This window comes from Tetrao urogallus (assembly GCF_951394365.1).
Source record: "Tetrao urogallus genome assembly, chromosome: 10".
Classification (NCBI taxonomy): domain Eukaryota; kingdom Metazoa; phylum Chordata; class Aves; order Galliformes; family Phasianidae; genus Tetrao; species Tetrao urogallus.
This window is the reverse complement of record NC_136823.1, coordinates 11,542,870-11,602,110: the sequence shown is the minus strand read 5'-3', so window position 1 is coordinate 11,602,110 and position 59,241 is coordinate 11,542,870. Positions and strand designations below refer to the sequence as shown.

At 48.5% G+C, this 59,241-nt stretch overlaps 2 protein-coding genes across 2 annotated transcripts; both read right to left on the bottom strand.

Moving 5' to 3' along the window:
• Window positions 1-6,352: 6,352 nt before the first annotated feature.
• On the bottom strand, window positions 6,353-15,423 carry LOC306950369 (SRSF protein kinase 3-like; the record flags this gene model as incomplete). Its single annotated transcript, XM_079540600.1, is given in 12 exon segments — window positions 6,353-6,540; window positions 7,781-7,873; window positions 7,959-8,028; window positions 8,474-8,581; window positions 9,006-9,091; window positions 10,182-10,344; window positions 12,327-12,433; window positions 12,681-12,768; window positions 14,841-14,928; window positions 15,047-15,155; window positions 15,305-15,381; window positions 15,383-15,423. Coding segments are annotated over 12 exon segments (1,218 nt in total).
• Window positions 15,424-22,861: 7,438 nt separating this feature from the next.
• Window positions 22,862-54,968, bottom strand: PLXNB1 (plexin B1; the record flags this gene model as incomplete). The annotated part of the gene is made up of 36 exons (XM_079540170.1): window positions 22,862-22,966; window positions 23,317-23,391; window positions 23,750-23,825; window positions 23,908-23,972; window positions 24,649-24,796; window positions 25,049-25,209; window positions 26,146-26,312; window positions 26,510-26,594; window positions 27,184-27,287; window positions 27,829-28,006; window positions 28,475-28,621; window positions 29,183-29,249; window positions 29,972-30,150; window positions 30,348-30,565; window positions 31,373-31,473; window positions 31,595-31,743; window positions 32,044-32,220; window positions 32,680-32,922; window positions 34,080-34,248; window positions 34,450-34,626; window positions 34,847-34,983; window positions 36,493-36,598; window positions 38,464-38,615; window positions 39,643-39,809; window positions 40,067-40,160; window positions 41,009-41,131; window positions 41,901-42,026; window positions 42,416-43,273; window positions 43,414-43,522; window positions 43,611-43,719; window positions 46,568-46,724; window positions 47,394-47,526; window positions 48,203-48,303; window positions 49,654-49,782; window positions 49,946-50,128; window positions 53,835-54,968. The coding sequence occupies 36 exons, from the start codon at window positions 54,966-54,968 to the stop codon at window positions 22,862-22,864; spliced, it is 6,609 nt and encodes a 2,202-aa protein (XP_079396296.1).
• Window positions 54,969-59,241: the final 4,273 nt, after the last annotated feature.

Below are 59,241 nucleotides of genomic sequence, written 5' to 3'. Positions count from 1 at the left end.
ATCAAAGGCTTGCATTTCAAACTGCTCGCTTCCAAGACGAGAGGATTCCCTGTATCAGAACCTCACACTGCCTTCTCTGCCAGCAGTGCAGCACTCGAGAAGCTAGGCCCTGTAAATGAATAAGGCTGCAGAGGAAAGCCCAGCCCCGCACCACGGGCTCCATAAGGACGGCAGGAACATGCCTGAGTCAGCAAATGAGCAGCTACCAAAAGAAGACAGTGTCTCATTGTCAATGTATATGATTGTGATTGCAATCGCTCTCTAAATATGAACACATCAGAAGCACTGTGACCTTTTTACTCTAAAATTACTTGGAAATATTTGAGGGCTTAAGCATTGTTTTCAAAACTAACTCACATTGTGTCTCAAAAGACCACTTGCGAGTAGGAAAAAAAACTCATTTAGAATGGGATGAATAAGAAAAACAGTCAGTCTTAAAAACTGCACGGATCCGCCTGCTTTGGATACCTCCCCTTCGCTAAACTTAGCCCTTCCATGACCCTCGGGGAGGAATGCAAGACCTGTCTATGTTATCAAGTTTATACGGATTAAACTTTAGCATAAACAACAGTTCCCCTCTACACTTCACTCTAAAAGCCAAATTCCTGACTATTTCTCAATGCCACTGTTCCGCATCCCTCCCTCTTCATTCCCCCTTTTTCTTAAGGTTGGGTGAGTGTGGGACTATCAGATTCCTGACCACAAAAGAAATCGCTCCCGCTGCTCCCCACAGCTCCCACTCCAAGAGGGGACAAGTCCTCCAGCATTTTTCCACCTTGAAGTCTGAGCACATCACTACGCTTTGCAGATTACTTCCCATACTGCTCAATGAAGTATTTGCGTGTGTTGGGTAGGAGGAAAACAAAAAACTCACTTTTGAGAAAATGTCTCTTCCCCAAATTATTTTACGTTTGTTTCACCGTTTAAGCAGTTCAATCAGATGCACGGATCAAGAAGTCACATTTACAATTTAAACAATACTGACACTCCTATAGGGTCTGTCAACAAAACCCAGGTTTAGGCCGGGATCCACTGCACAGTTTTCTTCTGGGCTCCAGCTCTTCAAGTTTAGACTCATCAGTCAAAGCGAGGGAAAAATCCCTTCAGCTATTTTTGTTGCAGGAAAATAATACTTCACCACCAGCTTGGGCGGGGGAAGGGGTTGATGAACAAGAACCTCCTGATTTGCCATGCGGATCATCCTCCAAGACAAAGAGCATCTTTACTAATTACAGCAAAAAATTAAAGCAGGAGCAGTTGCTGCCGTGTTTCTGGGCGCGCTGGGGGCCATGGGCTGCACTGCCAGCAGCTCAGCAAGTCCCAGCCCCAGAGCACCGTGGGGAGCCCAGGAGCAGCCCACGCTCTGCCCGCTCAGCAGGGACAGGGGCTGCAGCACTACTGGGAAACTGCCACCAAAACAGCAAATCTCAGGGGAAAAAAAGAACAACCATCAAAAGCCCTCAAGAACTTCACCAAGAGTTCAGAAGTGAAAAAACCTCAGCTCCCAGAATTCCAAGAGGTGGAACTCTTGCTGCGTTACAGTCTGAGGCTCTTTCCATGATCAAAATCAGCAAAAGGTTTAGGTTAAGCCAGATTTATACAAAACTGTCTCTAATTTAAGAATGTAAGTGCAAACTTGCTGTGTGCTAACCCTTGCCTCCAGCAGTCACGTAAGCCAAAGGCTGCCTTCAATCTCTAACAGCTTTAACACACATAGTTTTGCAGGGCTTTATTTAATTTTGACAGAGTAAAAAATAAACAGCACAAGATGATGCTGCGAAATACGAAATTTTTCAATCAAACGGCTTTAGGTTCGCGTCACCTGAGATTTAACACCCACTATAGATTTAAGCATACATCCAATGCTCTCAACAAAAGTACAGTTCCTACGTCTTGCATAAAAAACAGCACGGACTGCAACCTTTATGCAGGCAGCGTAACACGAGATCTTGCTGGTCGGGTCCTCAACTACACACAAAAGCAGCACCGGAGCAAGAACACAAATGTGCATTTGTAATGCAGCAACACTGCCACGAGAACAATGATCTGTGAGTGTTCAAAACTCTGGGTGCCCATTACGTTTGGTTTACTATTGCCAAAGTAGATAGAAACATTTTTATCTCATCACATCATCCAAGACTAGCTGGAAAAAGCCTGGGAGCCCAAAGGGAAAGGACGGACAGGCAGTGGGGTGATGAACCACACGGCTGGGCACTGTGCACTCAGGTCTCTGTTGAATGCCTTGCACCTCAATGTTGGAATTAATCTTAAAAAAAAAAAAAACAACACACAAAACTTCACAAAGCATTTAGAAAATTTAAATGAACCGTTCCTTTGGATTATGCTTTTTGCCCAGAAGCAGTGCACAAGGTTTTTCGCGAGCTCCAAGATGCTCATTCAATGCCGTTTCTTTGCGATGGGATTTCTCAACTGTGACCTATAACTTCTCAAAATAAGATCTGGCTACCACGGAGAACTCTTTCTACAAGGGGATTAAACATATCTGGGATTTCACCACACTACTATAGGCCATACAATCTCAGACAACACCAGCAGGAATACTGCTTTTGAGTCACTTGGGATATGACAGTAAAAAGCAGGCCAGAGCCTTGCTAAAGCAGTGTCACTTATTCAACAGGATGCAAGGCACCAGATAATTCCCCATTATAACGCACAGGGAGACAGTGAACAAAGACTAAGGGGCAACGGAGATGGCTTGCTGTGTTTTAGTCCATGAAGGAAACGGTTTTGGTACCACCAGGAAATCCCAACCTGCTGTGGTTGTCCCACTGTGCTCTGCCCCAGTGCTGGATGCCATTCGTGGAATCACAGAACCATGACTGGAGACCAGCTGGTGCTCTATGTGTGAGGGCTGCTCGGAGCTCCACACCCTCACCATGGCTGCAGTCAGCCAAGAGGATTTCAGAGCGTTTCAATCTCTCTCACACTATTCTGCTCCTGGAATTTTTGCTTTCAGAAAACAGCGTTATGGGTTTGATAAGCGAGGCCAGGACCTGACATGGAGCAGGGCTCCCGGTGAGGTGTGGTTCCCAAAGATGGCACTGACGCTAACGTGTTCCCATGTCACATCCTGCACGCCTCAACCAGCAGCTCCACCTTTAACAAATGCACTGGGATACTGAGCTTCATCCCAGCAGCACATCACCTCCCAGACAGCGGCCAGTGCCAAATGGTTAGTTAATCAGATAAGAAAGGTACTCATTCTTCCTTAACAAAAAAAAAAAAAAAAAAGAAAAAAAAAGCTATTACATTCAAGCAGACAGTGTGTAGATGGGAGCTGGCAGATTCCACAATACAGTCACGTCAAAAATGGCCTCCTGCAAACTGTTCCCTCACCGAGCACTCAAGCCGAGCAAGGAGAGGAATCCTTCCATTACCAGAGGACGTCTCACCGCGGCACGGCAGCTTGCTGCACGTTGTGCCATACAGCCCCGCAAGCAGCAGCATATAAATGGTGCTCTGCAGGGAGCAGCAGGGGGAAACTCCTCTGCCCGCAGCCTACTCCCAGCCCCAAAGTTGAGCCGGGCCATTAGTTTGACTGTTCCCCACTCTGTGAATGGAAAATCCCTTCTCAGCACTCGCAGGCTGCTGTCTGCCGCACACACCCACCGCGCACAGCAGAAATTCCAGTCAATAAGGCGAGTGGGGCCCAGCCGGTGGAAGGGGAGGAAGGAGACACACAAACAATAAGGCAAGCATCTGGCTCTGCGACTGGCTGGAAGGAGGCCGGAGTTCAGAGGCAAGGCGGCTGCAGCCCACAGTTCACAGGAAGATCCTATCAATCCTCACTGCCCTACTTTTCACACAGATCAGAATATCTGCAGAGGGTAACCCAGGGTTCGCAGCCCATATTCTGCAATTTCACCCAACGTGGGATGACGACGAAAGACACCTCGATGGGTTTGTCATTCCTGCTCCTGCTTGGGGCTCTGGGAACAGGCCTGAAGAACCCGAGGCCTCCCCTGCCCTGGCGCTGCGCTAATGGGGGACTGGGGAGCACCAGCCCTGCCCAGCTCCCAGCCGGCACCCGGAGCGCTGCTGTCACCCCGGGGCTGGGTCAACCGCATCAAGAAAGGAAAATAAAATCCCAGGGCTTCCTATACGAGCGAAAAGGGAAATCTCCTCTTTCTAAGGAAGGAAAAGGAAATTGGTTCGCTGAGTTCGGGCCTTAAGGCACAGCCGTTCCAGAATGCCTCGCGGCGGGGGGGGGCCGTCTGGAACACGGCGGCCCCGAGCTCCGGGGCCGCATCCCGCACAAAGGCGAGGCTCAGAGCTGCTCCCCGTTACATAATGGCCGGGGGCCGGGCCGGGGCCCTTTCCGGGGGCACGGAGATGGGAACCCCTCGAGAGGCGGGAAAAGGTCCGCCCGGGGGTCGCTCCACGGAGGGGATGCGGTTCCCCCGACGGCGGCGAAGGACGGCGGGGCCGCGCAGCCCGGCGACACCCAAGGGCGGCCCGACGGTGACCTTGCGAGCGCCGGGCCCCCCGCGCGGCCGCGGCCCCGGCAGGGTGAGCCCTAGCACCGTGAGAAAGCAGAAAACGCCGCGCCGCCCGACCGGGCGGCCCCGAGCCGAGGGACGAACCGCCGGACGGAGAGCGCGGCAGGCCCAGCGCTCGCTACCGCCCACGAAGCCCCGCGGCCCGGCCGGCCGGCCCCGCAGCACCGAGCACGCCAAGACGGTCCCCGCCGCCGCGCCGCCGCAGCGGGCCTCCCTCGGCGGCGGCCCCGTCGCTCCGCACCGCCGCCGAGGGCCCGCTCCGGGGGCTGCCGGTGCCGCGCGCCCGTCCGCGCGCTCCCTTCATCCCTCCCGCCCGCCGCGGGCCCACGCCTACCTGGCCGGCCCGTTCCCCGGGCCCCGCGCGGCACTAGGCCCGGCTGAGCGCCACGGCGTTTCCTGGGCGGCCGGCGGCAGCGAGCCCGCGGCGGCAGCGCCAGCCCCTCCCCCTGGCAGCGGTACGACGGCTGCTCCCCAGGCCGGGCGGAAACGGCACTGCGCGCACGGGGATCCCCGGCGCCGGCGCCAGGGGCGCCCCGGCCACGCCTACTCGCGTTCCCCGTTGGCTGCCACGGCGCCGCGCCGCGCCCCGCCGGGCCGCCCGCCGCCGATATCGCCCCGCCTCCCCTCGCTTCCTATCGGCGGGCTCTACGCCCGGCCCCTCCCGCGTTCTTTTCTCATTGGAAGCCGCCCGCCCACCCCGCCGCTCGCCTCACGGACGCGGCGCTCCATCGGCTCGCCGGGCCGCCAATCGGCGGGGGAGGGCGGGACGTCGCCAGCGCCGACGCGGTGCGGCCGGGCGGGCCGCGACGGTGCCCGCCGGCCGAGGCGCGCTACGTGCTGAGGGGCGGCGCCGGCCGCGCCGGGCTCCTCCCTCCCCGAGGTGCAGCTCTCCGCGGGGTAAGTCCCGCGTCGGGACACGTGGCAGAAAGAAGGGGCGGCGCGGGCGGCCGGGATTCCTGGGCGGCAGCCGCGCGGTGCCGCGCGTGCGCAGGTTGGGAGTGAGTAGAGCGCGGGGGGGGGGGGAGAAGGCGGGAGGCGCGTCGCGCACGCGCGGTGCTCCGGGTGCGGGGCCTGCCGCTCGGCACGTCCGCGCTGCGGAGGGGCGGGGGCGTGCGGGGGTCCGCCCGGGGGCGGTGCGGGCGGCCCTCGGCGTCGCGGGGCGGTGGTGCTGCTCTCCTCGGGCGGCCGCGTCCCTCCCCCTTCGGGCCCTCCTGAGGTGAGGGGAAGGGGGGCGCACCGGGCCCTCTGTCGCCTGAGGGGAGGGAGCTCCGCGCCCCACACAAAGGGCGCTGCCCGCGGGGGAGGAGGGGCGGCCCGGCGGCCGAGGGAGCGGGAGGGCGGGGTGGGGAGCCGTTCTGCGGGCCCGAGGCGGGACCTCGAGAGCCGGGGGGGGCCTCGGTCGGCCGGTCTGCCTGGGAGCGGCGCGGCCTGTGAAACGACGTGAGGGGGGGAAAAGAAGCAGGGATCTCGTGACCGACCGTCCGTTCTGTTTAATGCCCGCCGCGTGCCTAAGGCTCCACGGCGGATGACGGCCGCGCAGCCTCGCGAGGCAGCGCGCTCGGCTCCTGCGGAACCGAACTGAGTGCAAGCCGCCGGCGGTCCGCCCGGCCCTTTTCGTCGCGCCGGTCCCCCCGCCGCCGCCCCCGGGCGGGAAATGGCCGCAGGGGGTGAACCCGCAGCGCCGCCATCTTGTGCTGAACTCCCGCGGCCGCCGGAGAGGCCGCGAAAAGCGCTGGCGGTGGGGAGGCGGCCCCGAGAGCGGGACCGGACCGGCGCCGACCGGTCGTAGCGAGCCGCTGCGGGGCTCCGCCCGCGGGGATGCGCGTGCCCGGTCACGGGGTGCTGAGCCACGCGTGCTGCAGGCACTGCGCGGCCGTGGCGCGCTTCTCGGGGGCGTAGCGCAGCGCCGACATCAGGAAACTGGTGAATGGAGGCACCTCGTGTTTTCTCCACTTAAGTCTGTCCGCCAGGATGGCGTGGAGGCTGCGGGGAATGAGCCTGGAGATCCGCAGAAGAGCACCTGTTGGAGAGCGTGTAAGCACAGTACGTTAATTACGCCCTCGAGAGCGATAGGCTGTTGCTCCTCCCCTCACACAACTCATCCAAATCCTCCCGAAAGATCGGTCTGTGTGCATCTTCGTGTCTACGCTTCATGTGCACTCCCACTTCTAAACTTCGCTCTCTGGTGTTTCAAAAATCACCGTTACAAGTTAGCATCTGGGGCCTCTCCATTCATGAGCACTTATTAGATGTGAACACAGAAGTGTTCCCAGGATGGCAACACCAAAGTCATTCCTGTGGTCCCTCTGCCTACCTGTGCACAACCCAGAGCACGTTGTTGCCACAGACACGAGCCATTCATGTTTAATTTGCTTTGTGCCTGCTCACTCCATGAGATTAAGGGTGACACTAGACCAGGAAGTGAGCCTTGTCCCTCGGAGTTAGTGGTGTAAATGCAGTGATTCAGCTTAGGCATGTGTGGTTGGGCCAGTTTGGTTCTCACGGAGAATAAATATACAACAAGGACTGTTTTTGACTCATCTTTTGAGCACCATAGAAGGAATAAATGAACAAAGAGCTGAAAATGAGCAGGGAGGTGCTTGCTGATCTACAGCACTGCATTAGTGTGCAACATGAGAGGAATTGTACCTAGACAGGCTGTGTGGCTGGTTAACATGAGTGAGGAGGAGGAGGAGGATGGACTGAATTGCAGAAGGATGGAGTTATGTAATGCCTTGAAGTCAAAGACAACTATTTCAAGCTTAATGAGCCAAAGGAATTGGGAGATTAAAACAGAAAGACGTTACAGCTGGGTCAGAAGACTAAATATAGCAGCCATGGTGGAAGGATGGGAGGATATGAGTGTCCCATTCCTCTTCATCATTGTTCTCTGCTAGTGAATGGGTGAAATCCAGCCAGTTGCACATTCGCAGCTTTCCTGCCATGTAGCTGTTTCCTGTCCTTATTTCCATTCTCTCCAGCTCCAAAGGAGAAAGGATAGAAATCTTTTCCTTGCTCGATATTTACTATGACCCTTTTTGAGGTTTCTGTATTTGCATTTATTGCTGGAATGCTCCTGGATTCCAAAGGTGGCCATGCGGGAAGCGTTACTGTGCTTTACGAAATCTCCACCTCTGTTCTGTCCCTGCTTGTAGCCTGCACTGTATAACATTACTTTTGATGTCTTTCAGTAGTAGCTGAGGAGTGTATCAGAGATCCACAGTGATATTCAGGGTAAACTTCCCTTGGCTAATTCTTACCTGGCCTTCTGAAAAACTTTGTTGACTTGTTCCAGGAGAAAGCAATCTGGGGAGGGATTCTTCCCAGGAGTTCAATAATGCGAGCAACATGATCTGGACAGAGGAAGGGAAAACATGTCTAGGTACAGAGGCAGTGATGCTTCTGTCAGTGAAATGAATACAACTGATGGAGTCCTACCATCATCTCTGGAGAAATATTTCCCAGGTTGAGGGTTAAACAGACACTCCCCCGTTGCCATTTCAAATGCCTAGAAATGGAGTAGCGTTAATTCACTGACCAACTGGGCGTTTTTGTTGCTCATGAACTCTGATGGGAAGGGGAACTGGCACAGGTACTATCACACAGAACTGATAATAAACGTTGAAAGATTCACATTGCTTTGATGCACCACTGTGAATCAGCACCTTTAGTTCCATCAGGATGGAAACCAGTGTGTGCCTGCTTCAGTCAAATACATGAGCTAGCACCATGCTTGCAGTGTGAACTGCCTTAAGCATAAACTAATTACAATGAATATATCTGCAGCATACTTTCAGTCCAAAGTGAAGGAGTGCAGACAGCCTGCTTTTCCTTCTCTGACTCAGCAATAGCAAGGAGGTTGTGCTCCACATGCAGTGTGCAGGTGGGTGCTGAGGACTGCTGCCCTGGACCTGCCAGTGACTGTGCATGCTCAGCACTGTCTCCAGCCCTACCAGGCAGCCTGTGCTCCAGATGTCTGCAGGAGTGCCATAGTCCAATCCAAGCAGCACTTCTAGGGCGCGGTATGGCTGGGTCTGTATCTCCTTAGAAAAAGGCTTATACTGTAACAGAAACAAACACCCTTTGGTTAGCTTCGAGTAACAAATAAATGAGCAACAGTGATGCTTGTGGCCACAAGCTGTCCATGCAATCATGAGGAAGAACTGAAGGCGTGTAGTAAATGCGTGCAGGAGACATCAGACCCATTCTCAGCCCTACTGGCGCCACACTAAATTTACCTCCCAACATTTCACAGTGAACTTGTTCACAAATTTCTGGTTTACAGACTAACTGCAAGCGGAAGAAGGATCCAAAGCTGACATATCTCTGCAGTGTACTGCCCAACTCTAAGCTGGGAGTGATGAATCAGTTCTGCTTTAGCACACTCCAGAATAACTGCTCAGCTGTAGAAGGACTGACACCCCAGCTGTGAAGGAAGTGCAAAGCATCTCACAGTCACAGGACCAAGACTTGCAGCCGACTCACTGTCCAGCATGCACTGCCCAGATCAGCAATTTTCACTTCTATGCTCATTAAATCAGAATCTTCCAGTTGATTGCCAGGGTCACCTCCTAGATGGAAAGGAGGGAGAGAAATCAGGTCTTTCTCCAAACCAACAGGTATGCATCACTTACCACAGAAGGTACTTGTAGACCTACCTGCCTTTGAAGTTTTTCAACCTAGCAATCCAAAAATGCTTTAGACAGGTGATTCTTTTCATCACCAATAAAATACCACTTCTCATTTTTGAGGGAATGCAAAGGAAGGGCTGCTAACCAGTCAGTCTAAGAGAATGTTATGGAAAACTGCAGCTTGCAGTGGAGTGGTGTGACCACACACACCTCCTGCTGAAAGGTGCCTGCCTGGCAAGAGTTGTCAAGGACTGTCAAGGTAGCATTTTCACATACAGACCCTGGAAAAGGGTAATTTTTGTTCTGCTGCTTTGTAACTGTCAATTTATGTCTGGTATCATGCCTTTTTGTTCCCAACAAAAGACTCTGCCAATAATTTAGCATTTGTCTTTTACCCCAGGGTTTGAGGGACAAAACAGCAACATCATGGGAGAAATGCTTGTGGGAGAATATTATGGGAGAAAATGTGAAGAGTCTCATTGCTGGGAGACTAAATCCCTTGAGAAACTCCCCAGCCCTATGGCTTATCATGTATTCACATCATTCTCTGAAAATAAATCACATCTCAAAAGGCCTCAAAGAGTACATACAAGTCTCCCACAAACCTCAGGAATATGGGAAATAAAAGAGTAGATGTGTCATACAGTTTTTGGATCAAACCAGTCGGTATGTATCCTATTCCATAGCTGAAAGAAGCAGTGAGGGAACCATCCTGTCCTGAAAGCTGTAAGAATTAGCTCTGAGGTTGTGCTCAGCTTATGGACACGTGCCTCTGATTTTGCACTGTTCTGCACGCACGCCTTTGTGCAAGGCCACTTTTCTGTTGGTGCCCTGAGTAACTTGGAGCCGCTCGATGTGGGGTTTGTAGAAACAGACAGGAGAGGTGTCAGCAGCGTGAGCTGGCTGTGTTGTTTTGTACCAGTGCTGTGGGAGATGTGAACTCTTAAGCTATCTGCACCTACTGCGCCGTTTCATTTCTGGCAGTAACCTCCTAAGTCTCTGTTCTTGCAATAAAACCCGCAGTGCTCACCTGGTGCCTTTAGCCTCAAATCTGTCCTCTGGCCACAGTCAGCAGCATCAAGCAGAAACCTCTGGAGGTTTTTGTCGTGAATGTACAGCAGCACGTTCTCTGGTTTGATGTCTGCGTGGATAATCCGGCAGCGCACATGCAGGAAGTGCAGGCCTGCTAGCACCTGTGTGAGCCAAACAGCACTGAGGTTAGCAACGTGGCAGATACCGTATGGGGGTAGCAGTTGCACCCTGAAGAGCAGTAGTGTTGGCTGAGAGTTCCTGTAGAAGCAGGCACAAGTGGTTTCACCCTGAGAATGGCCAGCGCCGTAGCCCACACACTCGGCACAGCCAGTGACGGAGCGTGGAGATCTGGCAGAGGACACAGCACAGAGTGCCCAGGTGCCAGCACAGATGGGCAGGCCTGGAGAGTTGGAAATAGGACGAGATACGAAGAGGCGCTGCAATCACAAAGCAGAATTTTCTCCTGAAAAGCAGCTTTTGTTCATGTGGCTGGCACGTCTTCAGCCCACCAAGCCTATCTGTTAATCCAGCATTATCACTGGAATGGAAGCTGGGAGTCAGTTATAGGGTGTTTGACGTGGCACAGGAGGGAGTCCCATCATGCAAGCAAAGAGAAGGGGTGAATCATAACACAGCCAGGAGGAGGCAGGGATGATGAGTGAGTACATGCAGAGAGGAATTAAGGGTACTGCAGGAGAGCCATGTAGGGAAAGAACAGCTCACGGCGGAGCAGGGAGAGCCTGGCTGTCACAGGGGAGAGATAAACAATGCGTGCAAGAGAAACGCTCTATCAGAGATCAGTAACAGTGAAAAGGCTACTAGGAGGTTAAGTTGCTCTTTTAAAACACTGGTCAGTCGTAAAGGCTGGCAAATATTCTCTGTATTATCAAAATCTATTCTGGGATGAACACCAGCCCCGGGAAAATACTAACCTTAAATGGTAACTGTGAAACACAAGGAAAGATTTAAATAGCTAAACTGGAATAAGTCAGAAGTAAATGCTGTCCCAATGCTGATCCAAAGGGGAAAAAAAAAATAAAATTACAGTTACACAGATAAGAGATCAAACAAAAGGCTTGGGTGTGAAACAGAGCATATCAATTAATGCCACTACGTTTTCATCTAACTTATTCAGGTGTTAGTGGAGCTGCTTTCGAGGAAGAAGATATTCCAAGAAAAGGATGGAAGAGGAAATGGTTTTCTTTCTGTGTCCCTAGAAGGGCATAGGAATCAAGGTAGCAAATCTTCATTTTGGCAAGTCTGCAGACTTCTGATAAGCCTTGGCACTGGCAGCAAAATGTAATATTAATTATTCTTCGACTCAGGTTTCCTACTCCTTCGCTGTTCACAGACAATGCATAAGAAACAGCTTTCACAGACTGTTTGATCAGCATGCCACATCCTTACAGGGGATGAAGGAAGTGTTGGCTCTGAGCAGGAAAACCTCAATATGGGTGGAGGACCAGCCAACCTAACCAGCAATTTAAAAGCTCGGGGAAGGAATCAACTGTGGGGCAGACCTTCAGCAGCCTTGGAATTACTGGGCAAACAGCTGAAGCCAGCCCTGAGCCCTGCTGAACTCACTGGGGCAAATGCTAGCAGTCTGGCATCACTACCATAGGAAACTTCTGATGATAGCAGCAGGACAGAGAAATACATGTGTTGTTGTTGTTTTTTTTCCAACAAGAAACATATCTATGGCAGTCTGTTCATCTTGTGAACAGCTGAACTGCTGGAAAATTCAATAATTTGCTGAGGTGTGAATGAGATACAAACGTAAGTGCCAACTCTGAGTCCCCTGGTGCAGATCTGCAGCTCCCTGACTCTTTACATCAACGGTCCCTTTCCAAATCCTCTGAGACTAATAGGCATAGGCAGTAACACACATTGCCCCTGTATTATTGTGACTATGTTAACCTCCCATTCTGGGTTCCATTTGACATTTTTTCTCCTCCCACCCAAAATAAATAGCTACTGTTTTCCTTCAAATTGTATGTCTTTGGCACTGATTCTGTTGTCTCTTTCTTTGCAGATGCAGTCATTCAGAAATTCATGGCAGGTGACCCCAGGATGAACACTATGGTGAGTTCCCCAGCCAGCACTCCCACAGTGCCCTCACCTAAGCAGAACTCAGTTCTCTCACCTGCTGTAAAGATTTTTTCACAAAAGGCAAAGGCAATCCCTGGGCTGCATAGTTACCCATCAGAAATTGCAGAGAAGGACCCAGCGCCTCAAACACCAAGCACGTATGTGGGGAAGAGTCATGGATTCACCAACAGAGAGCATATGCGGCTACCAGCTTCTTGCCCTTCACCAGAACAGCCAAACATTTCATTAGCCAGCCTCCCCTCCTCCAGCCACCTTCACGTTCTCTGCTCTAGCTATTGCCCTGCTCATCCTCCTTGTCAGAGCACAGCAGTTGGATCTGTGTCATCCTGTGACTCCCCAGCACAACCTTCGCTGATTGAGAGCTGCAGTTCTATTAGCAGAAGGATATGGAAGCCGTTCTCTCCAATCATTCTGAAGTCATCTAATAAACAGATGACGTTTTCTCCTGCCCGATCCTTCTTCTTCATACTGCTTACCTGAGGGGGAGATTCCAAGAAAACTGCAATTAGAGACATATATGTGCACAAGAGCATCGTGCACCCTTTTTATCCTGTTCTGCAGACTCTCTACCAGGATTGGCATTTTATAACAAATCTCATGAGAACAATATCAAGCAAACCAGACTCCCAGAACACAAGCAAACTGTGTTACTATGGTGTTAATTTCTGTGTGCTGTCTTCCTCTGACCATGTGACAGCATCACCTTCATAGCATCTGAATAACTCAGACAGCTGTGGTTGTCTACAGTCAACTGAAGGCTGCCTGTTCTACCAGGGTGCAGAGCTGGTTCTGCACCTGGAGCAGTCGAGGGAAAAAGGGTTGGCTTTGGTGCAACAGAGATCTCTGATACTGAGCAGTGGGGGAAGAAGTGAATGCAGATCTTTCGTACAAGAACCAGGAGGCATCAATAAACCTAGTACTTGGGAGGGTCAGAAAGAAACCAGAGAAGGTGGTTCTTCACACAGTGCATGGATGATTGGTAGCAGTTTTTGTCACAGAATGCTTCAGGTGCTGAAGCTCACATCGGCTTGCGGGAAAGCAGGGCAGGACTCTTGAAAATAAATCCACTAAGAATTACTGCTCAGCACGTCGCCCTTGGCCCAAGAAATCTTGAGCTGTAAACTGTTCTTGGCCAGGCAGGGTGGTGTTCAGTGGGAGCAGCACCTCGTGCTTAGCTTGTCTTCTTGCCCACATGGATGTCTGCTGCTGGTACAGGGTGCCTGGCTGGGCAACACCCCTCTGCCCCAGCACAGGTGCTGTTGGTATCCCCAGCTCTTGCACCACCACCACACATTTTCATGGCAAACTGTACCATGAGTTTGCTCCCACAGAGCACCGGTTCAGCTAAAGCAATGGCTACTGTACCTACAACTTTTAATATATAAATATATATTTATATTTGTATTTATTGTATATGTATTTGTTTTTTCTTTCTGACGTGGCTGTAATTATGGGTGATTTTGGTTTGCTTTTTGTGCAGCTGCCAGATCTGTCTGTGCCAGCACCAGGAGGTTTGTTCTCACAAAAGTGAGCAGCTGTGGAACCAGGGAGGTCCCAACTGCCTCCTCTGGCAGAACTGTGGGCACGGACCACTGTGCTGATGGAAATGACCCTGGGAACCAGCTCTATTCTGTTGAATGGAAGGCGTGTCTTTCTGAGAGAATTAGTAATAAATTAAGGGTAAGGCTTGGTCTACATGTAGAATTGTGCTGATGCATAGAAAAGCACCCTTTGATTGCATTTACTTTTTACTTCCTCTTGCATCACTGACTCTGGCTCATATCCCTTTGGATACGGCCTGCAGAGGTGCAGATGCGAACCAAGCCTTTCCCAAACCTGTTGGAGAAAGGCCTCAGAGTAATTTGAAAGGCAGAATTTAATGACTTTTATTCACATACAGCTGATGTAATTTCACATTTAGGTAAACTCTAAGAATTACAACCATGAGCTTTCTAGAACTAGCAGGTCAAGCCATTTTCAAAGGCAACTAGTTGAGACTCAGATCCACATGCCTAATTACTGCATCCATTAGCAAAAGCAGAAGGAAGCTTTCTGAATTGAGAGGTTATATATCACATTTGCTTTGTCCTGCATTTTTTTTTGAAGATGCTTCCTTTTGCTTCAGTATTTAATTGTGATAGAGCAATGATCTCCGAGCTAGGAAGTACACAGATATAGTGAAAACATTCCCAACTGTGGTTAAGAACAACATTGCCACATTTTCTTGTTGGTTCTGGTGGTTTCCCACCCTGTGTTTCTACAAGTTCCTCTGATTCACTTATTCAGTCTCAGCTGAAAAAAAATGGGCCAACAGGACAAGTGAGACACAGCCACCTGTCCTAGCATTACAGGAGGAAGGAGAAAGTGCCTCTTTTAGGGGTCATGGCCAAGCAAAGGTGACAATGAATTATCTGACATAGTTTTCCATTCCCCAACCTTGCTCCTCAGACAGAACCTGGAAGGAGAAGGGACAATGAAACTGATACCTCAGTCTGAATTCAGTGGCCACCTCCACAGAGAAAAGCACAGAGCCTGGGAAGATACGTACACATTTGAGGAGAGAGAGCTCATCCTGGGCAGCCTCAGCAAAGCCTTCCCTGCTCTTCAGGACCTTCACAGCTACATTCTTCTTCTTCCTACAAAAGGAACCACAGCTAGAAGTCGATGCATGCTGGTTGGCCTCCAAAGGGGGCAAGTCCTGCCCAGGAGATTGGCCGTCCTTCCCTGCTGCCCCACATGGCATCAGCCCCTCACCTCATGTCCTGGCACAGCCAGACAGTAGCAAAGGCCCCGCAGCCCAGCTCGCGCACAGCCTGGTATCGTGCGTTGAACACCTCTCCTTCCCGCACTGGGTGGTGGCCTCCTGTGGGGACCATCACCAAGAAGCATTACTGCTACCCTGCAGGGACCGCTGAGGACAGCTCTCCCAGAGGAACGGCCAGATGGGTCCCCGTGACCTCCTCTGGCATGGGAAGAGCCTGGTATGATCTCACCTCTGGTCCGAGGACTGACCTGGGTGCTGCACTTCTGGCACATCCTCCTGCACCTGCTCTTCCATGGCAGTGTCCCAGCAGGTCCTGGTGAGAGGACAGAAGCAGTGGAGAACCAGGCTGTGCACTGATCTCCAGCATTTTACTCCATAGAGACAGCTGCACAACAGCTGCACACACTGATGTGCACAGCTCCCATTTGTTCTTCTAGCTCTGTTCTCCCTCACCCTGTTCCTTTCCACCCGCTTCGTCCAAACCTGGAACTGAGCTGTTAGGAACATAGGAACGTTTTTGGCACTTCAGAGAAGTAAGGATTATTTTAGAAGTTCACAGGAGGAAAGCTGGCAGGCTGGGCAGGGCTCCTGGCTCTCAGGTGGAAGTCTCAGGTTTCCCTGTGCCTTGGGCAGGCTTCCAATGGCTCGGTGAAGACTGCAGGGTCCCCTCCAGTGGCTGTGACACTGGACTGGGCAGAAGGCACGCTGTACCCTAACTTAGGGCTTTCACTGGCAGTAGAAGATTCACATCTCAGGCTGGTGCTAAGCGGAGCGTGCAGTTTAGAAGCTACGCTGCACATCTGTCTGCAGCATGGGGCCAGAGCAGGGATTTGTCACCAAGAGTCCCATGATCCCCTACAAAGAGGCCACGAGGGAGGGGAAAGGCTGCTCCCCAGCATGTTTCTATGACAGCAAAAGGTACAAACACAGAGGCACTGCAGACAGACGGATACAACTGCTGTTCCCCCTACTCCACAGCACTGTTGTGGAGTTGGCTCAAGCGCGAGTCACCTGAAATAGAGCCCCCAGTCCCCACACTGCTAATGGAAATACAGATTTACGCTGCCTCAGTTTGGGTGCTCCAACCCAGCATTTCATAATTCAGAAATGTCACTTGCTGTAATGGCCAAAGCTTCATATGAACAACTGTTGCCAGAGTTTGTGACAGGTGATAATAACCCAAGCAGGCCATTAGCACGAGTAGAAATATCAACCTTTAAATCCTTCAGAGTCAGGTTGCCAAAGCTGAGAGCTTGTATGCAGTGCAGAACTTTCAGAAATAGTCGTAACGTGCTGGCAGCGTTGGTGCATGTCCTGTCACACGCCTCATAGCAGCAGCCACATGACCGGGAGCTGCTCAGGGACAGTGACATCTTACAGGTGCTGAAAAAGAAGCACAGCTTCCTCAAAAATCTTTTCCTATCCCAGCACAGCAACACAGCTGCAGCCTGTCTTTGGGCACCAGGTGAACTCTCAATTCTAATTTAGGCTCAGAATAGGCTTGGAATGGCTGTGTAGTCAGGGATACACAGAACTGCCAGAGCTTACATTTCTTTGTTCTCCCTACCCCATGGAGCAGCGTGCAAGGAGCTCAGAATCTCTCTTTCTCCTTTGCACCTCAAATCTCAGCAATTATACACACTCTTTTGGGCTTAAACCTCAGTCTCTTTTAGGCTTGAACCTGCAGGGTGCTACATGTCCATATGGCCACTCCCTGCAGCAAATATTTGCTGGAGTCCTAGCTATGATATGGAGGTGAAATCAGGATTGTCCTTATTTGTGCACAGACATAGCCCATCAATAACCTTGCAAGCTCCTGCACCACCTGATAGATACCTCTTCAGTCACATCTTCTAAGGTTTTGTCACGTAATTAGAACAAGGAGTTGATCTCTAAGAGCTGGGCAGAAGCCCTGAAGATTTTGTTTCTTAAGTCACTACCAAAGGAAAAATGGGAGATGAGGGTTCAGCATCTTCCCTAGACGGATTTCCGTGATAATAAGAGTCTTTGGTGGGAAAGAACGGTGACCTACTGCTTAGGATCCAAAGTCAGACTCCATGAGCGTCAGACACACCCTAGCACTTGGGCTGACAGAGGTTTTGAGCTCACAGTGCCCTGCTGTCCTTCCTGAGGTGTGTGAGAATTCACCTCCTGCCCACTGCACTGACGTGGATAATCCAGTACAGGGTAAAGAGCATTGCTTTGTACTTTGGTATAGAAGACGGAAACACACTTTTCGAAGCTTTATGATAAAAAACAAAAAGCACAACAAAAACCCAACAATGCTTGTAGTTATTTGTCAGTTGATATATTAAAAACTTTTTTTTTTTTTTCATTAAAAGCTACATCACGCAGAACCCACTGACTTGCTGCAGGCCTGGACCAGGTCAGAGAACTTCAGCCCAAAAACGTGCTGGTACCAGTTAGCTAAGCAGGGAGCAGCGATGCTTCACCTCGCCTGCACAGAAGGGTGCAAGGAGCCAGCCCACCACTCGCCATGCACCCCAGCTCCTGAACCCGAGTTGGAGTATTTAGCAGAGCAATGTGTGCCTTCATCTTCATCCAGCACAGACGTGGTAAGTCCTGGCTGAGTGTAGCATCCCTGCAAGTCACAACACACGGCATAAAAGCAGGCACATGGGGCTCAGCCCCTGTGGCCCTGCACACTTACCATGCAGCTCAGGAGGCAGGGGATGGCACCCCTCTCATCATCTGGCTCGTGCTGGAACTCCCGAAAGTGAGATACCAGCTGGTGTTGCTCTCCTTTTAGTCTGCACTGCTTGGGAGGGTTGTCCTTGGGCCAGCCAAACTTTTCCGCATCACTGGGTAGATGTGTCGGGGTGCAGGGTATCAGATCTCAGCACCGTTTCTGGGAACAACCTTGGCTGCAGGGCAGCAGGAGACCCAGGACAGCTGCGATGAGTTTCCTTTACTGCCGTTCACTGCACCTGTCTGTGCAGTCCCCCTCCTCAGCTGCCCTGGCAGCAGGTCTGTCACCCTGCTGGAGCTCCACGGTCTCCCGAGCAACTATTTATAGAGGAAAATTCACCACTCTGCTGAGATGGAAATAGGAAAGCCTTTCCCCTCTGCAGCGGTTCCCACTGCTCCCCGAAGCACGGCAGCGGGCTGCACGGCCCAGCCTCGTAGCAGTGGCACCACCTCCCGTCTCTGCACGGCACAGCGCTCACCAGCCTGCGCTCGGCGGAGGGGAGACGCTCGCACACCCCTACAGCCCCACTGCCTGCGCTCAAGGCACCTCTGCCTCAGCACCCCGTGAGTCACACGGGCTCTCCAGACTCGGGGACGAGGCAGCACAGTTCTGCACAGATGTGCTGGCAGCACTTTCACTCGGCTGCTTTTGCAGGTTTTAGTGCAGTAACAGCTGTGCCCCCCCACCCCCGCAGAAGGAATGGGAAAGGAGTGCAGGCTCACTGAGCCTCGGCACCGAGTGCTTTGCACCGCTACGGAGCGCGGGACCACACGCAGCGAAAGCACTCCGTGCGTTCCCCCAGCGCCCACGTGCAGCAGCGCTTGGCAGCCTCAGCCTTCCCCTGGCCGGGGGCCCTGGCGTTGCGCAGCTCAGGTTTCCTTGCAGAGCCTGCAGAGACCCAGCCCTGGAGCAAGGGGTTAATCCTGCCCTGCTGCCAAACCCAGGCCAGGGCCTCACTTCTCCCCCCTGCCTGTGCCCCTCTCCTCTCACCTGCCCCCTTCAGCACTAAAAATATCGTAGGAGGGGGCTGAGACGGAGCCAGGAGCAGGGCAGCAGCAAGGGGGAGAGCTCAGCTTCACAGGAGGAGAGCTCTGTAACCCATAAAAGGCCAGGAAGAACACACACATAGGTGAAGGCAGGACTTAAGCACAGTGGTGTTTTATGTGTGTAGGCACACGCGCACACGCGCGCGCACACACGATAAAGCAAACCACCAAAACTGCTAGCAAAGAAAAGGAGCCTGCTGCAATTAGTTTAAGAATTAGGAGTTGTTAGAGAAATTCTGCTTTCTGCCTCACCCTGGTGGACACCAGCAATGGAGCATGAAGCCTCGGTCTGCATCACGCTCCCCACTCCTGCAAAAACAGCCGGAGCTGTAGCTGCCCTGGACCAGATTTGTCCCCACTCACATCCCAGAAGGTGAACACAGTGTGGGCCATCACATTACTGTTCAACACAAGTGTGACACACAGATTGTATATTAAAATTTATTGAATTATTGTGTAAGAATTCTCTTTATTAAAATCATTTGAACTCTAAACTGATTATTTACAGACAAAACCTCTTATATCACCAAAAGATTCCTACATCTCAGAACAGTATCTACAAACAGTTATTACACTATGTAACAAAATTCAGATGTTTTTCAAGCTTTTTATATTAATTATTAATTCCAATTTGAGAAAGACAGTACCTCAGGTGCTCTGAGCAGAACTCAAGGTGTGGCAGGGCACAAAAGCAGATCAGATCGTGCTGTAACAGAGACACCAAGTTGCCTGGCTGGGAGAGGGCAAATACCTGGACAAGACCAGGAGGAAGGGCTACGGGCACAAGCTAGGTATTCTGGAAACCAAAACAATCATTCTGACAAGAAAGGCACCAAAAAAGCAGCATCTTGCTGCAACTGGGGCATACCCTGAAAAAGAAATGGCATTCCACCAAGGCAGCAGGATCTAAAAGCCCTCTTGTTTTCTTTAAAAAGAAATTACCCATCTTTTCTACTAAAGAAAAAAGCTTCCAGATACAGCCTACAGTTTGCCACCAAACAGATGAAAGCAAGCACTCTCACACCCCCATCGTGTGGGTGCTGGCTACTCCTAGCCTTACTGACAGGAGACACTCAAACTCACTCATGATGCTTACCTTAATACTGATCAGTTATCAGCGTTTCATGCAGACCACGGTGAAATCAAATGTATTTCTCTGACCACAGTACAAAGCAGACCCCAAACCTGCCATTCAACATCATCTTTCTGAGGACACAATTAACGTGGTGACATCCCCTCGCAGCACCTACATTCTCCACAGCTCCATTCTGCTGCCTGCAGGAGCATCACAGGGGCTCCTTCCATCCCCAGCGCACCCAACAAGCTGAGAAACCAGGCAGAGACTGGAAGAAACGTGAATTATGAGAAATAATAAATAAAGTCTTCCCTGCACTAGGGAATTTTATAATAAAAGCTGTTTTGTGCAAATTTCAATGCAACAGAACCCTGTTGTAGTAATGCTTTTTACCACAGGAGCGTGGTGTGGACGGAGAGAAACAGGGCCAAGCCTAAGCACCCAGCAAGGAGCTGCAGCACATGCCCCAGTGAGCAGGACACTGTTACCTACAACTCCAAAGGCAAGCAGTGGGGAGAGCTGGGCACCACTCACTGCCCCTGCGCCGGGCAGTGCCTCCTGGTCAGCCACATAGGGACAAACTTGAGATATTAAAGAAATCACTTACGTTTAGCTCTACTCTTATGCCTTGATTATTGCTTTGATAAAAGCCGACTTTCACAGATATTCTCAGAGAAAGTAAATAATCTCCAACATCCAGAAGCACTACTGAGAAGTAAAGAGGATGTGGAGCCTGCTTCCCTGGCAGCCTGAGCCAGGCTGTGTGGACAGAACTCATCCGACCGCAGCAAGTAACAGCAGAAGAGACGCAACAGAACACAGAGCTGCCAGTGCAGAGCAGGAGAGACCTGGATCCCTAGGAGAGCTCCTGAGTCTCCCTCCCTTACTCGTGTGAGGGGAATCCAGAATCAAGTCCTGCACCACCTCGTTCTGGGAAAGCAGAGGGAAATCCCACAAAACAGCAGCAGCCTACAGCACACAGCTCCTGGCAGACACTGCCAAGTCCTTTCTTCCACCCGGCTTTTTGGGGACTAATTTTACCATGTTCTGTTGAGACAGAGGTTTCAGAGAAGCTAAGTTCCCACAAGTTCCATGGAATGGGGCGGTCAGGCAAGAGACAGACACAAACTGGTGCTCTCTGGGAAAGGAGGCTGGCAGACACTGAGCTCTTGACAGGGCCTGCTCAGCAGCTGCTCTGCACAGCAGGACAGCAGCACTCTGAGCACACAAAGTACCTGGGAATTCTGCTGGGAGGAGAGCTCATGGGAAAGCACTGGCTTTGCAGGAAGAGATGCCAACATTAGCTGGTTATATTGCTCAGGAAACCATCCTGCAACTGCACAGTGCTCACACAAAGCCACGCGGCTGATTCACAGGCCTGGAAATGCAGCTATGTGCAACGCAGAGAGGCAGGCATGTGATCCTGCCCTGATCTAGCTCTAGTCCTTCCAGGCCTGCACAACCACCATCAGCAGTGTCAGAGGAGTCAGACCTGATCTGCCTCAGAGACGAAGGACATCAGCTTGGACTCAATGGGGGATAAGAAAGTGAAGGATACTCTTTAAAACTGGAATTCAATCACTATGGGCAGAGTGCTGTGAGGCTTCCTGACGGCTCTCCAGGAGGGAGCAGAGGTGCTGCCCAGCTACAGCTGAAGGCTAATGGCACACCTGCTCTGGCCTTGCTTTCCTCGCATCAGTCACTGCTGTTTGCAGGACACCAGATGCTCTTCAGGAACGTGGTTGTGCCTCATGGCTCCCTTGAGTTCACAGCTCACCAAATCACCCTTCTGTGTGCCACAACAGGAGAGTTTGGGAGGCAAAACTGAGGTGTAAGGCAAGTCTAACAGAAACACACAGCTAAACATCAAACTGAGCTGTGGGGAAAAGCAAGCTGCTGTTACAATGCAGACATCCACAAGTTATCCCTGCAGACAAAGCAGTGGAGAAAACTTTGCTCCAGTGCTGACAGACGTTTGTCAGTAGAAGTGCACAGAGATGCTTCTCCAAGAAAAGCTTTGTCTCAAAGCCACAAAGTTAAACATTCTCCTTTAGCATTTAAATACATTATCCTTCTGAGGGTATTTACAAGTCCAGTTCAGAGCAGCAGAACAACCAGATACCAGAGGAAAGGGGAAGTGGCACAAGGCATTGTTGTGCTTTTCCAAAGAGCAGGACAACCCCTGAACTTCTGACAGATCCAGAGCTGGGTCAGTGGAGATTGGGACCAGTCAGACAGCTGACTCCTCACACACTACATTTGTCCTGAGGGGAAGGGTGGGGGGGTGGCCCATTTACAGTGGGCTCCTGGGCAAGCCTGCGTGCTGGTGAACGTATCTCATCCAAACAGACGTTGCACCCAAGTAGTAAGACCAGAACACTGGGAGCAAGAGACCTTTGCCATTGGTCCCTCTCCTTCTTACATCCAACATCCAGAACCAGTGAAAACATTGCTGCAAAGAAGCTTCTCAGGTGGAACAGAGCAGGAGCGCTCACTCATCCAGATGGAGATGAAGGTCAGTGCAGCTGTAAGACCAGGGGAAAGCTTCCTGTATCCCCATTAAAATGAGCAGCCAGCAGGGGAGCCTCCCAGCACTGGGCAAGGGCACTCACGCAAGGCCAAGGACTCCACAGACACAGTGCTTGGTGCTGCCACCTGGCTCTTCAACAGCAGCATTTAGAAGGTTGGCACATTCTCGTGATTACTGTAGGAAGGAGCTGCTTGGTCCCCTGAGACTGTCAGAGGAAACTGAAATTCATTTGTTTCGCTTTTTGAAAAGGAAAAAAAACAACTTTAAAAAAATATTCTCTGAGATGCAAGGACGCTTGTACTTGGTACTGCCTTGGCCAACCCCGTTCATGTCACTTGCTGGCTCCTTGGAGAGTCTGGTTCCAATGACAGCAGGACACCCTGCACACAGCTAGGACGAGCACTGTCCCTGTCCAGCCAGGGGAGAACAGTCTGTCTGCACCTGTCACAAATCTGTGACTTTATTCTCCACAGCTGCTGCAATCTGTTGTAGCCTATATCCAAGCTGCATCTTCTGTGCTGTTGGGTCTTCTTCCAAAGCAGTAATGATCTGCAACAAGACAGAGCTCACTGGCTGCCTTTCTCCAGCACGCAGCACTGCTGGCTGGAGATAATATTAAACATCCTAATTTTAAACAAATGCATGTGAAATGCTAACAGCCCCCTGGGTTAGAGCCAAGTCCCTTGTTTGCATGATGTCCTCCCTCCCTCATTGACAAGAATAAATTAAACTCATGACATGGAAGTTATGTATGTCAGTGAAACAATACGCAGCATTGTAATAATCTGGCTGCTCTTAATAATTAATTTGGTGGGGTTTTTTTGTTTTGTTTTGTTTTTTTTTTTAACTGGATGGTAGAAGGAGAAGGTTGTGTTCATACCTGTTGGGAACACACTCACCTGGTCATAGTACTTGTTGATGTATTTGTACAATTCATGCAGAGCCACCAGGGAATTGAGGTCACCTGAGTAATTCTGAATAAGAGAGGAAGTTAGATAAAGCTGTGACATCTAACAATTGTTCTTGCAAATTCTGTGTCCTCATAACTAATAAGGAAATGTACTGGAGTCACTCCCAGCACAAAGCAATGGGAAAGAGAATTCACCAGCAGTTCCTAGGGAAGGAAAAAAATAATCAAACATACTCCTTGCCTGGAAGCGTATGGTGTTCTCTCCCCAGTGGTACCACGAAGCAAAGCAACCACTGGGAACAACTAGTAGTTCTGAGTAGAACAGCACACAGCTGGAATATCTGATCTTTGCATTACCTACTTCCTATGAGATGCACAGACGAATGGCTAGCATGATTTCTGAAACAAACACGTTTATTTACCCGCGATAGCTCAGCCAGGGCAGAGTTCATCTCCTGGTCACTGGCAGAGATGGTCTGGCGAATGTCTGCATAATACCTGCACGGTGGTACAGAGGCAGTTACCATCACGTTCTTCCTAGCACCGTTCTTAAACTATACTCCCCACACCCACTGCTCACCTTTCCACCATCTGCTTGTAGCGAGGAATGTCCCGGGCATAGAGCAGCTTATTGATCGGAGAGTCCTTGAACATCCAAAACAAGAACTGGTTACAAATAGCTCCTACGCCACGCAGTGCACAAACCTGAGCAGGTGACACCATTCTGCTGTCTGTCATTTGTCCAGGATCTGGAACGTTGGCCCTTCGTGCAGAGGCACTTCAAATACTGGCCTCCCTTCTTGGTAACACAGACTGAGGAACCATGAAGGTGAAAGGACCTCGGGGATCTCCAGCCTGCCTTCTACCGTACTGTGGACCAGCATGGTATCACATTGGTCAAGGCTTTACACAGACTAAATCTGAAATCCTCCACAGATCCAACTCATCTCTGGTGACCCATTCCACTCTTGGCACAGGGAGAACAGTGGTGGCAAATAAGTATTTTCCAATGGCCAGCCTGACTCTCGAGATGCACTGTGTGACACACACTGTCTGCTGCACAGCACGCATGCTCTGTACCCTGAGCAGATGCAAGCTGCAAATACGGAGCACCCCAGGATAACTTGTGCTCTAAACAAAACTCTTTCCTCCTCAACACAGGTGTCTGCACTGAGCTACTCTCCAGTGCTCTAGTGGCACATGGGAGCAAGGCGCAGGCCTGGCAGGCTGTTCTTGGAGGACGACATGGAGCTGCTGCCTCCTTGAGCCAGCACTGCTCACACAGCCTGTGCCAGCCATATGCTGCTACCTCCATACTTACCCGCCCTAGCTTATGGTCAGCAATGGTACAGGAGTCCATGAAGGTCTGTGCAATGACCAGGAGCACAGCATCTACATTATCTGATGTCTGCACATCAAAAACAAACTGGGGATTCTTGATGATGTTGATCCAAAACCGCAGTGGGAGGCTGCAAGGAAGATGGAAGCATGACAGCTTATTGGTACAGAAAGTGGCTGTTGTGCTGGAAGATATTTTGCACATACTGCTGTTCATACCCCAAATTAGCCCTCACAGCAAAACCAGCTTTTCACACTGTGCTTTACTGCCCTGTACTCTCGTTATGCTTCTCCTCAGTAGGCAGAGGTGGCTGTCTCTTTGCAAGCAGGTAACTCCAAATAGATCAGCAACACCTCTGTCACGGCCCACAGGAAGACCATACCTGTTTGTCTTCCAGATATGGATGGTCTCAGGGTCTGCAATCCCATAGTGTAAAGCTTGCTCATCCAACAGATCAAAGAAGTATTTGACTGCCAGAGGAACAGGGCGGCTAGTACTGAGGATCACCTGGAACAAGTCATCCACAAACTTCTGCAGAGTGCCCTGTGGAGAACCAAGCAGGACATGGTCATCACAGGTAGAGGAAAGTGAAGAGCCCAGGCCAGGTTACCCTTTTTTGCTCAGCAATGTTCTTTCAGTGATCCTGAAACAACCTCACATCCACTGCAGGAAGCAGCAGTGGAGAAACGAGGCCCCAGGCTAAAGTTTGTGAACAACCAAAACACAGAAGGCAATCAGACCCACTCAGAGCCAGTTTGGGGAGTTACTACAGGAGAGGGAGCCTGCAACACCACGGGTTGGCACTGCAGTGTAGAGACTGAGCAGTGGAGGGGGACTGCCGAGCTGCTGTGTTGAGCCAGACAGGAGCGAAGAGAAAAGGTTTGTTTGCTCAGCAGCTAGAAAAAAAGTCTGTGGGCAGAACAGAGGCACTGCCTGGCAAAGTGCCTCAGCTTTCCCTTGAGGAATTGCACTTCTGCAAGCAGGAAAGTGGAAAGCTGATCCTTTCTCAAGAACAGAGACTAAGGAACAAGTTCCTGGGTCAATTTTCAACAGTGATACTGGAATAAAGCAAAAAGGAGAATGTGAACAGGTGCTATGCCTGATTTATGATTGCAGCTGAGTCTGTGCATGGCTGATGAGGAGTTAGCATCATCTTGCTGTAGGAAGTAATCAGGTCAATGCTACCTTTTGGGCCACTGATGAAGTGGAAATCAAGCAGACCTACGAACCCTGTCGCCAATGCTACCAAAAACTCCACTGCCAAGCATTAAGCACCTACCTTTATCTATGGGACCCAGAGATGATAAACACATTTCACTCTCCTAGAGGCTCTGCAAAACTTAATGCATTAGTAGGAATAAAAGTTTGGTATTGCAGTGCTAGGCTCTTATCCTCATACCCTCATGTCCCTGCAGTCCTTCAGGGGGATATGAAAGAAGGTAAGATCCTAAGTGCAACACCATCTGTGCCTCTTCTCACCTTCATAGAGAGCAGACGTGTCAGGTAGATCTCTGGGATTGCCTTGGCTCGCTCCCGATCTCTCAAGCTTCCACGACGATGCTTGGGAAGCTCTGGCTCTTCTGTTGGTTTTACCAGGTGCCAAAGTTTTATCCCACCTTCATCTGCATCCTCCAGCATAGGTGTTTCTAAACAGGCAGTTATTTAAAGACAATTTCTGTACTGTTCTCACCTTGTCTGCTCAAAATTCCGATTTCTCGACAATCTCATAAGGGTTCAAATTGCCCATCGGCCTTCTACAGCAGCATAAAGGTAGGGCTATGGCAACTCTTGTCCCACCAAGGTACTACAAAATTATTTTATAAGAATAAGACATCAAACTCACTCTCTCCTGGGATGTAATCTTGATTCTCTCTATGGATATGCTTGGTCAGCCGTGGCACCAGAGCTACTGTTGCTCCATCAGGCACCTGTACACACGCAAATGTCAACATTCAGAACAAACATCATGTTTCCCATCAGCACAACAGGCAAGTGCTTGTAGAGCAAAATAAACTCTGAACACACTGTAGTGTTAATAGGAGCAGGGATACTGGGGCATCGCCACTGTCTGCCCTGATGGAGGGAGAATCTGGTTTGTGCAGTCTGAGTAACTGACATACAGAGAAAATGGCAGTGCTCAGGGATCAACATCATTCACATTTAGAACAAGTGTGACACATTGGTGCAAAGTAGGTAAAAAAAAATCATCTTTCCAGTCCTAGAAGCTACATCACAGACCAGTGCATTATCAACTCCTAACTGACTTGGACTGGAACATTAATGAACTTAGCAGCACTGCCCTCAAGCTCCAGAGCTGTCCAGGTCTCAAGTGCAGGCTAGGAAGAGGACTATGCTGGTTGAGAAGTTACAGTTCAGGACACAGTACTGACTCCATCTGAATATGCCACTGCAACGAAAGCTGTACTACTTTTACAGTACAGTCACAGTCATAAATGGGGTACAACAGTGTGTAAAAGAGGAAGGGGCAGATGAAGCAATAGTAGAGTCAGTTCTGACCTTGTAGTGCTGAAGAGTGTTCAGGCGTTTCCAAGTTCCTTGAACAACAGATGTCACGTCCTCATCAGACAGTATCAGATGACCTGCCAGCCCTGATCTCCACTCTACAGCCATTAAAACACAGGACATGGAAGGAAAAAAACAACAGTTAAGCTGAGGCATCTCTGAAAGTCTACTGCACTCCAGCCTGAACTAGTGGAACTTGAAGACAGAAAAGAGAAAATCCTCTCTGACAGACATTATTTAAACGTTACCACTGACTCCACTGGCAGCAAGAGCTGGCTTAGGACTACAGCATCTTTACACTCAAAAGTCTTCTCATCCCATACACATCCTCTGTCCATCCCCCGCCCTCCATATCCTCTTTCTCAAGCCACTGCCATGGTCCAGATCTGGCAAAGAACCCCAAGCATCACGAAATGGAAGGGGCTGGACTTCAGTTGCTTCTTTCCCACCCCTGCCTCTTACATTTATAGCCTTTCCTATGACAAGCCATGCTGGGTCTAGCAAAAGTACAAGGCCACCGGTCAGGAACTCTGCAAGCTCAGCAGAGAGCAACAAACTTCATGCAGATGTGGGTGCTGTGCAGAAACAACCACTTTTTAATGTCCTCATTAAGTTTTGGCACCAAGGAGTTCTGCTCACCGAGATCCAGGGTGTCTGGGTCTGGTCGATGACAGTACGGCATCCCTTTATAAATCTGATCTAGGATTTTCTCCTTCACTTGTGTTATGGTGTCACAGTCTAGCACTTTAGCAGAAATCCCCTGGGAGTCCTCTGCCCCTCCTGTAGCAACTCCTGCTTGTGTTAAAGCATTTAAAGTCTGTGGAACAAAAGAAAAGGTCACAGCTATTCTGACACATCCGACACATCCACACTTTTGACTTCTGCCATTAAAGCAAGTTAACGTCTATTCCTTCCACTGAAGAAGTTTCAGAAAAGAAAATTTCAGTATCACTGAAAGCCATGTTCCTAGCCTTGCCCTGAGAGCTGGATGCCAGTTTAACTGTGCTGGGGAGAGGCTTCCACCATTGCCATCAGCAATTTTATCCCCTTATTTCCGGACACAGAGAGTGGCTCATACACCACATTACTGTGATGGTAACTCCTATCAGCTAGGGTAGAAGTGCCCCATTTAGGAGAGCTCTCACTCAGCTACAACACTGTGCTGCTGGGAGAAACCTGGCTGCCAGGAGACAGTGGCAGGATACTGTACTTCTGTCTTGATGAGGACAGACTCTGAGCCTTGTCACCCCAGAGGCCCACAGGGAACAAAAGATTTGGTGCTTACCAGAGTGCGATACTCCAGGTCCTCCCTCAGAAGGCGGTTGTCATTCAGGGTGTATTTGGCTTTCCCTGTCACCCAGTCGACAGGCCCCTTGTCCACCTGGTGCTTGATTCCTCGAAACAGCATGTAAAGTGGCTCCCCTACAGAGTCCTGGCACAAAAGGGACGGAGTTACACCTGTCAGGAATTCACCTTGTTTCCCCCAGCAGAACCCAACAGCCTGGAAACACAGACTCCCAAGTAGAGAGAAGAGCAGTGGATCAGAGGATACCAGGAGATACAGCAGTTACCACTGCAGGCAAAGAAAGTCTCTGCCAACAGCTCCCACTCCAAGCACAAGGAACACATAGGGGCTAAGGACCAGCTGGACACGTAAGACCAAGGCATGGCTCTGTCTCCATGCCGCTAATCAGAAGGACACTCCTCGCCACTCTCTCCCAGGAGAGTAATTAAATCAGGGGCATCCTCCCCACACACAGAGCAGCCTATGGCCAGTGTGTCCTACACTGTGATGATACAGGAGCTACACTGAGCTCTCGCCACGATCTAACAAGGCATCCTGAAAGTGGCATTAATGCATCTGTCTTCCCCAGTAACTTCTGAAACACAGGATGTCTCTGGCATTATTTCAGCTAATAGTGAGAGAAGAGCAAAGCTGTGACCGTCTCTCATCTCTTGGCCCTTTTACTCCAGAAGGGCACAAAGAACTCACCCTCACAAATGCATACAGGCAGATGGACATCCAGTTGGTTAACAGCTTCTCTACCACTGTTTCTGTCCTGAAAGAGAGCATGGGGTTGGTCACGTGAATATACTGCACAGCAAGGATGGAAATGGAGATAAAGATCACCCCTTCTGAGAAAAGAGAATGCTGAACAATGATAAACAATCAAAAAAAGAGGGAGAAAGAATAAATTACTTGAGGGACCATTCAGGTTAAATCCTTTTGATCCCAGTTCTTATGTGAGGCACTTTTCAGCCTGAAGGAGGCACCAAATGACAGAATTGAAGTGAGACAGACAAGGAGGGGAGAGAGGACAGCCTCCAGCAGGTCTCAAACAAAATAAATTTGTTCAGATCAGAAGGATGCACTGGACAGGAGGCTAATGGGGATCTGAACACAGGAGATACTTCAATTTAGTTTCCAAACATGGCACGATTGTGAGTCTAGGGACCTCTACACAGCAAGTGATACTGGCAGACTTGGCAGTCCCAGTACTGGAACTCAAGAAGAGAACTAACGTGCAGCAGCTGCAAAAGAACAGGAACCTGGGGTGGGCAATGCCAGCTTCTTCTCTCATCTTTTTTCCTCCCTGCCAGCTGCTGGCTGGGGTGAGAGGTACCATCATTTCTGTCATGTGTTGCCTGGACACATATTGGTTCTACAACTGCAGCTCATCCCATAATGTTATCTTACCCACAGCAGTTTCAAAGTCTGCTATCTGGACAGAAAAGCTCTGTCCCCTCAGGTGGGGCCACATCTCACATCTGCCTGGCTCACCTCCGCAACATCAGCTTTGGGTTCTTGGCCACGTACTGCTCCACAAGGTCATTCAGGAGTGTTTTGAGGATGTCAGTGAAGTATTCCAGCTTCCCATGCAGCGACACAGTAAGCAGTGATGCCACATAGGCCCGGTCTCTGGGGGAGAAAGTGCGCTGGATTTCCAGAGTGTGGATGAACTGGTGGGAGAGACAAACCAGTGTGTGAATCCACTGCAAACAAGGCAGCCACAACGACTGGCTCTTGAAAGCAGGGGTGCTGCACAGGGGACTGCATAGGAATGAACTTCACTGAGCGCTGCCTGCTTCCTGCCACCAGTTAACAGCAACACGACCCCAATCCCACAGCATTGCTGCAGCACAGAGAGGCACATTACCTTGGTGAGGAAGAGTTTGCTGTTGAGCAGGTTGGAGAGCTGGACCAAGCCCTGCTCCACAGTTTGCCGACGGCACTCAGGGATGTCCAGGTCCCTTTGCAGTGGTGACTCACGGTGGCCCGGAAAGAAAATGCGCTCTGCATAGGACTTGTAGTCCAGGAAGGGGATGCCTGTGCCCACAAGGTCACTTGTGAGGTCCATCATCTCAGTCATCAGGTCTGGGGGAAAGGAAACGCCTGTGATTTTATCCCCATTATCACACAAGTGACAGTACAGAGCATGGAGTGAGTCTAGGCAGGAATTAGAGCCAGCAGGATGAGAGTGCTGGGAAGATGAAGCACGTTTCCTATCAGAAGAGTCACACTAGGGTCCCATTACTAGAACATCTATCACTAGACTAGGCACTGGGAGAACTGCATGAGGAACCAGAAAGTGAATTTGGTGATTATTTGCTTTTACAGGTAGGGGCTGGTTTGCTGTTTTATAAAGAGGAAGCCACAGTTTGGCACTGATCTGTGGTCATAGGCATTAACTATATACGAAGTACTAGAAATTTCCTGCACCTCCCTGCCTTCGCACATTAGTTGCAGATTACAATCTGAGCTGCCTGCACAGTTCTAGAGCTGTAGATGCCCCACACAAGGGCTCACAGCTGAAAGCAGCTCAAGTTCAAGGTTTGCAGACTCAGGATATGTATGGGGTGTAATTTAACCTGCTCTACACACAGACTGGACCAGCTGCCCTTCAGATCCCTCCAAGTGCGCTGTCCTGACCTTTAGCTCCTCATCTGAGTCTGGAGGATGAACTGGAGAATCATAGGGGTCTTTACAGATCACTGTGCTCTGAATTAAAAAGAAACATTAAATAAGACATTTGGCCACGTTTCAATGCACTGGCATAGGATGTAAGCTATAGCCTGTCCTGAGTTACCCAAACAAATACGCAGCTACAAAAAAGCAGTAGGGCTCAGTGTGATTCTTCAAACTTCCCCAAATCTGCAGAAACATAGGAGCTCTGTGACTGACCTGTGAATTCCTTTTTGCATCTGTCCCGAACACTTGTTTCTAGATTTTCCAGCTGGATTTGAACTTTCTTGTAATCCCTCAGAGCCTGTTTACTCTTCCTCCTGTAAGCAGCAGAATTGTTCCCAGTGATCTTAGCCCAGGGACTGTCCTTTACCAGCTGTTGTGTTGCTGCCAAGGACTCCAGGGCAACTGGAGCTCCCATACAGTGCAACAGCCTCTCACCTGTATATGAAGACAATGACCAGAACAATCAGTGCCACGAAGGATGCACCAACACCCAGACCAATCTGCGCCTCCAGCGGAAAGGTGAGCTGGCTTTCTGTGTCGTACTGCACTCTGCCCAGGAGGAAGTTCAGGTTTCCCATCTGCACCTGTAAAGAAAGCACAGCCGTGATATAAGCTCGGTGCAGCACTGGAAAGCAAAGAAATGGCTTCTCCATCATGCTTACAGGTGGTCTAAAGCTCTCCTGTAAGGCTACGTCCCACAGCACAACTTCTGAATTCTGCTCCATGTATTTTCAGGCAGTGTTTGGCACTTACAGGTAGAGTTAAGAACAAGAACGGCTCCTTGCCACGAGGGTTTCTGCCTTTCTTCTCCCTGTCCCACTGCTCCTAGCACCACATCCTGCTTGTGCATCTACTACAAACATGCCTTCTTGCTGATTCCCTACCGTGAACTCCGGGAGCAGATCAGTGCCCTCCCGCTTTGTGCGGTGCCGTGGAGCCGGCTGCTCAGAGGGAGGCTCACAGTACAGATGGTTCCTCGTTAATGTCTTCACCACACAGATTCCTTCCCCAATCATGGCCATAACTTCATCCTTGGAAATGGCCAGATCTAGATTTTCCCCCTGGAACAGAAATAGAACAGAACATCAGATGGGACTAAAAACCATCTCCATTATCTATAGTTCCAGGGACGATGACGGAGACCAGCACCACAAGATGACAGGAGCCCTTTCTTTTCCCTCCTAAGGTGACATGAAAAGGTTGGCAGCTTTGGGTTTGGCAGGTGTAGGCTTTTTTTCATACCAGTATCTCACACATGAATAGTGTTACTTTACATTGAGACTAAAAATAAGAGCATGGAACTTTCTATGAGCCCTATGAATCCATATGGGCTGAAGATTTTTTTGGTGCAGTCCTTTTCCCCTCTTATTACGTGGCATTTCTCAGGGGCTGAAATAGATGTGCTGCTACGGGCTGCAAGCCTGTCAAATGCTTTAAAACACTGGATGCTGCATGACACCAATTTAAAACTGCCTAAGGTTATCAACAATTTTGTACAGCTATGTTATTTCTTGTGTTACCTCTACAGAAATCACACTTCCAGGCTTGTGACGATAGGGCTTGGCAGGATCTTCAGCATTCAGCGGCTTGAGGATGGGGTTGACTTCGTAAGAGAAGGGCATGGGATGCAATGAGTTGAAATCAAAGCTCAGATTATCCAGAATAAATTCCAGCTTGATGTGGACACTCCGCAGTAGCAGGTTAATGGCTGGAGTTTTGCACAGGATCAGGTAGGAGGAGTTAACAAGACATGGTTCTTCAAACTAAAAGCAGAGATAAAAATGTCAGTGGGGAAACCACTAACACTTCTCCTGCAGCTCTGCAATACTTCCCAGCCCTGAGCAATCTGGGGCCAATCTGTGCTCCTTTTATCTGGAGCAATGCCAGAGAAACTGCTAATTGTAGAGAGGAAAATACAAGATCTGAGGAATTCCCTGGTTCCTCTGAAGACAGTTTTCTGGTTTTGCTGCAAGTACCAAATTCTTAACAGTGGAAATTAGCTCTGCCATTCCCCCAGCAGTAAATTCTGGAGCAGCATCAGCTTTAGATCAAAGATCTCCAACACAAGGCAGACTTAATAACCTGAATGTTTCTGTGAAAGAAGTGTCCTGTGTTGGGTTACATATATTTTGAACATGTGGTGAAAGCACTAGAGTCATTTTTTTTCCCTTCCCCCATAGGAATTCAGAGTCACAAAAAATACTGGAGAAACAGCTTTTACTAGTCATGTCCACTGGGCACACGTTGAGCTCCAGATCTGTGCAATAAAAACCCAAAAGGGATTTAGTATGGAAAAAAAGCATCCTTCATGGTTTGAGAAGCTTTCATATACATGTAAGAACATGAAAAGCATCATCCTGGGGGTGTTCAAGGAAAGACTGGATGTTGCGTTGAGGGACATGGTTTAGTAGGAGCTATTGGGAATAGGTGAACGGTTGGACTGGGTGATCTTTTAGGTCTTTTCCAACCTTAGTGATTCTATGATTCTATGATCCTCACCATGTATCTTGGAATGCCAGATGAAATGTCAGATGATTATACCTCAGCAAGACTTCCAAGTTTATGTACAGGAAGCCCTCTATTGTTTGCACTATGAATACAAATGTTTGTACTTTGGCCACCAAATATTCTCAATTCTGCTGCAAGATCTGCTGTCTTGATGGTCAGATCAATACCTCCACAGTTACAATCTCAAGACAGGCAGCTGGAGAGCAGAAAAATGTTGAACATCCCTAAGCAAAAGTAGATCCAATTCATGTCAGTGTTTGTGAAAGCTCTTAACCTGGCAGACATTGCTTTGGCCAAGACTTAGTTGGTAGGACACAAGCAGAGCAACGGGTCCAGATGCCCCAGTGACAGAAAATCCACCCCTGCAATACAGCACACCAGCCCTCACACACCCACAGCCTCTGCCTGTTACCTGCTGGATGCTGCACACAGCATCCTTGGGGCACTCGGTGTCTGCGATGATTCTGCGCCATCTCCCCAGGCCTCGGCGCCGGCGTTCAGAGGGAGAAACTGTAACTCGAATCTTGGGGCTCTGTACAACATCCAAGTTGTATCCATGAACTCTGAGTACTCTCCCCCCACTGGAAGAGAAAAGCAGCTCATCTCACACAACTATTAACTGCTAGCTCTGTCTTGCCCATGTTCCCACTCCTCTGCTTACGCCCACTCCTACAGGCCTGGCATCACTCCAGTGTGCCACACAACAAACATGCCAGCAGTGCTGCAGTACCTGCCTACCACAGCACAGAGCCCTGAGGAAGGTGCAAGCACTGTCTCTGTACCTGAGAAAGCTTTTGGGTGGCTCTGCAAAAGTGATATTGGGATCTAGAGTATATCTGAAGAGGGAACCTTCCAGCCTCCGCTCCTGGTCTCCGTATTTGATAGTGACTGGGAGTTCTGTAGACACATTGCTGGGACTTGTCTGGCATGCCAACTGATCCTCTGTCATCTCAGAGAGGCTTGGAGAGATAAAAAAGAGAACAAGGGATTCATAGAGCCACTGAAGTGACAGGTTTTATAATACAGTGCCTTGCTCCTTACCGACAGCCTGTGAACCTCTTCCCCCATCTTCCTAAGTTTAATGATGAAAGGTTCTAAGTCTAATGCTGACAGCCCTGCAGGGCTCTAGGGCAGAGTTGGGGCAGCACACAGCCAGCACGTTGGCAGGTCTGATCTTACATGTGGCAAGGGAGGTCTCCGAGCAGGACACTGATCTCATTAGGATGTCCAGTTAGCAGCTTTGAGCCCAGCAGTGTAAGGCAGGTTCCTCCTGCTTTGGGGCCCTGAGTTGGAACTATGGATTTCAGCTCTGGGTTCTGGAAGGAAAAAGGGAAAGAAAAAAAAATGAATAAATAAAAGAGAGAACTTGAGTGCTTGAATGACAAGGACCTCACAAAATAAGGCAAGGAAAGAAAGGAACAGGGATCTCCAGCACTCAAAATACAAGCTATAGATTCCTAATCACAGCCTAGCGTCCTGCACCTCCTTTTACTGTGGAGTGGTAGCAGCAGAGGGAGGGGACCAACCACACCAGCAAGAAACGTGAGCTAGGGACTTATTTTTCCACAAAATGCAAAAGGCAGATCAGTGCTGCAAATAGCAAAGCCATAAGCCTCACACACAAACCCTAGGATCAACAGTTCAAAGGGATTGTTCAGATCAGTAACTGGATTAAGAACTCAAGATAGGAAACATAAGGTAGCAAATAAACTGTCTGTTTGTCTAGCAGATGAGGAGATTACCAGCAGGGAGCCCTAAGAATCTGTGTTAAGACCTGTGCAGTTAAACATGTTGTTGGGTCACCTGGGAAGGAGAAAGGAAATTTGATAAAATTATTCACAGCAACAAAAACTCAGTCCCACAGACATGGTGCACAAACACTCAGGGGGCCTGGCAACAGACTGGGACAAGTAGTTCACTACTAATAAATGAAAAGTGAGATAGACTAAATGAGAAGGAGCTGGGAGACAACAACAGTAAAGCTGCCCAGGTGTGAGCTTTCAAATAGCTAATGCCCATAAGAAGTGCCTATAAGAATTCCATTGCCTGCAAAGCACAGATCTCAATAAAAAACACATCAAGCATTATCAATTCCTGGGAAACGGATTGAATATAATAATCTTTATGACACAGTACAAACAGCTGTTGCACTCATATCTTCAATACAGAACGCAGCTCCCATCACCTTGCCTAAAAATGGTCATCAGGAAACCGAAGAACAACAACAAATATAATCCAATGCACAAAGCATATGGCCAAAAGTGTAACAGCACAAGACTTTTCAGGCATCTCTTTCCTCCTCCCAAGGGAAATGGAGACATGCAACCAGTATTACCATACCATTAATTCATAGTTGTACAGCAAGGTTGAAAAGTGAGCATTGTATCTTACTTAAATATTCCATAGTCGCTGGGTTTAAGATATCAACAACTTATCAGAAAGGTGTTTAAAAATAAAGGAAACCTATCCATGCAATGCACAGTAATTCCAGACTCACTGCCAGCTGCTGAAGGTCAGAAGCAAAGACTGTTCAAGCAGCGTTCAAGTTCTTAGTTTTCAGATTAAGAAAAAGTCACAAGTCCTAACAAGGTCCTAACAAAGTCACAAACAAAAATCTGCAAATCAGAAAGATAGCTCAGTACAATCCACCAGAGCTGTTCTTATCATCTTAGCAATAGGGAAAAAAACACCCCGCAGAACACAAACAGCAAATAAATCAGAAAAAAGAACACCAGCATCAAGTTTCTGAGGGTGTCTTACGCTCCTGTACAGCAGAAGTACTGAAAGAACAGAGAGAGGCATCAAAGAAGTGATAGCTGTATTACCTGATAGGTGAAAATATGCTCGGAGACTCCACGTCCTCCTCCAGGCACTTCCACCACAATGTGCCCAAATCTCTCTGTCCAGCTCCCACCAGTGACGCACACGATGCTGCAGGACAATCCAAGAACAGTGTCACAGCATGGGAAAGATGAGCTGTACCCACTGTGCCATGTTCTAAAACCACCTGGCAACCTCAGCTCCCTTCTCTTGCAGCCTTATCACGTGCTCAGAACACACAACTGAACATGGAGAAACTCCTTTACGAGCTGGTTCAGGGGTGGCAGGTAAAGCAGGTGGCCATTCAGATGAGCCACTCTATCTGACAGCGGGACAGAAGGGATGAAGCTCACTGTAGCAGTTGCACAGAGAGGCAAAGAACTCCACTACAGACCAGAGCTGATCCAAACAGTGAGTTCCGGAGTGGCGCTGGGCTAGCAGTGGTCAATCCACACATCAGCACTGTGCCTGATGCAGAACAAAAGTCAAGACAAGAGGTCCAGCTGGCACTGCTCTTCAGCCAGCAGCCTCTAGCACCTGCCAGCTCCCTTGATATGCCCCTCATTCTTTCCAGTCCCTCCACTGTAATTTGGCATGGGAGAAACTGATATGGTGAAAAATCAGGTCATACTTCAAAGAGAGTAGCAAGGAGTCCCATGTTATGGCACCGATTTCCCTACAGAAAAACTCAGTTCTGCAGCAGACTTTTGCCAACTTCCTTACACATTAATTTTGTTGGTGCCTTGCTCAGGAGTGAGTTCCATATACGCAGCTATATGCCCCCAACCAAAAAGGCTCAGGAATTTGAAGCTAGGCAGTGCAGGGAGTCAGTTTCAAGCCAACCACCTGTGATGCCAGGTGACAGACAGAACAAAGACAGTGCTACCCCAGGAGGATTATGCTCTAATTCTAGGATGAAAACAGAAGGCAGATGGATCCAGACAAACAAAGAGCACAGACAAGACAACACTGCTCAACATAGCAGGCCACTTCCCAGCAGGAACTTACCTGACTCCCTGGGGGAAGGGTGCTACAGATACCACGAGATGGAAAAATGGGCTTGTGATAGCTCTGATGAGAGGTTACTCACAATTGCTCTGCTCTTCTCTCCTCATCTCCTGCTGGTTGCTTGGCTCCTTTCCCTCCCTTGTCCAAGGCTCCCACTTACCTGCCCTGAAAATATTCTTTTCTCCTTCTCCCTGTTTCCTAATTGCCTCAGTCACGTCTCTCAAACCTGACTATATTTTCCTGTTATACAGCCCTTCCTTGACCAGGCACACCAGCTACTCAGTTACCTTTATTACTGACATAAGCTGGATTCAGCACAACATCTCTTTCCCCTTCTCAGCCTCCTCCTAGCCAGTACTTTCACAGGTTGTGTAACTGCTAGGCACTGCTAACCAGAAGTGTGGCACAGTGCCCACAAGACTCCCCTGTCGGTCCCAGGCTAAGAGGATCCTTTCACTACATTTGTTTTTGGGAGGTTGATTAGCCAGCAAGTGAAAAATAACAGTCTAAGGACATGCTCACGCAAGCAGAGGGCAACAAGTTGTGCTGTACCTCCAATCACACATTCTCATCCTTGCCATGTGTTAATATGACATTTCCCTAGCAGTGACACTTACAAAAGCCACATCCTTTGCTTTATTGAAATAAAGCTGTGACTGGGAACACACGCATGAAACTGAGTGGCTCTGAGCCTGAGACTCCCTGAGCATGCTAACCCACAAGGCCCCAGCAGCGTGCTGGGTACATGGCAGCACTGTTTGGTCATTGCCTTGTACACGAAGTTATCGCTCCAAGGTCACTGCCTGGAGAGAAACTAATCAGAAGGCAACTGCACTCAGAGGCACTCCCTAGGGAATGGGCAAGGCTCCATACTTGCTACAGAAAAGGCAACAAAATCTCAGCCTGGTGTCGGCAGCCAAGGGAAAAGCCAACGCCTGTCTCTGGGAGGAGGTTTGCAGATACTCTACCTGCTAGAGATCTCATACTCTTGAGCATCTACGGCACAGGGAATTCCTGCAACAGTGACAGTGTCTGCAATGTCTTGATGTTTCTGCCCGAGGTTTGAGCCAGTGATGGTGATTCTAGTGCCACCTTCCACTGGTCCAGACAGGGGGTACACCTGCAAAGACACCCGCGCACGTGTAAATGTCACATTATCTCAGACCTCCTCAGTCCGGCACCTGATCTACAGCACAGAGCCCTGCACAACTGCCCCAATACCAACTGCCTGCTCCAGTCACCACTATGGATTCACTTTGGTAACCAGGACTAGTACCAGGCCGCGTCCTCAGAAGAGAGATCATAAAGAGTATCATGGTCAGAGCCTTCTTTTCTATTCCTCACCATTGCCAGCATTCCCCAGAGGGTATTAATCCACTGTGGACTTCTATAGGCAAGGACTACTCTGCCTGACCTCAACAACATGCTGACCATTCTGTAGAGCATCTCTACTGAAGAATGGGAATGCACAAGCTGGTACGAGTTACTTGTATTGAAGCAGCAAGCACCATTACCCCCTCAGCATCAGTAAGACAATGAATCACATGCTGCACAAACTTCAAAGCTCTGTCCCTGAGCAGCATCCAAGATGAACTAAGACAAGATGCAGCACATGGACGTTGTGTGCCACTGGAGGGAGGACAAGCTGACAAGCAAAGGGACACATGGCTACAGACACCTGTCATGTGGCAGTTAGCAAGAAACACTTAAAATAAACAAACAAAAATAATTAATCCCAGTAACCTGTCTCACCTTTCACATCCTCACTGTGCCACTATCATGAGTGTTTGCCCTCCTTTACCCCAGGCTCAGTTGGGTCAATCTGTTTCAGAGTCTGGCTCACAACAGTTGGAGGATCCAATCTGCAGATCCTTTCCGAGCTTTTAAATGGTTATGCTTCTTTTGGAACATCAGTTTCAGCTCACATGAGATACAAATACATCATTCCCCAATGTTCTCTATCAGTACAACAAAAGCTCAGCACAAGTCTAGCATCCTCACATCACCAAAGAATTACAGTGGAATAGGATCAATGTACTCTTCAATGTGCCAACATACAACTGAACTACACTGCTTGCACTCTGAGCTCACAGACCTCCGGTTTCAACTGGAGAATGCCACATACTAGTGAGTAGGTGGTTACTCACGGAGTGAATGAGAGGTGCTGGACACAAGTCTTCTATCTCTTCCTTGCAGGAGCCCCTGAAGATACAGCTGGGCTTGTCACCACCACACCACACACAGCTGTACTTTGAGTCGGCTGTTTGGCAGCGGCTACAGTCAGTGTGTCCCACGGAGCAGTTGTAGAAAGTCACTGGAAGAGAAACATCCAGAAGCATGTGAAAACAGCCCCTAAGGCATAGAATAACTCAGCAATTTGGTGTCCTACACAGCACCCCCTCCACCTCTGTGCTCTGTGAAAACTGATGAAAATCAGGCCGTATGTTTTCTTCAGTTGCCCTGAGATGGGATCACTACAGATTCCAAATATCTACACATAAAAAAGCTGAGGATTTCTCAATTCCCCTTCCATTCCTTACGCTGCCCCTTGGAGAAGTGTTGCATTCCTACCGTGAAGATCTGCAGCACTGTCCACTCGAAGGTGCTGCCGCCTCTGCACAAACACCACAGCATTGAATTCCAGTTGAGGTGCTGTGTAGCTGTACTGCAAAGACAGAAACCATCAAGGTAAAGGACCTCATGGAGGCACAAACACACTAGCTGAACAGGTTGGAAAAAACAAAAAAAGTAGCATTCATCATGCACAGCCTATAAGGAGCTTCTATGAATGCAGCCAAAGGAGCATTAGCTCGGGCGATGGCAGCATGGGCTTGTCCTTACTGGCTCACTCAGTCACCACTTAGCTCTAAAAAGAGAAACAGACATTGGTTCACCAGGAAGAACACTGCAAACAAGCGTGTGCTCATGGCAATACTTGTCTAACTTCCTAACTGCATCCCTAAATGTCTGATTGCTAATTACAAGCCACCTGCTCAGGAAATTGTTCAAGCTGGCACTTCTGCAATTTTGGGATGTAGGATTATAATTGGTCTGCAGGGCCTGTGTGCTCAAAAGCTAATGTTGTTCCTTTTCTTTTGACTATGCAAGGTTGCAAAGTAAGAACATCACCTCTGCCTGTAAACCTCGCCCCACATCAAACCCACACAAAAGAACCATTGCCACAGCAGTCATGATCTGCAAACTGTGCTAAGCAGCAGTTCCAGCTATAGCAGAAGCAGCAGGTTGCAATGAGCAGCGACTGACAGCACCGTTCTGTGCCACGTCAAACGCAGCAACAGATCTCGTGGCTCAGACCACACAATCCTTCTGCAGCCTGAAATGCCGGTGCCACCAGGACGCAGCACCCCAGACAAGATCCCTATGGCGTTAAACACTCCACAAATATTTTAGCAAAACGTGCTTTTCTCCTCAGAAACCTCACCTCCCAGCCAGTTAGATGAACAAGGTGAATAAAGTTAGTACCAGTGTGAAATGCCATCACAAGTCCCTCACCTGGTTCAGCTGGCAGGTGATGTAACACAGGGACTGGTTTGCTTCATCCCCTTCCACATAAGCATCCATCATCATCATCTTCCCTTCCAAATTCAGGACACACTCATAGTCCCACTGCTGGTCCTGGAAACAAAGGCAGAGCACACAGATTAGTGCATCTTGGAAATACTAAGTGTATTCTTCTCTCTCCCGTAAGCCTGTCCTCAAATTGCTTATGCATGCCTTGTCAAAAAAAGGAGGATAAGTATCTGTAACTAGCTCAGCTCCTCTGAGTGAAGTCAAGTTTAACATACAAACCAACAATTATTCTGTGGGCTGTGTTCTGAAGCAGATGTTTGTAAAGGGTTGCCAAAGCCGTATTCCATCTTAAGAAGCAAACTTTTTTTTTCCCCTTAATCAGAGGCACACCCTGGGAATGAAGCTTTCCAGGGCCGGTTTTCCCCACCATGGAAGCTTCAGGTACAACAGGAATAGCCACATCAGCATTACCAGTCCAGAAAGGAAGGAGAACAGATGATCTGTATTTTGTTTGTGGAGACAGAAACAGCTAGCAGAGATTCAGCAGAAAGTTATTCCAAGAACTGCCATCTGCACTGCAGCACAGGTGCACCTTAATGCAAATACTTTCAGACCCCCAGCAGGTTGGTGCACACCTGTGGTCTCCCTTTTTCTGCTCGCCCTCCTACCCAGCAAGAAACCCAAGTACAAAATTGCTTATTCACAGCAGTCAGGCACTCCTCTAGCTGTTTTTTTGCTAGAACACAGGAAAAACCTCAGCAGAGCCACAACTTTCTTAGACAATTATTTTTAGCAGTCCAGTGGATTGGTTGCCCAAACAGTGCTCTGCACTAATATGGTTTCTCAATGCTAATGTGAAATAGCAGCTAACTACCCGGTAAAGGTGGAAGTTCTTTCCAAGCAGGGTTATCTTCCTCGCCACATTGACTGGAAACAGTGAAGATCCCTGGATTCCTTGCACACAGGGACATGCACCAGGACCCCAACTAAGCTCTTCATTCTGGAAATAAACACAGCATCTTTAGAGAAAGAGATTTCCACACCTCTCATACAGGAAATCAAAGAAACAATAGGCCAACAGAGAAGCAAAGCCTGTCTGGACAAAGAAACATCTGTGCGAGTTACAAGAAAGCGATGCACAAGCCTGAAGTAGTGAATAGCAGAAAGCTGTGAATATCCTGGACATCACAGCAGCTGCCACCTTCAGATCAGCAGCATTTCTACAAGGCCTGGGAACTTCAGATTGCCACTTCTCATCCCACACATTACAGTGGTCACCTACTTTCTCAGAAAGCACAACTTCTACATGCTGAAACATCAGACCAGCAAATCCCATCAAACTTTCCAATAAGTACAGCTTAAACTGTAAAAGCAGATTCTGCAGCTTACCTCCCAGAATCCAGGGGCATCATACTGATAGTCAAGGTCAGGGTGGAGGATCCTAGGTAAGTCAGGGACATCCCTCTCTGAAGAATCACCATCACCCGATAAAAGAGTAGAAGCAGAGAAGGGAGATGTGTCGTTTTCAGCCTGCAGCAAATCCATCCAATCCTCTGTGTCCTGGAGCTCCGTGTCCTCCCCCAGCAGCGAATCTTGGGGAGCTGATGGTGGAGGATCTGATGCAGGTATTTCAGTTCCCAGCACGGCAGGAGAGTCATTAGAGGTAGAAGGGTCCTCTAGCATCTGGCCAGGGGTTTGGGGAGATGGGATGGCAGATGTCAGGGCCTCCGTGGTAGGAAAAGAACTCAGAGGCCATCTGAAACTGGTGACATGAGGGGAAGGTGTCACTGCTGGAGAAGATGTGAACAGAGGAGAAGCTGCTACAGTGGTAGGTGGCTCAGTGTGCCATGGCTCCTGGGCAGTGGAGGGCCCTATGGTTGGCAAGGCTGCATGATCCACATTTTTGCCTGGGCTGGTGAAAATAGATGCAGCAGGAGAAGCTGTGCCTGGCAGAGTGACAGCAGGTTTGTCTGCTGGTGGTGGCAGGGGATGTTCTGTGATGGCCTGGAGAGATGCTGCTTCAGCTGAAAGTGTTGAGTACGGGTTGCTAATGATTTCTGTAGACTCAGTCATTGAATTGGAGGCAGCAGAGAATGTGATGTGGTTGGGCTCTGTGGGGGGCACAGTGCTTGATACTGCATGCACAGGGGGAGTGATGGGTTTTACGGCCACCGTTGGGGCTACGGTAGTGGACTTAGTGAGGGGAGCTGCTGAAGAAGGGAACACACTTGAAGTTGGGATCTGGGCCTGAAGAAAAACAATATGGCAGGGTAAGAGAAAAGTAATAACACAGAATAAAACCCAAGCACAAAACCACTCCATACAGTCCCCACAGCTATGTGCAGAAGAGGAAGCTTCACCACTAAAAGAGTGAGTAGGAGACGCACCCTTTCATTGTAGATAATGGTTCCTTCTTCACAGGCTGCTTTGTGGGTGCAGAGGTGCTGCTGGACGCACCAGTTGCATCCCCAGGGACTGCTCACACACTTCTGGCACCTGGAACAGTGATAGAAAAGTAGTTTCTATGCTGATCCAGGGCAGCCACCCTCCCTAGAACCACAGACAAGAAAAAGCAGGTGCTCACGGTGCTGATTTCCATAGCAGGGCCACTGCAGCACAATCATAGAAAGAGAAGTCCACAGAAGCAATGAAGATGTCATGGAAACGCACTACAAGCTTTATGGTGACATGATCTGAAAGTGAAAATAAAAATTTCTTAGAAATGGTGCCACTCAGAGTGCCACTGTTAAAAGACACAGCACGCTCTACGGAAGACGCTTGTCAAACCTGGAGACAGATTCCCTTCCATGCTGCTAGCATCTCTATCACTAGATTACCCTATGGACACTAAGAACAGGTTGGACAAGTTTATCGGGGTAGTTTATGACAGCTCTTGCCAACCCTTGGAAGGAAGATGACTGAAGATCGCTCTAGATTTGCTGCAACTCCACTGTCACCTCTGTGTGACGTGAAGAGGTGACATTCCAGGCTCAGAGATGATTGTCGTCATTTGTGATCCAAAGGAAAACCCAACCCTTGGAACCAACATGTGCTTCACATGCAGTTATCACCTCGAGATCTTTGTTTTTATGGCCAGACTGAGAGGTGAGTCAGTGACTTCACAAGACCTGTAAACTCACCTGCAATGACCAAAGACTTATCTGTTTTAAACCTATGTCTCATGTTAACTACAAGCTTCAGGACAGCTTTTCTCTTTGGGAAAAGAATTATCATTGCTTTGTAATAGATCAAATAACTGCAGGAATGGTCATAGCTAACTATCTCTGAGAGCATGAACCTGAGGGAGATGTTTTGCATATGGCAGTTACAAAAATGCCAATTAACCTCATTTCAAACAAATGCCCTCAACCTTAAAACTGAACATTAGATTTCTAACTAATGGAAACATATTGCATGCTCTGCCCAACTCCAGGAGCTGCCCTTTGTCCAAGATAATTCATTACAAAAACAAGTAACAAGAAGGTTGCCTATCCTTCCTCTAAGAGAGTTCAGACTTGTTTTTGCATATAAAAATACATTCATTTGCAAAAGTCTGGAAGACAACGAAGTAGCTGTCCTGTCTGACAGAGGATCCCTCAGGCTTGAACTGGATTCCTAACAGGGTGACAAGAGAGACATGATGCCAGTAAAACAGGCAATGAGGTGTCACGAAAAGCCAGCAGTAAGAAAAAATATGGTATCACATGCTGCTGAAGGCAGGAGTCACCACAGTGCTGCCAGCTCCTATCGCTGTTACAAAGGTGACTGCATCTGGCAGTGCTGGAAGGGCCAACACCTCTCAGGATTTCAGGACTGATGCTGTATTTATTAATATTCTTTTCTCCAATTATTTGCCATGACTGCCAATGGTGCTGTTCAACAGCAGAGAAGGCAAGGTTGAGCACTTGCAAATTAAGAGATCTTGCTACCTACATGTAACTCGTCAGCAGTGACAGATGAGCCGTATGCAACCTCTACAGTAAAGCTGAAAAGAGGAAAATATTTTAGCAAGCTGGGAAAAGCTTTTTAGTAAGAATAGGAAAATACCAGTGTACGAGGCTCTAATGACATCTCATTTAGAAAATTGTATAGTTCTGATTACCAACTTCAAATTACTCTTAGCAGAGTATAAAAATAGCACAAAGAAGGGCTGCAAATACAGTGAAGAAGAGAGAAAACCTAAGTAACAACAAATACGAAGAGAAGGTTGGCACAGTTAACACAGCAAAACCCTTCTAGGAGCACTTGGCCATAGTTCACTGACTGAAAGAGCTCCTACAGAAGCAGAAGGACAACACAGATAAGATTCCTGGATGGTTCTTGTCGGATAAGCTCAGGTTAGAAAATAGAAGCAGGCTGCTTCAGAGAAGCAAGATGAAAATAATGTAGGTAAAACACTTAATTGTTGAAGTAAAAGCAAGATTGGCTTATAAAGGAGCTGCTAAAAGGATCTGAAGTGTAGAATAGTGAAAACTAGACTGTGGATTTACCTTTATGACCTTCACAGTTTAAATTCAGGTCAATGTTTGCTATCTAAATGGCAAAACCAATCCCGTTCACTTTGCCTGCAGTAACAGGGCACGAAGCCTCTCTCTGTGCCTGACTCAAAAGGACACCTGGTTGGTTTATTCCACGCAGCATGAAAGCCAGCAGACAAATACCAAAAAATCAAGGTGTCTGAACAACAGAGCTGGCTTGGTTCTGCTGTCATGTTACGACCACGGAGATGGTTTCAGACCTACCAGACAGCTGTGCAGGTACATGGCAGAACCTCTACAGCTAGTCAGGTGATTTGTGTGGACTGCTTCCCAGCCAGCACCTGCTTTACTTCAGCTGAACAAGTTCTCTGAAGAGAGCAGCTCATCAGAGCTCACACCAACAGGCTGGGGAACATCCAACACACAGGCCATAGACAGAGAACCTTCTAGGTGCTTTGGAGTGGCCAATTAGCAATACTTAGAGATTGTTGTTTATAGTAACAGCCTGACTGTATTTTCTGAGGTTTTGCTGCATTGCAGATTCATTTCTAATCTTTTTTAATGGCCGTGGGTCCCTTCTTCACTTTTCTGACAGGTATTTTCTTCTTCCATTCATGTGTGGATTTTGAAAAGGTTTACTTTTTTTTTATTTTTTATTTTTTTTTATAATTTTATAATCAAACTTTGCTTGCTAAGAAAAGGAAAGAAAAAGCAGCAGCGTTTAAGTCAGCTCTCTCCAGATTTATGACAAATGCTGCCAAACCAGCTACCACTCCAGACTGCATTTCAGATCATATTCAGATTGTCACAAAACCCTTCAAGGGGGAGCTCCTTTCCAACCACCAGAATTTGGCACTGGAATCTGGCAACAGCCCAGAATAGCACAGGATGTGCGTGACACACAAGTAGCAAGCAAATAGACATTATGACAGAATGAAATGAACACCTGGTGACAGACCATGCACATCCATCGCTGCGAATCCTGGCACTCTGACCCAAAATGTACTTTCTCTTGACAATGCTATCTGAGCTTATCATGCCCCATTTAAAGCATTTCACTGACCTGCTCCTGCTGGCAAGGCTGGTGTTTGGTTGGGATCTGGTGAAGGACACATGATTCCTGACTCTGTCAGAACTGCTGAGCTTTCATAATCTTGAAAGTAACATGAGTAAAATTCTTCCTCATGCAGAGAAGGTAAGTCTGAGATAGCCAGGAATATCTGCCAATTCAATAGCATACAGTAAATACTCCGTTCTCCAAAACATTCTTCTAGTTCATCTAATATTCTGGTTCTACTTTTTCAAAGCAAGAGCCCCATAAAGCAGTTATCTACACACACATCCATTTTTCTATCTTTTCGGGCTGGCTGCTTCACCCATCATCTCCTGCCATTCGCCCACTGAACTTGGCACCCACCAAGGAAAGGGCAATTTCTCCCCTTTGCTCAAGTCTTTAGCAAAAGACAGATTCTAGTCATGCCCTAACAGACTTTAAAACACTGCCATACTTCAGCTTTTCTGCCAGGTCTCTGGTGCCAGATTGAAGCCCTACATTTGGGTAGCTCCTTTTAGATCTTCCTAGAGAATATCAGTAGAGTCAGAAACACTCTGAACTCACAGACAGAAGCACATAACAGATATCAAGCCAAGGAAGATCCTCACTCAAGCAGCCATCGAATACTCCAGAATACCTAGTAACTTTCTTTTAAGAAACAAGGACATTCAGATTTATAGGAAAAACAATTATATTTCCTGAGACTGCCAACTTAAATTCCTCATGTGAGGCAGACATGCTTGAAAGCACCAGAAAGACTTGTGGGCCCTTACAATTTTGCAGGGGACTCTTTCTATGTGCTTGAAGATTATCAGAGAGAATCATCATTGCTCACATTTCTCTTTTCCTCTCGGCTGATATTGGCTGGAGTTAGTGACTGGACAGAGAGACACTGCTGTGTAGAGTTGAAGCTCCAGAGCCACTGCTCACTCAATCCAGACCTCAAGCACTCCGAGCGACGGCTGCACCTGCAGAGAAACAGCAGAAAGCCCTAGCAGAGATCTGCACAGCCCTAGCAGGGCACACATCCAACCCCTAAGCCCATGCTGGCTGTCTGAAACCCTTGCTAGATTCTCAGAGAAGCTGCTAAACGAGCCATGAAGTCCCATCCTCTCACCACCTTCCATAGCAAAGGATGAGCCGTAACCAGCTGCCAGTTACGGCTTCAAGGGCCATAAATCAGGTCCTGGGGCATTTCACATGGAGACAGCCAGCAAGCAGATAGACATGCTGGGACAAACCATTTCTTGTGAAGCAATATCAGAAGGGGAGCAAGAAGTAAAAAAGCACCAAGTACAACAGAGACACCAGAAGAAGTGACGAAATTTGTAGAGGGGCAGTTTGAGCTGCAGTCAGCCTAAAACCTGGCTGAAGTCCTCTGGACAGGAACATTGTGAGTGACCAAAGATCCAGAAAGCAACTGAAAGACAATACTGTGCAACTGTGACTTATAGAGGTGCTTTAGAAGTGCAGACAGAAGAACGGTAAATCAGAATGAATTTGTAGGCCAAATATATCCCACAAAGGAGCTAAAAATAAACCCAGACACTAGACATATATATGGGGACACTGACACTGGAAGAGAGTAAATGGGGACAATTCCCAAGCATTATTCCTCCAAAACCCAAGCAGGATTCATCTTACCGTCCCTGAAGGACACACCAGCCACAGTAAGGATCCTCCAGCGCCAGACAGGACTCGCAGTCTGAGTGCAGGGAGCACTCCAGTATGGGAACTTTTAGCACCTGCCAGGAAAAGAGATCTTTGAAATCAGAGCACACACAAAGCAGGCCCCAGAACTACAGCTACTTCTGCCTAGCTAGTTAGGTCCCATTATCAGCATACCACTGAAATTTCAGGCTAATTCCTAGTACTGCACAGAACTGAAGAAAAAGGAAGACATTCCCAAAGCCTGCCTGATGCCTATTTTACATACTAAGGAAGGACACTAACTTCAAGCTCTGCAGAGACACTGAGGCAAACAGCACACTGCTGAAACATTATCCATGACATTCCTTGCAAGAACACTTTATTTAGTGATAAATAACAAACAGTGCCATTTGCTTTTTTGTTTTTCTGGACTGTGTCATCAGAGGCTGTGTACTGACAGCCCACCATGCTGAAGCTGGACATGGTAGCTCCAGCGGAGGGCTCTGAAAGCACCTGCCCCACTGCCCAGCTCTATCTGGCAGAGCTGCCGCTTGGAGTGAAAGTAGAGCAGTCGGCTCTCAGCAAAGTGGAGCACAACCTTGCAGCATTTGGGGTAAGCTTGACTTGCAGCACGTGCCTGCCTTAACTGACCATCCTTGCTGATTTCTGCCTTTCGCCTTTCTTTAAATCAGCTGCTACATGTCAGCTACTGTGCTGTCAGTCACTTTAAACTATCATCTTCTAATCCTCAACCTATTACTTTTGCTAAGTATATCATGAATTTTGCATTTTTTTTTAATTGACAGAACAATTACTCATAGGGATGTACTTCAGATTTCCCCTCATCATCTTCCACTCAGATTTCACACAGATTTCAGCTCCTCCTTTGAAGTATTACAAAATTTGAGCATCTCAAACTGCACATGAGGGTTTGAATGAAGGGAAGCAGTGGTTTTCAAGCACATTCTTATTTTCAGTTTGCCCTTTCTTTCAGACAGAGTAACACAGGGGTTGCTTTCATTTTGCTATGAGGATCCTTTTCTTTCTAGCTCAAGAAGCTGATCTGAGCATTCAGCAAATCCTCCCAAATAAAATACCCACAGCTCAATTTTCCACCCAGCAACCCCAGCAATCACAGTGCTGCTTCTCCTGCTGCCACCGGACACAAAAGGAATTAGAGAAGGCTGAAGAAGAAGAGGAAAGGTGCCTTGCATGGTTCCTTACACAGCTTGCTTTTATCTGTAAAACTCATCACACGATCACTGCTGAAACAAGGCAGCCTGACCAACTTATGAAAACATATGTGCCATGGATTAAAACCAGAATGTTACCAGAATGGGTAAAACCTCTGCCACATTTCTCAAGACTCCTCCACTCCCTTCAGCAGTTTGTCTGGAACTCAAATCCCATCAGCTCTTCTGTGGAAGGGATTTAATTGCTCTTACCATTGACTGGGTCATGACGAAGAGGTGCTCCTGCAACTGGTCGAACAGCAGGTCTCCACTCACCATGCTGTTCAACTGGATAGCTAAAGAAGCATAGATGTGTGCATCTCCCATTGCTCCTAAATACACCTGCAAGACAGTCACAGCAGTATACAGGCAAAGTATCAGAATAGGAGTGGGAGACATCTGTCCTACCCAAGGAATTACAGAAGAACTGACATTGCTTTTCCTGGCACCCCCCACCTGAGCGTCCTTGATTAGTTTTACCCTCTTTGTTGCATCCAGACCGTACCTTATGCAGTCTCCCCCTGCTGTCTCCTAGAAAAGCAATGGTGTGGCCATCTTCCACATTCACTGCCACAGCTGTCAGTCGGGACTCTGTTGTCTCCAGGAGAGGGGCTGCTTCCAAGGGGACCCGGCTGGCCATGGGGCTGGGAGTGTGGTCAGAGCCACAGGGGTACGCATACAGGGTGTCCTTTGGGGGAGTGAAAAGGACAGGGAGATCAGTACCCAAACCGAAAGGATACAAAGAACATTATCACCCTCCACCCCTCCCATCCTCTCTTCTGTCTCTCACAGAGGTGAATTTAGTTTTGCATCTCCAGGCTTTTTGATGAGAGTAGCAAACAGCTTCTAATAATTAGTTAAGGTACATTGGTTGTTTGTAGCCTAACAGAATCCTGCAGATATTCCACTTGAGTTTATTCAGCGTAACAGATGTATTGCTAAGGAAATGCACCTAAATTCTGCTTAAGAGCCAACTCCAAAAAGCGTTCCTGCTGAACACTGCCACGGCACAGCTTTGGGGAAGCCTTGATGCATTTTTCAGAAAACAACAACCAACAACCAAGATGAAAATGCCAGCTTCTGGTGCCAAATGGAATCAGCTGCCCACGTCACCAGCATTACGTCCAACAGTTAGCACAGTTCTGTTGTATCACTCACGAATTCCAGGTCTGAGGTGGAGCCCCCAGAACCAGGACAGACATGAACACAGGGTGGAACACAGCCTGCTCCAAAGAGCTACACACAAAACCTGTGCAGTGCGTGCAGCCAGAGACCCACAAAACACAAACAAATCCTCTCTGCACACTGCTGCAATTCTTTCTAGCTCTGTCAGACTTCTGAAAATTAACTCCACAGCACTGTGCAAAAACAGTCATCCCTCTGTTCCAGCCAGATCCCTCCCAGTACCCACCAAAGCGTCACTTGCTGAATTCTAAAGGAAAGAATAAAAGCTGCCAACTTATTTGCTATTCGTACGTGTAGAAAGGAGATGCTTCATTTTTTTCCCTAAATAACGGCACAATCTGTGTAGGACAGTTTCTCTGTTGCTTCTTGACACCTCGCTTGGTGCCTAGTTTAACATCAGAGTATCCTTTGATACTATTAAACCTACCATTTTTAATCAATTAGAGGCTTGTCTTCAAACAATGCTAGTGTATAAAAGCTGATTTTCACCATGGGATCACCATGGATAATATCTTCCTCCTCCTCCATAGCTCTATATTTTCACTGAGGTATTACTGGGCAGCTCCCACCAACCCAGTTCCCCTTGCTCCAGGCAGCAAGGCTGGATTTATACAGCCCCAGTTCCTGTAAGATTTAATAGGAAGTGAGCCATTGCCAGATGTCCACACTCAAAGGCATGAAGCCTTTGTTTAGAATGGGATTCTAGATATTTTTTGTAAGCTTTGTATCAATTTAGACAAACGCTGGAACCAAAAATATCTCATTACTAGAGGCTGATTTTTCAAAGTCTGCTTTAATAAAATGGATACAAGACAGAAATGGTTGTATATCCCATCTGTGCCCAGCGCTGCTGCTGCCCACACGTGATGCTGGGGGAATTCACTGCACACTGAGGGTCGGCTGCTACAGAACAAGGTGACCGTGCGAGCTCTCCCAGCGCTGGCACAGCCTGCCCATCACCTCCCTGGGACTGTCAGCAGTGCAAGTTAATCACAGGCTAGAGCTGAAACACTTTCTGTGCCATGGGATTAAGACCATGATAATTGTATATAAGCACTTTGTAAACTTACATAGAAGCTGTGTGAATTGTTTTTGGTGAATAGCATCTTGGCAATGCAGTAGCAAATACTCCACAGGAATCACCCAGCATCATAGTGCCACAGAGCAAGTTTGGAGTGCCCAGACCAAAGCTGAATTCTGGTGTTTGCTTCCTACCTTTCACACGTGAGAAGCAACAACGGGGCAAACCTGTACTGATTCATGATAAGGATGGAAAGCTTGATGCAAAAAGAAAAGCTGTGTATCTTGAAAACTACACCCTGGGAAGACATGCAGCCTCACAGGAACCTGCTTCACAAGTCCAATTATCAAGGCACCAACAGCATCTACCATCTCCTGCATCTGGAGACAAATAGGAAAGTGGATACACTTTCAGATCTCCAGCAAACCAGAGCTAGTTCCAGAAGTCTTTATAAAAAAACCAAGTGTTTGTTCCAGCAGAAGAGATGGCACTGAGCTGTACAACTCAATGCTAGCCTCCCCCTCCGCTCTTAAAACAAGGAGACAGCGCTGCGGAAAAGAGCATACCTTGTGCTGGTTTGGAGGCAGAAAAACATGAAATTAATTAGCATTATTCCCATAGAAAGCACAAGCTGCCACCATTGAAACTAATAAAATGCATAAAATGCTCATTGACAGCCGCTTCCACTTAGTGCTGAATGGAGCAGGCTGGAGCTGGCACAGCCCCCCGCGTGTTGTTAGATACAATCTTAACGACAACCGCTACCATGGGCTGAATGGTGAGGGATAAAGTTTGTTAGGACGCTCACATAGCATTGGACACACTTGTTAATAAGATGCTACAGTTCAGCCAGCCCACCAGTGCCAAAGCACGCAGCTGGGGCCTGGGATCACGTGCCAGGAATCACACAGCACAGCCTGGCTTCTGCTCCCACCCTGTGCACCCACTTCACCGCTGGACTAAACAGGACAAGGGGACTCTCCGTGCTGCTTAGAAAAGCTGCTCATGCCAGGCTGACTGGAAATCCCCCAAACTGCTCTGAACTCATGATGATCCCTTCCATGCTGGCCTGCAGGGGACGTGCAGGACAGAGCTAAGGGTCAGTGAAAGCAGGGCATCACAGCCCAGTCAGTGTATTCTTCCTGACCTTACGTTTGTCCTGCTCCCAGCCTGCTCTTTACCCCTTGGTTGTCCCATAACTATTCTACAGTCTGCCTCAGCTGCCAAAACACAAACTATAATTTCAAAACTGGTTTTGGACCACACATCCAATTGCAGATATTCCCAAAGCTCTGTGGTACAGCTGTGCAGGAGGTTGGGAAGAGGAAGTTACCTTAAGTTACCGTTCTGCAGAAGGACAAGAAGACATAGTGCTCTGTTATGGACCAGCAATGCCCTCGGTGAAAACAGGTTACTCACAGCCATGGAACCTCATGCCAGGACACTGCATCCTGCCCCAGGAGAACGCTGCTGCTCTATGTTTGTGTCACTGTCCCTGCTATCACAGCACCAGCCAGCATGGCTGACAAACTGAAAGGGATTCAGGGTCACAGCCAACTTCCACTTTACATTTTTATCCTGCAATATCCCATCACGCCTTTGCCACAGAATTCAAGTTTTGCGTGCTCACTCCTTATTGCTCTGGAGAAGAGCCAGGTCAGGAAAAAGTCTTCCTGGTGTACAGAATTCTGCAGGACGAATGCAGTCTTCAGCAGGACAGGATTTTGCTAACTCTTGCATTCGATTTTTTTTGGTTGTCAGGTGCCCTTTCTTGGAAGCTGTTGTGAGACACACCTCAACCTAAGCAACAAGGACCCAGCACACCCCTTTAGATCAGGATGTGAAGATATTAAGAGCAACCTGAACTGCAGCTTCAGTGCTCTTGCCTGGTAATGCCACGAAACAAGCACCAGGTCCAGGTCACACCAGATGCCTTTCCCATTGCCACACACTGCACAAACCTGTCTACGCGAAGCAGAACACTGCAGCGGGAACAAGGCAGACCTGAGCTGGAATGCAAGAGCATTGCCTTGCTGCGGTAGCAAAGAAACAGTGAGCCCAGAGGCTTTTAGCCCAAGCAGATTTCATCACACAGCTGTGGGAAACAGGCTCACTCCAGGAGCACAAAGCAACACAAGAGTGTACTGCAGATTTCTCTTTACCCTGGCAAAGGTGCAAAGTCACTTACCGCTGGCAGCTGGACACAGTTGGAGCTGACATCATACTCAATGTACGCCACTTCTGTCCCGTCTTCTGACTTCCCATCTCTCATGTAGCACACATCCCTCGTCCAGTTGGTCAAGCGGTCCACCTCCTCCATGGCATAGATGCAGAGCGCAGACTCCTCGCTCAGTTTGCCTGAAGAAGCCTGCCAGGCAGAGAAGGCTGCAAACAGCACCTCCCCGTCAGTGTCCAGGTGCCCCTGGGCCAGGTCCTTCCCCGGCTGGGTGACGTAGGCCGCTTGCAGGAGGCTGTAAGTATTGGTTTTGCTCTGGCAGAGCAGAGGTAACTCCACGTACGAGTAATAATGAGAGTCATCCAAGCAGATTCGCGAGATGTAGGTCTTGTACTCGCGTGACTGAGACTTGAGGTCTCGGCGGTAGAAGAGGAAATAGACGCTCGAGCGGTAAGTGAAGGACTTAATGAAGTGGTGGTTGTACTCAGAGAGCCGCCCCACTGCCAGCTTGGCTGTTTCTTCGTAGGAGAAAATAGAGTGAGAGTCCATTGCTTGAACATCGCTGCCGTGGGCCCTGAGATTTCGGGTTGTAATGGGAGGAATCCCTCCTCCAACTCCTCGGCTAGTGTATCCCCGTCCCACAAACAGCAAGGGGACCTCATCCTTCGAGTAGGCTACGAGTCCCACAGTGGTAATATTGGGGTCATTGGCAGCAACATACTGAGTGTCACCGGGGCTCTCTGGTCGGAAGAGAACATGGTCAATGGAGGTGAGGCTCCTCTTCTCACAGATGCCCTGGTGCACGCTGCCACACACAATCAGCTCCTTCTGCACCGAGTTCACCAGAAGCAGCTTGTTGTGATTGTCAGTATGGTGTGCTTGAGGGCACTCCAGCTTTGAGACTGGGGGCAGACAATCTTTGCTGTCCAAAACTGGTCCAGTTTGAACCATGTTCTCCATCAGCAGGTCGGATGTCAGCTGAAAGAGAAAGTTGGTAGCCCCCAGGTAAATGGTCCCTGATTCTAAGTCCATGGACAGGTGGAGGAATTTTGTAGCGTTGCGTGAGAACGTGACATACTGCAGTCCCCTTGGAATTGCCACTCCCAAGAAACAGAGAACAGGAAGGAGGAACGTTCCCAGAGGCATGGTAAACACTCTGCAAGAGAGGAAAAGGTGTTATCACCACCCTGAAGCCAGAAATGTAGATTAATACACATCAAAATCCTCCAACAACACTCTTAGGAAAGTTGGGCAAAGAGGACAGGGATAACCAGAAGGGACAGAACTAGACACACAGTCAACATGGGGCGTTTGTGGAGAAGAAAAGAACTCGCAAACAAACAAAATCCAGAAAGACACCGTACAATAGAATCTATTTGATCATCAAGATGAGAGGCACAGCATCTTCAGGAGAAGCTGGATTACTGTGAATAATGCTCTACAAGTCTCTCCCAGAGCCTGATGGGGTGTACTGGGAGAGTTCCCTTCAAAAGCCCAGGACTGGTGCTGAACTTACTGAGTGAGCAGTACAAAGCTGTCATCAGTTCAGGGATGTAACCCAGAGAGGAAGATCCTACCTACGCTGCAACAAAATACATTTCAAATACTGAACTTAAATCACTATTCTTGTAATACCAGAAAGCAGGAGACTCGTTTAACCAGACTCTTGAACAACTCTTTCCAATGATGCTATGTTGGAAGCTCTCCAGGACAGGACCACATTCCAACAACATCCAGTACATCACATACGTTGCTAATGAGCAACACCACAGTAAAACAAACCACCATCCAAGACAAACAAAACCTGCAGGACCATTGTTTAAATAAGCTGTAGCTAGGATCCAACTCAGAGGAAACTTAACAACCCTTTTGTTCTGTATTTGATATAAAGTGAAGTTTGTATTTCAAAAAAAATCGACACAATCCTTCCTCTTTCTTTCCATCACATGGCCATCAACAGCCTCCTTTGGGTCTACCACTGTATCATCAATGTTTCATAAGGCACCTTCCCATGCTGTTGTTGAGCATGGCCCACACAAGCAGGCCTGCTCTGTCCCAGTGCCAGGATGAGGCCTCCAGAGCAGCACCTGCAGTAGCTCCCAGTCACCCATGCAATGTGGGCACTGCACAGACCTGGGGAAGTGTTTCTCTTCAGAGTACCCTTGATTCAATCCCTCTAAACACCCACCACAACCCACCCAAGCTACATCACAGCTGGGAACAACTGTTCTCCACGGCAAGGAGAGAATGCAGTAATAAGTACCTGCAATGTGAAGATTACCAATTGGGCACAAAGAAAGGACAACAGCATCAAATACTCAGAACCTACAAGAAGTAGGATTTGAAGCAGGCTGTGATATAGCTCTGAATCTACTCCCTCCCCCCCCTCCCTCTCCAAGACAAGGCATCAAAGCTACACAAAGCTGGGCTGCAGGGTGCAGAGCCACGGCGTGCACAGCCTCCTCCAGAACTGCCCCATAGGCTGCCGTGCTCATTTTGGCAACTCAGCTCCTCAGGAGTGATGTTAACTCTAGAGTTAAAGCTAAGAAAACTCATCCCTTCCCTCCTACAGCCTCAGCCCTCGGGGATCTTCAGGGTAAGCTCCAAGTTCTAACTCAGAAGTGCTTAAAAGCACAGAGGTGTAAAAGATCCGCAGCACTTCAAGCACATACAGCAGGACTTGGTGACTTATCCGATTTAGGTCACAAACTATATATTTATATATAGTCTATATATATAAAGATATATATAGATAGATAGATAGATAGATATTTATAGGTCACCATACAAACTGCCTTTCACTAGTTCTGTACAACTTCCAGCACATGGCATGCAGAAAACACAACAACAATGGTGAAAACAGTAGCTGTAAGACTCTGGTTCCATCTTGTTTCACTGCTTTTGCAGGAAAAAAAACACCACGAAAATCTGCTTTCCAGCTCCTTTGTCAGTTAAACAGGCATCTTTGCTCTACCCAAAGACCAGCTGAGAGGATTAGTCTATTTGGGAAATCCAGCGGATGGAAGGTATTATAAACACAATACGTTATTAAATATAGGCTTTGTGAAGCTCTGGATAGGCTCCACTTCACATGGTTATTGTAGGTAAGCAGGCAGTGCTGTCAGGAAATACCCACACGTGGGAATTCTGGCACCAGGCTGGCAATTTCCCCAAGCACACAGCCACCAACTCACACCACACCAACAGGACATTTAGCCTACGTGCACACTGGAGCTTCAGTTCACGCCAATAATGAATGCTTAGTGCTTTCTGCTTCAGTGCAGCTGATGCACTCTGCTTCACTCACAGCCAGCCATGCAGTCTCTTGCCAGGGTGCTGAGAGAGTCCTGGGGCTTGACAGAGGTCCTCATTACAGCAGAGATTGTATCTGTGAAGTGATGAGGGATCTCTGCAAGCTCAGCCAGCAGATATACAGACTGAAGGACAGATCTCTAACTTAACTGGATCACCTCCAGTTCACATTAACATTTCACCCAAGATGCAACACGAATTGTTTTTATGCCCTTTCGCTGTTTTTATTGGAGAATACTTTATTCAAGGAACTCCTGAACCACATGACTGCTTGGTACCCCCTGCACGGCCATCACGCAGCTGTCACGATGGCTGCACATCTCTGCCTCAGTTTCAAAGCTTTATATGCCTGGAAACAAAACAATACACTGATGGCCATCCACCAGCAGGAGCTTGACTACATTGCAACAGAGCCACACCAACATGGAGAAGAGAGTCTTGTGATTCTCAGCTGCCTCCAGATCAAAGACATCACACTGCACCACTTACAAGAATCTGTAATCTTCTTTCTAGCTAAAGCAACCTTCCTATGCCAGCCAGCAATTACACAGTACATCCAGTATGTGTCTTTGGAATTCATGAATTCTGAAATGCTGGTTTCCTGGCTACAGGTCATGCCTATGAGTTACAAGACTTCTGCTCACCACTTATCATCACTGACAACTGCTGGGGCAGAACTAACATCCATACCACCAGCAGCTGAATTTGAAGCTCAGTGCATGACACCACTGCAGCACACAGCCTCTTCCCAAGCTCTGATCTGTAGCAGAACCCATCACCAGCATTTCACAGGAAGCATTTTACACACTGCAGCACCTGTCCTGGAGGAGAGATGGAAAGCCAACTCACCCTACGTTCCAGCAGACCACAACCAAGAGCAGATCCTGCTGCGGTCAGAGCTCTGTCCTGAAGCCATTATTTCACTTGCCAATATCCCTCCAGAAGTAGCTTTAGTAAGAGCTATTCCTACCACAGGTCTCCAGGTAAAAAGCCAGTATCCAGCCTTGATGGCTCGGGAAGAACAGAGGGCGATGAGAAGATGCAAACATCAGGAAGGGTGATAAGGTGTGCTCTGTGAGCCAGCCCTCCTCACCGCGCGATGGGTGAAGGCCCAACACAGTGCTCTTTGTTCTTTGCTGCACAGCCATTAGCGGATGAACTCGCATTTACCGCTCAGTGAACAAACATATACATTAGAAACAAACCCGAGTGCGTGGCTACCGGTGGTTAGAAGCATTCCCATCCTACCTGAAAATGGAGAGGAAAAAGGCCAGCAGTGCCTTTTGATTCAATTTTCCCAATTATTTCTCAAGCACAAGCATCGCTGCCTCTGCTTCTCGCTCTTGGGAGCAGCCCATCACGATACGGGAGGACAGGAAGAGGGAGGATAACCTACATTTAAATCTGATAGTTTCATGACAGGCTACACTACTGAGCTCTTTATGGATTTACTGAAGCGTTCAGCTTCCTGTGCTTGCTGTTAGCGCACAACACAGCTGTTACAGACAGATTGCACTAAAAGTGTGTAGCCTTTAATTAATTCTGAAGGCAACTGCCACGGCTTAGGGATTCTTTTTAAATATTCAATTTTTTTTGATGAATTCCCCTTAAATAGGAAAATGTACCAGACAATGCTCCGAACATTGGCTTTAACGCACTGAAAAATATTAATATCCAAATTACACTTCTGGGTTTCATTTATTTAATCTGGATCACAACAGAAGGACTGCAGGATTAGTCAGTTCTGCCACAGAACACTTATATGGCATCCACAAAACAACCACAGTAACGTGGGAGCGACAGCACTATTTTATTACTTGGAAATCGGAGTAAGACAGCATCTTCTGTAGCACTATTTTTACCTCTGACCTCACATATCCCTCTCAAAGACTTGACTCATTCATTAAAGAAACAAGAGCTCTCTTGGGCACTTTTCAGCATATCAATATGTAAAGATTATTTCTATCCTTGCAAATTATCTCTCTGATATCCTAACTCCTCCCAAAGAGGGGAGGTCAGACAGTGCTGCCGCCTCTGAGTTGTCTTTCATACTGGTTACCAATCCCAGCAGAATTGGAAAAATTGGGCTCCTGATACTTGCATCTGC